This window comes from Pelobates fuscus, chromosome 6, assembly GCF_036172605.1.
Source record: "Pelobates fuscus isolate aPelFus1 chromosome 6, aPelFus1.pri, whole genome shotgun sequence".
Classification (NCBI taxonomy): Eukaryota; Metazoa; Chordata; class Amphibia; order Anura; family Pelobatidae; genus Pelobates; species Pelobates fuscus.
Window position 1 is genome coordinate 132,226,381 of NC_086322.1, and position 69,773 is coordinate 132,296,153.

General features: G+C 41.9%; 2 long non-coding RNA genes and 3 other non-coding genes across 5 annotated transcripts; all 5 read right to left on the minus strand.

Moving 5' to 3' along the window:
* Window positions 1-2,408: 2,408 nt before the first annotated feature.
* Window positions 2,409-3,075, minus strand: LOC134615512 (uncharacterized). Its single transcript, XR_010091300.1, has 2 exons — window positions 3,026-3,075; window positions 2,409-2,586 (listed from the first exon to the last, which is right to left on the minus strand). It is a non-coding gene; the product is annotated as an uncharacterized LOC134615512 (long non-coding RNA).
* Window positions 2,740-2,833, minus strand: LOC134566249 (small nucleolar RNA SNORA24). The gene has a single exon (XR_010084002.1). It is a non-coding gene; the product is annotated as a small nucleolar RNA SNORA24 (small nucleolar RNA).
* Window positions 3,076-10,575: 7,500 nt separating the features above from the next.
* LOC134566248 (small nucleolar RNA SNORA24) lies at window positions 10,576-10,704 on the minus strand. Its single transcript, XR_010084001.1, has one exon. It is a non-coding gene; the product is annotated as a small nucleolar RNA SNORA24 (small nucleolar RNA).
* Window positions 10,705-10,813: 109 nt separating this feature from the next.
* On the minus strand, window positions 10,814-12,894 carry LOC134615513 (uncharacterized). The gene is made up of 3 exons (XR_010091301.1): window positions 12,805-12,894; window positions 12,374-12,429; window positions 10,814-10,876 (listed from the first exon to the last, which is right to left on the minus strand). It is a non-coding gene; the product is annotated as an uncharacterized LOC134615513 (long non-coding RNA).
* Window positions 11,024-11,150, minus strand: LOC134566250 (small nucleolar RNA SNORA24). The gene has a single exon (XR_010084003.1). It is a non-coding gene; the product is annotated as a small nucleolar RNA SNORA24 (small nucleolar RNA).
* Window positions 12,895-69,773: the final 56,879 nt, after the last annotated feature.

The following is a 69,773-nucleotide window of genomic DNA, read 5'->3' on the forward strand; positions in this document are numbered from 1 at the left end:
CTGTTAGTTGAAATGCTTATATAGGCTGTACATGTATTCTACAGTTTTCTGGATTCACCGTTGGTTTCTAGAGAATCTGGGAAAATTGTAAACTTTTGTTTTCTGGATCAAAAGGACAATCGTTATCACCAAAGCCTAATAAACTAGAGCAATTGGAGAGGAGGGAAAATAGGCTCTGTAGAATGTGAGAGAGAATGCCTCCAGGATTCCTGTGTGATTTAATCTTGTGATGTAAATGAGGGAGTTTCTCGTTGCTTCCTGATGGCATGAGATCTACCAAACTCGTGAACAATATTGAACATGTGTGGTGACAGAGGCCACTCTAATATATACCGTTTTATTAATCTGCCAAAATATTTTCAATTCAGTTCAATTGCTTCATGCAATGGGCGGGACTGACGTCAAATTGAACCAACATCCATTCATTGCAAACTGTGGGATATTTAAACATCTGATATTCATAACATCTTTTCCCCCTGGAAGAGACAGAACTTGGCGAAACGCGCGTCAGGCTATTAGTCAGATTTTGGCACGCAGATTAGGGAGATTGTCTACAATACCCTCACTACAATAAGACTAGCCACTTCGCTAAGATTGACTTCTATTTATTTTACCCTTTTTCATTTTGTTTATAACTAGATATTGGTGTGACTGAGGTTGTTGGGAGTACAGCTTCCCCTTTGGCTTGGAAGTCCTTTTGCGAGTATGGGGGTGATATATATATTTTTTTAATGGGTGCCCTTGAAGGCGCGATAAGGTACTAGCTATTTAGGATCTATTTAACCTGTTCTTGGCTCTATCGCTGCTCACCCCGACATTGCTAAAGAGACAGATTGATTTTTCATTTTGCCTTTTTCCTCTCCTTTTTACCCTAAGCAACAGTTTTAATTTTAAGCCTGTATTTCTTTGCAATCCTACATTTATTTGTTGATATATAGAGTAACATACTTTTCACTCCCTGATTTGGGTTTTAAAAGCATTCATTAAAAGTGATGTTTTAATATTTCTCAAAAGGGTTGCTCTCCTCCTTGTAAAGGGCAGTCTTGGGAGGTATCTATATTTCTTCATCTCTCAGTCTCCCCCTTGAGTCATTGTATTTACGTTCTTATGTATAGGGGTTACCCCCTCCATATCTGTGAGCAACGTGACACGCTCTCCGTTTGAATTAATATAAATTTATAAAGCTCTAGCTAAAAAAAAAAACAGGAATATGTAAAGGTCAAATAAATTACAGTAAAAAAGGATAAATGCCACCAGGGGGTGGTGTCTGACTACCAAGCTGAGCAGATGCTTCTCTCTAGAGTTCCACTATGCTTGACTTTTATACCCAGAGCCAGGTTGTATAGGGTTCTCAAATGTGAGAACCACATCTATATGTGTTCAGTTTTTACAAATTGTGTTCTAGATGCACTACATATATTATTTACAGATTCTATTGCAGTAGGTGAATATCCCCAATTACAACACCCATGCATATTGACAGCATCTCAAAGAAGACATACAAACAGAATTAAGCACATCAATCTGTTCTCCCAGGGAAAAGATTCCATGTAATCAGGTCAGTGGTGCATAAATGCATGCTCTACATCAGACCTAGGGCAAGTATGATGAGGCATCATGATACAAACATCACTTTACCTTCATCAGCAACAGCTACGCAACCCAGTCTTACCCTGTGTGGGAACGAGGTGGTTGACAACTATGAGGACTCTGGTTTTCCCTGTCTACTACTGGGACTCACACGTATGCATTGTAAGTCATTTCATAGTAACTATAACCAGACCAGGGTGGCCCTGCGGTGTATATTTTATTTTACATGTTTTATTTTTCAACAGATGCAATTGCTACTGTGTGTTACATTAAGAGGAAATGTGATTTTTTTTTTTTTTTTTTTTTAACACTTTAACCAGATGGTCCAAGCCTTGCTTTATAATTTGTTTCTCTCAGACACCATGTTTAATAGATGTTTTACTTTTATTACTTAACAGTAGACTCTTATTCTAGCAGCATAGCTATGGGCAATGTATTCACTATGCCAAGATTATTAACCACTTATTTTTCTAACATCTTATATTAAAGTTTATTATTAACTTGCACAGTTCTGATATCGTTCTATTCTGGGCTACTAGCAAGTTCTATATAAGAGCGGCTTCTTGCATTTCTGATTATTGCAATAAACTCAAAAGATATATCATATTTATACTTTATTATTAATCATTAAAAATGGGCACTCCAGGCACTAGTGACAACTTCATAGAAATTAAATTATGGTGCCAGGCCACCACCCGCAGCACACTTTTACCTCAAGAAGTTAGACCATTCGCCGCTCTCTCACATTATCTGTTACCAGTTATAAAATAGATGAAAACAAGGCAGAATTGAAACAGACAATGTGGTTAATGAAAGAATTGCCATTGGAATAGACTTTTATTAATGCTTCCCCATCTTAAAATAAGTTACAACGTGGGTAATCTCTAGGCACTGTATGCATCTCAGTTGGCAAAATGCATCTTCCATCACTTAAAATAATCTGCTGGAAAGATTGTCTCACGGAGAGTTCATTTTATACAGGAACAGCAGTATCCCCTACAAAGTGAAAGGAAAACAAAATGTTAACCAAAGCATATCTAGCGGAAAAATAAAAAAAATGATATCTATATAGCAGTTTTACTTTGTAATATTACAATTAAAGAGTGAGCATTGTAGAATTGTTGCTTGCTTTTCCAGTCTGACAACCTTGCATGGCAGCAGGCATAGTTGGAACCAAGACATTTCTATTCCATGGCTAGGAAGGGACTCTGCTACAAGAAACAGGACCCATGGATTCATGGAAAATTAGTATTTACATCTAGGCTGTGTAGAACACGAAAACAAGATAGAAATTTCTAAAACCCAGACTTCTGCAGCTGATGACAAATGAGATAGGGTAGCATAAGAATAATATGACATGAATTAAAGGAACACCGAGGTCAGGAATACAAACATGTGTTCCAGTTAACCACTTTAAAAAGTTAATAAAACGTACCTAATTTCCAGTGCCGTGCGGGTCTGCCAGCACTGGCAGAAATAGGCGGGCCAAACACCAACTTGACCAGTCAGCAAGTTCTGCATCTCCATGGCATGGAGGTGCTGAATGGCAGTGCTGCACCTCTAGTAGCCATCTGAGGAGTGGCCACTGGAGGTATCCTTAGGAGGCAACGTAAACTCTGAAAATGCAGTGTTTGCATTAAAATGCCTGCAGGGAATGATTATACGCAGAACAAAACTAGATCAAGCTATAGGTGGTCTAATGCCCATTTAGTGTCCCTTTAATACTAAAGAGCTGTGGCATGAGCTACAGGAGTTTGATAATTCCTAATCTACAGCACAATAAAACACATTTCACCAAACTGGGGAATTTTAAGAATATTGAATTCTTTTTTAGAGTCAGTCAAATTTGCAATAGAGAACATCAATCATAAGGATTTGAATTTCTTTCCCAATATGAATCTCACAAAATCTGAGAACAAAGCCCTCCAGTCTCTAAAACTGGATACCACAATTACGATCAAACCGGCTGACAAGGGAGGGAATATAGTCATTTTGAATTCAGTAGACTATATAAAAATGACTCAAGATTCTAGATGATAGAGATACGCACCATCTTCTCAGAACAGACCCCACCAATACATTCTTACAGGACTACAAAGCAATTTTGGACATGGGCCGCAGTAGAGGGGTGCTATCCAGAGATGAATACGATTTCATCCTGAATAAATTCCCCAAGAAAGCTACCTTCTACTGACTGCCCAAAGTCCATAAAAGCCAGATTAATCCCCCTGGGCGCCCCATAGTTTCGGGTGTTGATAACCTTACCCAAAATGGTAGTATTTATCTGGATAAGGTTCTCCGCCCATTTGTGGAATAGTTACCCTCCTTCATTCAGGACACCAAGCAAACTTTGGTTCGTCTATCAAGTCTAACAGTGCCCGAATCAGTGGCACTCTGTAGTCTTGACATTGAAGCACTGTATTCATCCATACCACACAAGGGGGGCATTCAACATGTTAAATTCTACCAGGGCAAAAGGGGTCCTGACCTTAATGATCACTAATTTTGTCTTGGAACTTCTTGAGTTTATCCTCTGCCACAACTACTTCCTCTTTAATGAAAAATTCTACCATCAGGTACAGGGCACTGCGATGGGGACGGCTTGTGCCCCATCGTATGCCAATCTCCACCTAGGTTGGTGGGAGGAAGTAGTTGTGGCATCTGATGTTTTTTCACCATACAGGCCCTTTATTCATCATTGGGCCCATTATATTGATATTTTGATTTTGTGGACAGGTAGTAGGGAATCTTTTGATGAATTTGTATCCCTACTCAATATTAATGAGTTTAACCTACATTTCACTTCGGAGTTTTGGGGCAATACACTTAATTTCTTGGAGCTTACGATCATGGTCAGTGGCAATTCCATCACCACTACATTGTATAAAAAGCCCACATCTTCTAACAGTCTCCTTCGTTGGGAGAGTTTTCATCCCCAATCCCTTAAACGTGGCATTCCGACGGGGCAATATCTTAGGGCCCGTAGGAACTGTAGCGATGTTGAAGATTTTAAGCTTCAGGCTAACATATTGCAACAACAGTTCAAAATGAAGGGCTATCCTAATAAATGCCTAAAAAAAGCCTATAGAAGGGCTTTAGAGGCAGACAGAGGCACTCTACTATCTCCAAAAAAGTGGATACCTCCATCAAACCTCAAGCCCCACGGATGATAGCCACTTACGATTCAGGCTGGGAGGCTGCTAAGCTCGAGATCCAAAAATTCTGGCCGTGTCTGTTGCATGATGTTCACCTTAAAAGGCCCTTAGGGCCAAATGTGGATATGACGGCAGGTAGAGGCAAAAACCTTAGGAACCTTTTAGTCCCAAGCCATTTCCATTGTTCACCCACACGCACCTGGCTACACACCCCTATAGTGGGATCATATCAATGTGGCCATTGTGTCGCGTGTAAATACATCAAATGTGACTCTAAGTCTATTATGGATAGCGATGGGAAAAAGGCTTTTGGGATTAAATCCTTTTTCAATTGCAACACCGCTGGTATAGTCTATCTCCTTACATGCTCAGACTGGAGCAGTCATTATCAGACTGGAGCAATTTAAATGGAGTCCAAAAGAAATGGGATCATTTAAAAGTTGCACTACTGAAGGCAACAGAAAATTGCATTAGGCTTGTCAGTAAAAGCAAAAAATTCAAGAAACCACTGTGGTACTCCACAGATGTAGCCAAAATAGTAAAAAACAAAAAGTTAGCATTTAGTAATTATAAAAAAAACCAGAGTGAGGAAGACAGAATGACCTATAAGATTAGGCAGAAAGAGGCTAAGCAAGTTATAAGAGCTTCCAAATCACACACAGAAGAGAAAATAGCACAGTCAGTAAAAAAGGGGGACAAAACCTTTTTTAGATACATAAATGAGAAAAGAAAAGTAAAACAAGGATTAGTTAGATTAAAAACAAAAGAAGGAAGGTATGTAGATGAGGATAAAGGTCTAGCTGACTGCCTCAATGAATATTTTTGTTCGGTATTTACAGATGAAAATGAAGGAAAGGGACCTCAGTTAAGAAAAAGGATAAATGAGTCATTTATTACATGTGAGTTTACAGAGGAAGAGGTTCTATTTCAACTGTCAAAAGTAAAGACAAATAAGTCAATGGGACCTGATGGAATACACCCAAAGCTATTAAAAGAGCTTAGTGGTGTACTAGCAAAACCATTAACAGATTTATTTAACCAATCATTGATAACAGGAGTAGTCCCAGAAGATTGGAAGTTAGCGAATGTTGTGCCCATTCACAAGAAAGGTAATAGGGAGGAGTCGGGCAACTATAGGCCAGTAAGCCTAACTTCAGTAGTGGGGAAAGTGATGGAAACCATGTTAAAGGATAGGATTGTTGAACATCTAAAAACACACGGATTTCAAGATCAGAGACAACATGGGTTTACTTCAGGGAGATCATGCCAAACTAATCTTATTGATTTTTTTGATTGGGTAACTAAAATTATAGATCAGGGTGGTGCAGTAGACATTGCTTACCTAGATTTCAGTAAGGCTTTTGACACTGTTGCACATAGAAGGCTTATCAACAAACTACAATCTTTGAGTTTGGATTCCAATATTGTTGAATGGGTAAGGCAGTGGCTGAGTGACAGGCAACAGAGGGTTGTAGTCAATGGAGTATATTCGAAGCTTGGGCTTGTCACCAGTGGGGTACCTCAGGGATCTGTACTTGGACCCATTCTCTTTAATATTTTTATTAGTGATATTGCAGAAGGTCTTGATGGTAAGGTGTGTCTTTTTGCGGATGATACTAAGATATGTAACAGGGTTGATGTTCCAGGAGGGATAAGCCAAATGGAAAATGATTTAGGTAGACTAGAAAAATGGTCAGAGTTGTGGCAACTGACATTTAATGTGGATAAGTGCAAGATAATGCATCTTGGACGTAAAAACCCAAGGGCAGAGTACAGAATATTTGATAGAGTCCTAACCTCAACATCTGAGGAAAGGGATTTAGGGGTGATTATTTCTGATGACTTAAAGGTAGGCAGACAATGTAATAGAGCAGCAGGAAATGCTAGCAGAATGCTTGGTTGTATAGGGAGAGGTATTAGCAGTAGAAAGAGGGAAGTGCTCATGCCATTGTACAGAACACTGGTGAGACCTCACTTGGAGTACTGTACACAGTACTGGAGACCCTATCTTCAGAAGGATATTGATACCTTAGAGAGAGTTCAAAGAAGGGCTACTAAACTGGTTCATGGATTGCAGGATAAAACTTACCAGGAAAGGTTAAAGGATCTTAACATGTATAGCTTGGAGGAAAGACGAGACAGGGGGGATATGATAGAAACATTTAAATACATAAAGGGAATCAACACAGTAAAGGAGGAGACTATATTTAAAAGAAGAAAAACTACCACAACAAGAGGACATAGTCTTAAATTAGAGGGACAAAGGTTTAAAAATAATATCAGGAAGTATTACTTTACTGAGAGGGTAGTGGATGCATGGAATAGCCTTCCAGCTGAAGTGGTAGAGGTTAACACAGTAAAGGAGTTTAAGCATGCGTGGGATAGGCATAAGGCTATCCTAACTATAAGATAAGGCCAGGGACTAATGAAAGTATTTAGAAAACTGGGCAGACTAGATGGGCCGAATGGTTCTTATCTGCCGTCACATTCTATGTTTCTATGTTTCTATGCACCTGTAAGCTACAATATGTAGGAAAAGCTTTTAGACCATTTAAGGAGCATGTTAGATCTCCAAAACTACCTGTTGATACTCCCATAGGTCGTCACCTGAAAGACTTCCATGCGGGCAATCCGCAGGGACTCCGGTTCTGTGGATTGGAATTGGTGCGCAAGGATAAACGTATGGGCAACTATGACAGATTTCTGAGACAACGGGAAAGCCTCTGGATTTATCAACTTCGAACACTTCACCCAAAAGGTCTCAATGAAGGTTTTTCTTTTGCCCCTTTTATTTAAAAACACTGCAATGTCTTGATAAATTGTCCATTATCATTAATATCATCTATTTCCACCATTACTTACTACTTTTCAGTTTTGCGATTTATTAGTTATTTGCACCAATATTACATGATATGTGAATATGGATATATTATATTACTTCACTTTTCATTCATTCATGTATTCATTTATTTTTCCATCTCTCCTTTCATTTTACCATTAATGGAGTATTTTTCAATTTGCTATCTAAGTCAATACAGGATTTCTACTCTAACGAATTCTCTTTGAATCAATATGTATTCTCCCTCTTTATATTTGGAGTTCACTCTATTCTCTATTTTAACCACACTGTGGGGCTCATGTTTCTATGCCCTAATTTATTATTCTATTTATATAATTTTGAATACCCCTCTAATGTTGTTTTCTCTGGGCTCATTATATACTCACTACATGATAGAGTTTATTAAGACATACAAAGTCACACATTGTGCTTAATTATTACATCTTTACTTTAAGTGATTAGTTTTACACTGTCATACTTATACATGTAGTGCCACTGTTATGATATTTATCATGATTACTAGGGAATTGCTCCCTACATTGGCTTCAATTGTTTAACCTGTAGCGTTATGTCCATTTATACACTACCTTTGCCAGCTCTTCTGCTCAGCTACATTTACATTTTACATTTTGTGCCTTCACTCTATGAAGACAGAAGATATGTGCTAGCTTCCACTCATATTCTGGCTACGTGAGGGTTAAATTTCTAATTAGCTTCACTCCTGTTGAGCTTGGTACTTTTCTCCGCCCTCTATTTCCTGATTGGACAATAATGATGTCATACTTATGGGCGGAGCTCTAAACACATTTAAAAAGAGGCTCCCTTCAGTCCGCAAATTGCTCTTGATAAAGGCGACTTGTTTTGCCGAAACGCGCGTTGAGTATTTTACTGAAGCGGATGATTATTTTAATTTAGGATTCTACTTTGTTTTCAGACTGTCCTATCATTTATTTATGGTGGGATTAGATACTAGTCTATTACCAGCATGATATTAGGGACTCCTTCCCCCAAATCTCCTACAGCTGTTTAGGCAGTTCTTTTAACATTTATATTGCTGGCTATTTAGACTGTAACATTGCAGGAGAAAAGCCTGCAAACGTATTCTGGTAGATGTTTGCACATATATTTTTTGTGCACTTGATATACTCTTTGTTCTAATTATAGAGTTTATTTACTTTTGTATTTAGATATCTTCAGTTTGCTACATTTAAAGGACCACTCTAGTGCCAGGAAAATATACTCGTTTTCCTGGCACTAGAGTGCCCTGAGGGTGCCCCCACCCTCAGGGACCCACTCCCGCCGGGCTCTGGAAAGGGGAAAGTGTTTAAAACGTACCTTTTTCCAGCGGTGGGCGGAGAGCTCTTCTCGTCCCCGTCGGCTGAATGCGCACGCGCGGCACGAGCTGCGCGTGCATTCAGCCGGTCACATAGGAAAGCATTCATAATGCTTTCCTATGGACGCTTGCGTGCTCACTGTGATTTTCACAGTGAGAATCACGCAAGCGCCTCTAGCGGCTGTCAATGAGACAGCCACTAGAGGAAATAGGGGAAGGCTTAACCCATTCACAAACAGCAGTTTCTCTGAAACTGCTATGTTTATGAAAAAATGGGTTAACCCTAGAAGGACCTGGCACCCAGACCACTTCATTAAGCTGAAGTGGTCTGGGTGCCTAGAGTGGTCCTTTAATGTACCTCCCCCCTTTTTGGTCCTAGTTATTTGCTACTACTTATGGCAATTTTGCCACACACATGGTGGGATCAGATACTAGTCTATTACCAGCATGATACCAGGGACTCCTTCCCCCAAATCTCCTACAGCTGCTTAGACAGTTCTTTTAACATTTATATTGCTGGCTATTTAGACTGCAGGCCTCTTTCCTGCAATGTTGCAAACGCATTCTGGTAGATGTTTGCACATATATTTGTTATGCACTTGATATACTCTTTGTTCTAATTATAGAGTGTATTTACTTTTGTAAATAGAGATCTTCAGTTTGCTACATTTAGTGTATCTCCCCCCTTTTGGTCATAGTTATTTGCTACTATTTATGGCAATTCTGCCACACACATACTTATAGCATTTCTTCTGACCATATTACTATTATTTTTGGACTAGTCGATTCTATCCTATTAGATCCTAATTTTATTACTTGTTTGTCTAGTATCTGTGTGTTTCTCCCCCAAGAGGGATTAATAAAGAGTTTTTTGTTCTTTGCTCTCTGCGCTCCACTTTTATATTTATTATTGCAGAGTAGCTTTTTTCACATAAGGATACAAGGTCTTTTTGGGAGGCAGATTGTCTTTAATCTGCAACCCATTGGTCCTATTTTTTCTTTGCATTTCTAGGGGTTAGGCCCCATTGTATCTCTCAACCATCACAACCTGGCAGATGGACTTGTTCCATTCCTAACCAGTTCTGTGTTTCTCTCCCCCCCCCCCCCACATTTCACCAAACGCTTACATGATGATTTTTCCAAAGAGGTACATTTACCAGTTTTGTGGTCTATAGTTCAGTTAAACTTTGAGTAAGGATTTCGAAAAACATTCCAACCACATTTTAACATCCTAGTCCCCTATCAGATCAACCACAACCTCAAACAATTAGATGCACAGGGCTGTGAATTGTATACCAGATACTGTGTGCCGTATTTGATTTGCTAATGTATATTGAGTTTACTATGCAGCTTGTACATTAATCCAATTAATTCACAGCATTACCTTCAAAACGCACTGTCTTCACAAGACTGAGGTAGTCTTTCCTTAACACGGAAACGTCAGCACTACCCCATAAATCACATCTTTGTCTTCACTTAACACTGCAACATATTTTAAACAAATACATTTAAACATTTCAGAGAAACGCAGTTGAACGCAATTACACATGATTAAATGCTCATAGGAAAGCAGTATATTGGATAGATGCATCCCCCACCCCAGATAGTTTATATTAGTAGTTAGAATTTTCAGATATAGTAGTAATCAAATTAGGCAATACTGTCACTTACTTTTAAAATACTGATTCCAACCTGGTGGACACAGCTATGTTAAAAGAAAGCAAAATATTTTTCCATGCCTAGGAAGGGACATTGCCACTGCAGACAAGCCCCATGGAATCATGGTAATTAGCTTTTGCAAAACCAAATAAAGCAACTCAAATTAATAACACTTCTGTAGAAAACTTACCGATTTCCGGCCTTAAAAAAAAAAAAAAAAAAAAAAAAAAAAATGATGTTGCCTCTTTAGCTTTTGAAGGAGAATGCCATCACAACAGTGACCTCTAGCACCAAGATGCCCTAAAAATAACAGATGTACAAATATTACATGAAAGGCAGAGTGTGAAAGTATTATTGCAATGTAATTTACAACGCAAATCCAGTGAACAGTAACCAATATTGAACAATACAAGTGTAAACTGAATAAAAAGCAGGATACAACAAAATGTGTTATTCAGTTCCAGATAGTCTGCAAACCAGGCATGGCAGCAGCTTAAGTAGGAACAAAGGCATTTATTTTCCATGGCTAGGAAGGGAATCTGCCACAAGATGCAGGTCCCATGGATTCATGGAGCAACTGGAAACCAAACTGTATCTAACCAATTAGTGTTGCATCCATAGGAATGCTGAAAAAGAGCATTGGACAGGCCTAACGGATTTACACAGGTGCAGAAGAAAGGGAGACTGATCATACAGATCGAGCTTTGGTGTCAGATTTGTCTCTCCTGCTGTTGCACAATGATGTACCGTTTGTCGGTGGAATGCTGTAAAATTGAGGTGGGTGAATTAAAGGGAGGGTGGCGGCAGCAGAGAAATTCCTCTAGTTGAGAGGCCCAATAATGCAATCTGACCAAGTTTGAAAAAAATGTTTATCACATACATTTTAAAGGGACACGATAGTCACCCAGACCACTTCAGCTTAATGAAGTGGTCTGGGTGCCAGGTCCCTCAGGCTTTAACCCTTCACATGTAAACATAGCAGTTTCAGAGAAGTTTCTCTGAAACTGCTATGTTTATATAGCAGGGTTAATCCAACCTCTAGTGGCCGTCTTCGTGACAGCCACTAGAGGCGCATTTGCGACACTGGATGCGAAATTCACATCCAGCATGCAGGACGTCCATAGGAAAGCATTGGGAAATGCTTTCCTATGGACTGTTTAAATGCACGCGCGGCACTTGCCACGCATTCCGCTCCACTCGTCCACACGCTGGAGAAAGGCAAGTGTTTAACCCCTCTTGAGCCTAGCGGGAGGGGGGCACCTATTAACACTATAGTGCCAGGAAAAGAAGTTTGTTTTCCTGGCACTATAGTGGTCCTTTAAAGATTTTTATGTTTTCTATTTTTGCTTAAAAGCATTTACTTGCTGGTTTAAAAAAAATATAAAATATATTTCTCAAGTGATGTCCCTTTCACTAAATGCTACTCATAGAGGATTTGAATGGAACAGAGAGTTGCAATTCTCAGACAGGAAGTTACAGCAAAGGCTTAAAGGTAGGCATTTCTTATGTTTTAATGGCAAAGGGGGATCAACTAATGACATTATCAGGGGTATTTACAAAAGTGAGAATTCAAGGTGCATTTCAAATGTAAGGCCAAAATAGTCAAACTAGAAACATAGCTTACTTAGGTATTTTTTCCAGTTCAACTATTTGGATCTTAAAGCTGAAATTCACTTTAGTGAATAACTCTGGATAGCAAACACTACAGAGAAGAAATTCCTCATATACAAGAGGCACAAGTGGGAAAAGACTAACTCAACACAAATCAAAAAGCAGCAATATTTCTGTTATACTCACATTTCATTCTTCACCCATTGCTTCTTGCCTCTCGTTTGGTCGCCATATTAACCATTCTGTAATGAAATATTAAAAAATAGACATAAAAGCTCGGCTCTTACAGCAACGTATAGTAACTTAATTTGAATGAAACTTTGCACATTGAATGTCCTGCCATAATAATGTCTCTTCTTCCAGTCACGTTCACAATGAAAGTATTACCAGAAAAAAAAAAAAAACATTACTAATGACAGACTCAATCATTCAGTATCCGCCAAGATGACAGGAATCTGCACGGTTTAGGTAATTGTCTCTACTTGTTTTTTTTTTTTGTGAACTAATATTTATTAACACACAGCGTGTGAGCACTCCGTATAACTGCAGACCATCCTATAGTACCATATAGAACAGAACTTGGGACTAACACAGGAATCACAACTATAAGTCTTTACCTGTCTCTCTCTCCCCGGTACCGTGCCCAGTCCGCCTGGCTCTTTCCCCGGTACCGTGCCCAGTCCGCCACGTTCCACACGCCGCTCACAGAGCACATGGCATCTCGGCCGCAGCTCCCTGATGACGCAACACAACTTGCTCCTCCCACTCTAAGTGCAGGATGCAGAACCACCCGCCATGGCTACTAATTGTCCAATCATAATCTGGGTCCTTTTAACCAATCAGCGATGGGGAAGGGCCCTCCTTTATATGTGCAGGGGGCGTGGCCAATTTAGTTTGCGAGTGTTTGGTCTGGAGACCAAGCTGCTGAGCAATGCTGATGGCATATAGAGCTTGCAGTATCATTATACAGACATGTAGCATATAGGAGTTACCCCTTACTGAGGGTGGGGGCCAGTCACTTCCAATATGAAACATTACAAGTTAAAGCCTTCTCTATTTATTGCCCATACATTGCTTCTTGCTCCCAGCCATTGAGGGGGCTCTGCTGGATACAGACTGCTCACAGTGTTTGGGTTATAGTGTGTGGCTGTACTGGGGGCAAAATAGGGAAAAATCAGTGTGTGGTATGGACACCTGTTATGTAGTGTGATTATAAACTGCTCTAAATTATAAATGTTTTAATTTATTTTGTGTTTCACTACATATGTTAATATAGGCAATACATTACCATGAGATAGGGAAGGTTTGCATGGAGGGACAAACTGCTGGATTAGTACACAATCTGAAAGGTTTTATGTTGCAAGTGCTCACACTGCTGCTTATAGGTACGTTGCTATTTCCATTGCTAGGGTTAGCAAGGGGCATTTTTTAAATAGCATTGAATGTGTTAGTCCTGAACAGAGTTTGAAGGTGTGACCAGTCTGGCAGCGTTTAAAGTTGAAACGCTGCACATACAGACTGCTTGCAAAATATAACGGCAGAAGTGGTCACACTGGTTGGGGAAACCCTTTAAATGTGAAATTCATTTTGGATTCCCAACAGTTCTCATTTTTAGTGAATAACACTGATAAATAACAGGCAGCACTTGAAAACAAATGTAACCAAAATGTAGCTTTCTAGTTTATGTATGTCTATAAAATGTTTAAAACCTAAGCAGAAAGTAGAAACCAATGTAATACGGAATACAGATCACCTAGGTATCATTGGGTTGATGATATTATTCTATTATTTATGTAGCGACGGCAAGTTCCGTAGTGCTGTACAGTGGGTGGACGAACACGTAATTGTAACCAGACAAGTTGGACGCACAGGAAAAGAGGGGTTGAGGGCCCTGCTCAATGGGCTTACATGCTAGAGGGAGTGTGGTATAGTGACACAAATGGTAAAAGTAGGGATATAAAAGTATTCACTGAGGGCTTAGTAGGTTATTTTTGACAGTTGCGGGAGAGGAGTCAGGGTGTGGGGATGTAAAGCTGTTTACAGTTTAATTGATACGCTTTCCTGAAGAAGTGAGTTTTGAATAATTTGTTAAAGGGAATCTCCAGTGCCAGGAAAACGATCCGTTTTCCTGGCACTGGAGGGTCCCTCCCCCTCCCACCCACCAATCCCCAGGTACTGAAGGGGTGAAAACCCCTTCAGTCACTTACCTGAGGCAGCAGCGATGTCCCTCACCGCTGTCTCCTCCTCCGCGACGCTCCTCCTCTCCATTGCGTTGGCCGGTGGGCGAGACTGATCCCGCCCACTGGCCGAGGAGACCTAATGCACATGCATTTATTATAGATTGCAACAGTCCAAGCTGGGAACACATAAGACACAGGAGAGGATTGCAGTAGTAAAGGTGGGAGAGAAGAACTGCATGGACCAACACCTTAGCCATGTCCGGTGTTAAATAGGGGCGATGTGCGCTATGGTTTTGAGATGGAAGCAGCAGGATTTGGCGATTGACTGGACATGAGGGGTAATTGAAAGGTCTGAGTCAAAAAGAGAACACCTATGCAGCATGCCTGCGAGGTAGACGTGATAGTAGTGCCGTTGACTTGGAGGGGGACAGACACGGGAGTAGCAACACTTGAGAAAGGAAATACCAGAAGTTCTGTTTTGGACAGATTGAGTTTAACCCCTGAAGGACGCAGCTTAAAAAACTGGACTTACCCTTAAGGACACAAGCCATTTTTTGCTGTTTGTGTTCAAACCCAATTTGCATCTCTGTCATTTATTGCACCAACACATATTATATACCATTTTTTAGAGGCCAAAAGGGGCTTTAACTTTATGCCACATATACATAGATAAATTCTCATTAAGTATAAAAAAAGGGGAAAAAACAAAAAACTGTTTTGCCAATAATACCGTGTGCATAATATGTCCAGCTTAGAAAAAGTAATTCAAAATAAATTCATTTATATGTCTTGATTTATAGAATTGTGGGGATATTTATGGGATAATAATAGTAAACAGTTGAGAATTGCCCACTATTTCAATTCACAGATCCCAAAGATCGTTATCGTGTAAGTGAAATGTATTCCATATAAATAAAATCACAATTTGTTATAAAAATAGATACAATTTATTGTGACATTTTAAATAATAATAATAAGTAACGTGACAATAATCAATGAATATTCAGTATAACATAGTATGCAATACAATATGGTAATGTAAAAACATCTTCCAATGGCTAAGACAAGATTTATGACTGTCTTTCACAGAGACAAAGAAAAACTTACACAGAGCTACAGAGCTTAAGCTTAAGGCCATAAAACTTGTTCTATAAGCAGAATTTTAACTTGCCTAAACAGATATTTTATCTTATTTTAGAGCAAATCAATACACCTGGATAAATATCTCGATATGCTAACATGTGATATGTCACATAAATACATAATTATTCATTTCTATCTGCAGTATAGAATGTCTAATTATATATTCTTTAGTAAGTGAGATTTCTAAATATCGAAATCTAATCGTGATTTATCCAGTCATATATCATGCTATCAGAAAATTTTAATTAAATTAGATTAATTAAATGAAACCAGTATAATTACCAGTTGAGTAGATATTTTCATCAGATTAGTAGGTAGCTAAGTGTCAAGGAATGTTTCATGGGTCTCTTTCTCTGCTTTTCTTTCTTAGCCTGCTTCCGACTGCCTTGTCCCCGACTGCTCACTCTCTTGCTTTCTCTGCATACCTCTTTCTTCCATTTGTCTTAACTTTTAAAGGAAAAATTCACTAGGTGATAGACCAATAGAAACACTTGGGGTGTGGTTACCTTCCAGATAACAATTTAAGTATTTGGTCGATAGAGGGCAGTCTCATCCCACTAAACATTCCTATCCAGGAAAGAGTTAACTTTTCCTGGTGGCTATTTTGATGTCATTTACCTTATCTTTATAGTTGTCTATAACTCAAGTTTTCTGTCAGTTCAAAGAGTTTATTTGAATTTTCTTCAGACTGTGTGTCTCCAATTCCTGCTGTAATTTCTAATATGACAGTTCGTAAACTTAGTCTCACCTTTCACTACTATGGGAAATTTAGAAAATAAAATTAATTACTAAGTCTTATATGGTCACTGGTGTCTGGCTTACTTGTGTGAAGCTAACATTAAGAAAAGTATTCCAACCCCCTTTTCTGTTAGACTCATTGTATCACTGGGTTTGGTTATATAATACATTCCTTAGCTTCTGGCAAAGTGGTTAGTTTTACAGAAGGGATAGAAATCTTGTGTCTTTTGTTAACTTGAAAATAACAAAATGGAGTCTGCTCTGTTCAGAGTGACTGACAATGTACATTTTAATTTCTATCATAGCACAAAATGTCTGCCGATATAAATACCCTGACAGAGTACATAATATGTATAGTATTCCAGCTTATTTTGAAAGTTCACAAAATAAGAGGATTAAAATAAAATTTTAATGTGAAACAATTTTAGAATTTGGTATTTTTGTCTTGTAGGTTTAGTAGCCATCACAGAAAAAAAATGTCACACAAAAGTATATATTTATATAAAGTAGCCATCACAGGCTATTTACCTAAGGTTATTTTGACACTTTTTACGTAGCCATTTCATCGCCAATCTCTGCTAAATATTGGAGTAAAATTGTGTTTTTTCTCTATTTTGGCATATACACATACAACAAGGTTTTTGTAATATGTATTTCGTAAAGCTGTGTGTGCTATTCCTGCACATAACCCCATATTGTGTTCAGCTATATGTGCTGAGTATAATGATACCCCCATTGTATGTCTTTGGCCCTATTCTGTGAAGCTACAATGCCATATAAGAGACAAGGCTATTTCAGTTTCTATATATCGAATTTTCATAGATGGATTTGACGGGCCTATGTCTCATTTTTGGGTATTATAGCAGTTTGACTTCAAATAAACCCACAATGGGCTTCCATTTGATAAGGCAGACACCTAGGGGTATCTTATATAGCGTATATTGTGCCTTAACTTGTCACAATTTTTCACCAATTTATGTAAATTGTCACGACTACTAGTGTGGTCCAACACGCAGAAACTATGTAAACATATACATATACAAGAAAAGGAAAATAAAAAGAAAGAGCGTAAACCGGACCTTAGAATGGCCGGACTAATACGCTAGAGACAGAGAATGGTCAAAGGGAAAGCAGAGGTCAAGGAAGCCAGAAAATACACAATACCGTTTACACAAGCCAAGTCAGGGAAACCAGAATTCAGAATAACCAGGGAAAAGCCAAGATCAGGATACCAGGAAATCAGATTCACAAATATAAAGCACTCTCAGGAAACCAGGAACAGGAAACCACGACAGGGCAAGGTACTGGGGTGAGTAAGGGATTTAAATATCCCTCTCTATGCTCTGATTGGTCAGAGGGCGACCTCTGACCCCAAAACGTGCGTGTGCGTTGACGTTGTGACGTCACACACACACGTTAGTATAATTTTCGGGGGCGGAGCTAGAGATGGATGCGAACACGCGATCAGCGCCATCTTGGATTTGGGCGCGATGCCCGGAAGACCTGGGGGAGCGGTTGCCGGCTCGCCGATGAGCAGGTAAGCTCGTGTTGTCGGCGAGGCTGTGCCGGTCGGGCACGGCCGTGTGACGCCGCGGGCTGGCGACCGCAACAGTACCCCCCACTCGAAGACCGCTCACTGGGCGTGAAGGACCCGGCTTAAGAGGAAAGCGGTTGTGAAACGACCGGACAAGACGGGGCGCATGAACCCGGTCAGCAGGAACCCAACAACGTTCCTCGGGACCATAACCCTTCCAGTCAACAAGATAGGACAAGATACCTCTGGACATTTTGGAATCCATTATAGAACGAACTTCGTACTCCTCCTGGTCACCCTCTACCAAGGGCGGAGGAGGTGTGGATATTCTAGTGTATCGATTGCAAGTAAGGGGCTTGAGTAAAGATACATGAAACGTATTGGCAATCCTCATATGAGCAGGAAGTGCCAAGGAATAGGTCACTGGATTGATACGTCGGATGACTCGAAAAGGACCTATGTACCGAGGGGCAAATTTCATGGAAGGAACCTTAAGTTTGATATGTCGTGTGGATAGCCACACCTTGTCACCTGGATGATAGACAGGATTAGCACCCCGTTTCTTGTCAGCTTGGACTTTCGCACGTATCGAAGCCTTTTGCAGAGCTGAATGAACGGAATCCCAAGTATCATGAATAGATTCTAAACGGGTGTTTAAAGCAGGAATGTCCGTGTCTGAGAATTCAGTAGGGAAAACTGTGGGGTGATAACCCTGATTTACAAAGAATGGACTATGATTAGAAGATTCATGAGTCGCGTTGTTCCTGCGAACTCAGCCATGGGTAAGAGTTCTTACCAGTTAGACTGATTGGCATTGATAAAACAACGTAAATAGGATTCTAAAGACTTATTAGCCCTCTCTGCTGCTCCATTTGTTTGAGGATGATATGCTGACGAAAAGGAGAGTTCGATACCAAATTGTTTACAAAAGGAACGCCAAAACCTAGAAATAAATTGGGTACCTCTGTCAGACACTATGTTTTTGGGTACACCGTGCAACCGAAAGATCTCTCTCAAGAATATCTGAACGAGATCTTGAGCAGATGGTAATGTTTTAAGCGGAATAAAATGTGCCATCTTGGAGAATCTATCGATGACCATAAGGACTGTATTGAACCCGTTTGAACTGGGTAGATCCACAATGAAATCCATGGCTAAATGGGTCCATGGAGCATTAGGTATGGGCAGTGGTTGTAACAGTCCAGGAGGTGATCTAGGAGGAACTTTAGAAATGGCACATATTTGACATGCCCCCACATAATCTTTGATATCGTTCCTAAGAGTAGACCACCAAAACCTCCTGGAGATAGCAGAGAGGCTTTTATGGACTCTAGGATGACCTGCTGTGAGGTTATCATGGAATAAATCAAGTACCTTTTTTCTTAATGGAGGTGACACATACAGTTTATCCGGAGGTTTTCCCACGGGTGCCTGAGTTTGATCTGCTATTATGGCACAGAAGACTGGAGAAGACACTTCGGAAACTGCGGTGGCAATGAGGCATTCTGGAGGTATGATAGGAAATATCTCTTGTTCAGGAACTTCATCTGTCTCAAACTGTCTAGAAAGTGCATCTGCCTTTGTGTTCTTAGTTCCAGGCTTATAAGTAATTACGAAATTGAATCTGGAGAGGAACAATGACCATCTAGCCTGACGAGAGGACAATCTCTTAGCGTCCCCAATATAAGCCAAATTCTTATGATCGGTAAAAATCAAAAGTGGCTCTTTGGAACCTTCCAAGAGATGCCTCCATTCCTTAAGGGCAAGTACAATGGCCAAAAGTTTCCTATTCCCTATGTCATAGTTCTTCTCTGCAGGTGTGAGTTTGCGAGAGTAAAATCCACAGGGATGTAAAGGCGTATCAGGACTTTCTCTCTGAGACAGAATGGCTCCAACTCCTGTTTCTGACGCATCCACTTCTAGAATAAATGGCTTGGTTGGATCAGGATGGGTCAGGACAGGTGCTGAGGAAAATAAAGATTTTAACTGTTTAAATGCCTCTCTTGCTTCTTTGGGCCATGATATGCAATTTGCTCCTTTTATGGTTAGATTGGTTATAGGAGAAATTACAGAAGAAAACCCCTTAATAAATTTGCGGTAGTAATTCTCAAAACCTATAAAGCGTTGTGTAGCTTTAAGGCCCTTGGGTAATGGCCTCTGTAAGACTGCCTCCAGCTTGCGGGGATCCATCTGGAAACCAGACGGAGATATAACATATTCAAGGAATTTTATCTCCGTTTGGTCAAACTGGCATTTCTCCAGTTTACAGTAGAGACTGTTCTTTAACAGGGTTTTGAGTTACTACTCTCACATGTTCGGGATGTGTCTCTAGGTCTGGGGAATAGATGAGAATGTCGTCTAGGTACACTAGAACGAACATGTGGAGATACTCTCTTAGGACATCGTTAATAAAATCCTGGAATACCGCTGGAGCGTTGCATAATATAAACGGCATAACCAGGTATTCGTAATGTCCCATTCTAGTATTAAATGCGGCCATCCACTCGTGACCGTCCTTAATCCTGACTAGGTTGTACGCACTTCTGAGATCGAGCTTAGTGAAGACTCGAGCTCCTTTCAACCTGTCGAATAACTCTGATATAAGGGGAATAGGGTAGGGGTTTTTTATCGTAATCCTATTCAAACCCCAATAGTCTATACAGGGGCATAGGTCTCCTTTTTTAGAGACAAAGAAGAACCCAGCCCCGGCGGGTGAGGAGGACCTATGGATATGACCCTTTCTGAGAGCATCCTTTATATACTCCTCTAAACAAAGATTTTCTTGGGGGGATAGAGCATAAACTCCTCCCTTTGGAGGCATAGTACCTGGTAATACATTTATGGCACAGTCATAGGGTCTATGTGGAGGCAACCCCTCCGACTGGGCCTTGTTGAACACCTCCTTTAAATCCCAATACTGCGGCGGTATCTGTGTGGTCAGGGGAGGTGCAATGGGAACATTGATGGTACCAATTGGTTGTGGTATCTGCTTTAAGCAAACACCTTTGCATCTCTCACCCCAACTCACAATCTCTCCTTCAACCCAATCTAAACGTGGATTGTGTTTCAGGAGCCAAGGGAAACAGAGTATTATCGGACATGTAGGTGAAGATATGATTTCAAAAACCATATCTTCAGAGTGAAGAATACCCACTGAGACAGTGATTGGCAGAGTTTCGTGTGTGATGAAAGGCTGGGAAAGAGGCCTTCTATCAATGGCCTCGACTGCTAAAGGTCTCTCTTTCTGTCTTAAGGGCAGGAGATACTTTGCAGAGAATTCTTTGTCTAGGAAATTCTCCGCTGCCCCAGAGTCAATCATGGCCTCACACTGTACAACATTTTTCTTAAAAGACAAGGTAACTCTGACAAGGAAATGGTTCTTAGTCAATTTAGGGGACATATACATCACACCTAAGGTCGGTCCCAGTATGTGCCTTAGGTGTGCAAGTTTTCCGGCCGAACCGGACATGAAAATCTTTGATGCCTCTTCTTGCCGCAATACATACATAACCCTTCATTACATCTGTGTTGTCTCTGCCTCAGTGAGTTTAGCAATACCCAATTGCATGGGTTCAGGTTCTGGAGGAGGAGCTTGGCTAATCCCCACTGGGTTAGAGAAACGAGGGGCTATGGACAAGTTATTTGTTTGTTTTTCTCTCTTTCTCTGAGCCTGTTATCGATATCTACATGTAGGCAATAAACTCATTGAGATTAACCGTAAGGTCTCTAGCTGCGGTCTCGTCCTGTATACTCTCAGCTAGACCTTCAGAGAAGGCAGCCACCAAACCACTATTGGTCCAGTCAACCTCGGACGCCAGTGTTCTGAACTCTATGGCGTAATCGGCTACAGAGCAACTGCCTTGTTTTATCCTCATAAGGGCTTTGGCAGTGTTCTTTTCTCTGCCTTTAGGTTCAAAAGTAGCCTTAAATGCTGTGAGGAAGACACTGTAATCACGGGCTACTGCGTTTCCACTCTCCCATAAGGGGTTAGCCCAGGTTAAGGCCTTTCCTGTTAATTGGTTCATCAGATAGCCAATTTTCGATCTATCTGTAGGGAATGAACCTGGGGAAGCTTCGAAGTGGTACTCAATTTGGTTTAAAAAACCTAAATTCTTTGGAATCACCTCCATAACGAGGGGGAGGTGAAAGGGTTATGGACGGTGGTTTATGTGGCACGGGAGCCACTACAGGTAGCGGAACCACAGTTGGTACAGGAGGTGCCTCTAAATAGGCAGTCCTCTGGAGCAAGGTCTGAAATGCCTGAGCAAATTGGTCTAACCTGTGGTCCATATCCTTCACCCTACTCTCACAAGCAATCATATGTTTGCATAGTTCTGCAGGATCCATGGCCCTGTCGTAATGTCACGACTACTAGTGTGGTCCAACACGCAGAAACTATGTAAACATATACATATACAAGAAAAGGAAAATAAAAGGACAGAGCATAAACCGGACCTTAGAATGGCCGGACTAATATGCTAGAGACAGAGAATGGTCAAAGGGAAAGCCGAGGTCAAGGAAGCCAGAAAATACACAATACCGTTTACACAAGCCAAGTCAGGGAAACCAGAATTCAGAATAACCAGGGAAAAGCCAAGATCAGGATACCAGGAAATCAGATTCACAAATATAAAGCACTCTCAGGAAACCAGGAACAGGAAACCACGACAGGGCAAGGTACTGGGGTGAGTTAGGGATTTAAATATCCCTCTCTATGCTCTGATTGGTCAGAGGGCGACCTCTGACCCCAAAACGTGCGTGTGCGTTGACGTTGTGACATCACACACACGTTAGTATAATTTTTGGGGGCGGAGCTAGAGATCGACGCGACCAAGCGGTCAGCGCCATCTTGGATTTGGGCGCAATGCCCGGAAGACCTGGGGGAGCGGTTGCCGGCTCGCCGACGAGCCGGTAAGCTCGTGTTGTAGGCGAGGCTGTGCCGGTGTGACGCGGCGGGCCGGCGACCGCAACATAAATATTTGTGGTGAGGGGGGAAAAATTAAATTTTTACATACATGTTGCATTTTTGCTGCGTATTTCTTACACTTGATGTGTTACATAGTTACATAGCTGAAAAGAGACTTGCGTCCTTCAAGTTCAGCCTTCCTCACATATGCTTTTGCTGTTGATCCAAAAGAAGGCAAAAAACCCAGTCTGAAGCGCTTCCAATTTTGCAACAAACTAGGAAAAAATTCCTTCTTGACCCCAAAATAGCAGTCAGATGTCTCCTTGGATCAAGCAGCTATTACCCCCACTAATTAGAAATGATATCCCTGTATGTTATGTTTTTGCAAGTATTTATCCAATTGCAGTTTAAACATCTGTATGGACTCTGACAAAACCACCTCTTCAGGCAAAGAATTCCATATCCTTATTGCTCTTACTGTAAAAAAAACCTTTTCTTTGCCTTAGATGAAATCTCCTTTCTTCAAGCCTAAATGTGTGACCTCGTGTCCTATGTATAGCCCTGTTTATGAATAGATTTCCAGATAATGGTTTGTACTGGCCCCGAATATATTTGTATAATGTTATCATATCCCCTCTCAGGCGCCGTTTTTCCAAACTAAAGAGATTTAAACTTTTTAACCTTACTTCATAACTAAAATGCTCCATTCCTTTTATAAATGTTGTAGCTCGTCTCTGCACTTTTTCTAGTGCTATGATATCTTTCTTTAGAACAGGTGCCCAAAATTGCACAGCATATTTAAGGTGTGGTCTTACCAGTGATTTATAAAGAGGCAAAATTATATTTTCATCTCGAGAATTTATGCCCCTATTTATACATGACAAAAACTTACTGGCCTTAGCAACGGCAGATTGACATTGCATATTGCTACCTAATCTGTTGTCTTTAACAATTCCAAAATCCTTCTCGTGTGTGGTTATCCATAGTTCACTGCCATTTAGGGTGTAAATTGCTTGTACATTCTTAACCCCGAAGTGCATAACTTTGCATTTTTCTACGTTAAATTTCATCTGCCATTTTAGTGCCCAGTCCCCCAATCTATCCAAATCCCTCTGCAGCAAGGCAATATCCTGCTCACATTTTATTACTTTACAAAGTTTTGTGTCATCTGCAAACACTGATACATGGCTTTCAATGCCCATTTCAAGATCATTTATCAATATGTTAAATAGAAGCGGTCCCAAAACAGAACCCTGAGGGACACCACTTACCACTTTTGTCCAGCTTGAAAATTTGCCATTTATGACAACTAGAGATGTTGCGAACATAAAATTTTCTGTTTGCAAAATGTTTGTGAACGGGCGAAACGTGCGAACCACCATAGACTTCAATAGGCAGGCGAATTTTAAAACCCACAGGGACTCTTTCTGGCCACAATAGTGATGGAAAAGTTGTTTCAAGGGGACTAACACCTGGACTGTGGCATGCCGGAGGGGGAATGTGGCGAAACCGACCTCGCCACGTGTCCTTGGAGGGGGCTGCTTGCCCGCCTCTTGCCTTTGGACTATGGCCCTGGGAGATTGGGCCTTTTTACAAAACGTATTCGGCCCTAACAGAGTGCATGTCACTCATTCTGGCCCTTTAAACACAGTGGGGCCATTCGGTACTTGCCCTGTGTGAGCAGTGATACCCCCAGATAGCTATGCCATGGAGCCTATTCATATAATGAAAGACTATGGGAAAGACTTTGGGTCCATGGCAATTGAACTGTATTTGTGTGGTCTGCGTGCCATTCACCTAATAATGTGCACGCAGACCTGAGCTATCTGGGGATATGTTACATGTCTGTGTTTAATGTATAAAAAGTAACTTTATATATTTTTAAACATAATCCTGTATTTAGGTCCCCACATGTGTAATGGAGTTTTGTCTCTGACCTGGGAGATAATTGGATTACTTCTCCAATTATCTCCAGGGCAGAAGGGAGGAAGCCAGGATGCATTGTGGGGATGTTTTACTTTTACTGTTTGAGCCAGATTAAAATACTGCCAGCCGGGGGAACAAAAGATACTTTTACTAACTTTTGAACCCCTGGTCTGATTCATGCCATTTTTTAATATGTTGTTCCCCTGAATGGATTGATTGTGGATATGTATTTTTATGTGAATGTGATGTATGGTTTTAAAGTTACAGAGTATGTGTGGAAACTGTATTTTTACTGTATGTAATAATTATGTTAATTGCTTATCTGAGGGGAGGGGATGTGTGGGTTGTACTGTTACTTGATTGGTTGTTTTATGCCTCCCCCTGGGTGTGTCCTGTATGTGCACAACTGTAATAAAAAGCAGGCTGGGTGTTCCAGACCTCAGATTCTGCTTGACCATCAAACCGATGTGTCGTCTCGTTTTTGGGGGAATTGGATTGTATGCTGACTGCCAGGAGTGTAAGCGGATTATATGCTTTTCCTGTTCAGCTATTCCAGGGTTCGTGTGTTTCCAGTTCGGGAGTTGGAAGATTTGTACAGTTTGCAGTCCGGGAGATTGGTGCTTGCAGTAGCTGCTGGTCTATGGAAAAGGGGATTATCGCCTAAACTGGGTTTTATCCTCTTGTAAGTGAAACGGTCCGTTACAGGGTTCCATGGCAAAACTCCCATGGAAAATTACATAGTTGATGCAGAGTCTGGTTTTAATTCATAAAGGGCATAAATCACCTAACATTCCTAAATTGTTTGGAATAATGTGCTTTAAAACATCAGGTATGATGTTGTATTGATCAGGTAGTGTAAGGGTTACGCCCGCTTCACAGTGACAGACCAAACTCCCCATTTAATGCACCGCAAACAACCGCAAACAGTCCATTTGCACAACGGCAAACTCCCCATTTGCACAAGGTTGGATACCAAGCTAGCCATGTCCCATTCCTTGTCCTCACTGATATCATTGAAGGTCTCTTCCTCCACCCAGCCACGTACAACACCAAGGGTCCCCGAAAGGTGACAACAAGCCCCCTGTATTTTGTTTTTTAATGTACACTACTGTTACACCAGATATGAGTTGCACTGGTGTGACACTGTGCCCTGGCAGGCCCTGAAACGCACACTGCTATTATATTACAGTCAAAAAAGTTTTTGTTTTTTTAAATGTAAGCTATTGTGACACCAGATATGAGTGGTGGCACTGGGCAAGTGGACACAGTATACGCTGTGAGCCTGACACACACACTGGCAGGCAGGCAGGCAGGCAACTGCAATTAGATTACACAGGAAAAAAAAAAAGCAGACTGATGTTCTAGCCCTAAAAATGGCTTTTTGGGGTGCTGTCCTTACAGCAGAGATCAGATGAGTCCTTCAGGACTGTAGTGGACACTGAATACACTAGCCTAGCTATCGATTTCCCTATTAAATCAGCAGCAGCTACACTGTCCCTCCTCTCACTAAGAATGCAGCTTCCGGGGGGCGGGGCCTAGCTGTCATGGCGGAAAGACGCACTTCGTGTGAGATCCCTCAATATCTCACTTTAAGCAGCTATCAACAAGCGAATTTCACCCCAGAAGGGGATGACCCAGCAATGTTGCTCCTACCTGACCGACCCGACATGCTTAATAGCGGTCAGCAACTCGACAGAGTCTTACTTACCTCCGTGTGGCAAGTGTGGCCTGTGTCAGGGTCTTACCTGAGTTGGGAGTCTGTAGCGCAGATATGTTGCTCACCCTTGCAGATAGCCACAGGCCGAGGTGGTCAGGTAAGAATTCACCTGGCCTGTGGGTCTGTGCACGGGGGCTGTGCAGGATGCAGTACCAAATACGCAGGACAGGCAAGGACTGAACCAGCAGGAATGTCGAGGGATAGCCAAGGTCAAAGGATGCCAGAGGTCAGGAACAACGAGGAGTAACCGAAGTCAAGGGATGCCAGAGGTCAGGAACAACGTAATCAGAAGCCGGGGTCAATAATACGAAGCAGATAAACAGGAACACTGGTACAAAACAGGATCAAAGACTTGACACTGAGCACAGGGCGAGGCTGGGTTTAAATACCCTGCTGATGACCGATCAGAGTCAGGTGAGACACAGCCAAGTCAAGGTGCAGCCCCCGGTGTAGTAGCCATGCCAGGATGAACAGGACCGGAATCAGTAGTCACTGTATAAAGCTGCTGTGGCTCAGAGGCAGAAAGCAGGACTAGGACTGAGAAGTTCCCCGGTTCAAGTCCCCTGTTGGGAACTCCAGGAGCGACCACGTCTGGCTGTCTGTCTAACTGGTGAGAACCGTGACAGCCTGGTGCTCACCGGGCGGGAGAGGCGGCCGATCTCCCGATCCTGGGATGCCCAGGAGCAGCTACTTCCTGGCAGGAGCTCCGTTACCCCCCCTCGGACCGGTGGGGGTTATCCCGGTCCACCCCTGAGAGGCTGTCTGGAGCTAATGGACGCACGGAGCACAGCCGCCCAGGCTGACATACTCATCTGCGACTCTCCCAATATGGCGGCAGCCGCGTGTCCTCCTGGTACCAGCAAAGCATGGCAGGATATTGAGTCTAAGCTGGACAGACTCTTTAATCAATTTTGGAAGCAAACAACAAGCAGGAAGCCCCAACAAGCTCCACCACAGCCCTAACAAGCTCCACCACAGCTAAGCAAAGCAGTCCCCATTAAAATCCACCAACGCAAAAGGCGTCGAAGACGGGACCGGAGGCACAAACAGAAATGCAGAGCCTGCCCCACGTCAAGCACTCGCCTCCACCTTAAGCCACCACAATCCCGCAGCAGACGTGAAGCACCACCGGGACAGATCCGACCACCCAACAAAACAAGCTTCCACCACCTCAAGTCGCGAACCCGGCACTCAGCCAGAGACTTGCCATTGTTGTTCCAGGTATCAGGGACTCCCAGGGTCTGCACCTGGCGCCCAGAAGGGATCGGATGAGCACAAGCAGTAAACAGCAGCCTGCCAAGCATGTCCCACTATAGCCGATCCTCCACACCATGCCTTTGATCACATGAACTGCTCTCTGCACATTAATCGTAAAGTAGCAAGCGTTTAAACATGTCATTATTTCACCTCCTAAAGAGTTTATTGTCGTAGTTCCTTACATGCCTTTACCTTAACCGTTCATGTATTATGTTATTCACTAGTCTCATCTCATGGGGCGACTCACACTTGATTTATAACTAGTGGTGGAGCTGCTGATATAAATACAGAGTTGATAACGTGCAAGTTACACCCTAAACATGCCATCTTTCACAACAATGTACTGCTATATACTCATACCCTCAGTGCAACTAGCCATGATATACGCCCGTTCAGCCTAGCATGCTCAAATATAACACACTTCTGTCTAAAAAAAAATACAAAAAAAAAAAGAATGCAGCTTCCGAATGAATCTAAAATTGATGCTGTCCAGGAGGTGGGAGGGTCTGGGAGGGAGGGTCTGCTGCTGATTGGCTGGAATGTGCCTGCTGACTGAGGTACAGGGTCAAAGTTTACTCAATGATGACGAATAGAGGGCGGACCGAACATCACATATGTTCGCCCGCCGTGGCGAACGCGAACGTGCTATGTTCGCCAGGAACTATTCGCCAGCGAACTTTTCGGGACATCTCTAATGACAAGAAATCATGTATCAGCGCTTAGCGAATATACCCCTATTTTTGACATAGGGCTCAGCACAAAAAATATCTATTAATAAAGAGTTTTAATTCCAGTCTTATTTGAGGGCACTTTCAAAAGTCCGCAGGGATAAGTTGCTGCAACAGTAGTATGTGTGTCAAATCTTTGTCTTTATACGTATCCAAACAATAAAGTATTGTGAAGCTTATCTCTAAGATTCTCATTAAAAGCAAAGTTCAAACAGAGTGTCAATGGAAGAGTTGAATGTGACCGCTCCGTGGATACTGATTATTTCACATCTTGAAAAAGCTCAATCTAATGAGCGAAACTCGTAGATCGTGTTTTTTGGCGGGACTTTTGAATTTGTAACGATCACAGCAGTATCTGGAAGCCGGCGCTCCTGGAGAGGACCGATCTTAGTGCACAGGACCGGTTCTGAATAATCAGTATCCACGGAGCGGTAACATTCAACTCTTCCATTGACACTCTGTTTGAACTTTGCTTTTAATGTGAATCTTAGAGATAAGCTTCACAATACTTTATTGTTTGGATACGTATAAAGACACAGATTTGACACACATACTACTGTTGCAGCAACTTATCCCTGCAGACTGTTGAAAGTCCCCTCAAATAAGACTGGAATTAAAACTCTTTATTAATAGATATTTTTTGTGCTGAGCCCTATGTCAAAAATAGGGGTATATTCGCTAAGCGCTGATACATGATTTGTTTTAATTTTTGTCCTATAGGATGTTTTAAAACTTGGGAAGGTTTTTATTGTATTTAGCAGCTTTTTTCAATTTATTCTTGTGGACAATTGAGTTTGGGGCATTGTCCTAGAAAGTTCACTATATTATCTTTATCTTGCGCTCTCTATACTGTGTGTTTTATTCTAATGACAACTAGTTGTACTCTATCCTTAAGCCAATGTTCTACCCAAGAACAAGAATATTCATCTAGACCAATTTCTTTTAGTTTGAAGACTAACCTATTGTGAGGAACCGTATCAAATGCCTTGGCAAAATCCAAGTAGATCACATCCACTGCAACACCCTGATCTATATTTCTACTTACTTCTTCGTAGAATGCAATTAGGTTAGTTTGACATGACCTACCGTATATACTCGTGTATAAGTCGATCTCGTGTATAAGTCGAGTGCAGTTTTGTGACCAACAATTGTGAAATATGCTATGTCTCGTGGATAAGTCGAGGGTAAAACTTGGGGCTATGAAATTCTGTGATTTTTATAATTTTGTCAGATTTTACCTAGGTAAGATCCTGGAACAATCAAACATGTCAGCTAAAAACTGGATTAAAAAAAAATCAGCAGTCATGAACAAGAACATTTAATTTATTAACTGTAACGAATTCCTTAAACTTATTACATGGACTTTTTATTTATGCCCTCCAAAATAGCACAAACTTAGTTTGGCCTATACAAATCCTTCAAACTCTGACTCTTTATCGTCAGAATGTCCGAATAAATCACAACATTGTTCTTCGGTGATGCCATCAGCGTAAACGTCGTCTTCGCTGTCGTCTTCTGTTGAATTGGTATATGAAGCCGATTCATCTTCCTCTTCATAGATTGCGTCATCCTCTGATCCATCCATTGCATTACTAATTCCGCATTTCAGGAACGACTTCTTGACCATTTCTGGTGATATTGAATCCCAAGCATCCTTTACCCATTTCGTTATCAAATCAATGTCTGGTTTCATCAAGTTTCCTCCTTTCGTTAACTTTGCTTGACCAGAACACATCCATTGTTGCCACATATTGCGCAATCGGTCCTTGAAAGGCTTGTTGAGACAGACATCCAATGGCTGGAGCATTGATGTTAGGCCGCCTGGAATCACTGCTAATGTGGTTGCCATTTTCTTTGCTTCGTCCTTCACATCCTCTGTTATATGCGCACGGAACATATCCCACACCAATAATGACGGACATTTTCTTAGTGCTGCGCCTGGTCGCCTGTCCCACACATTGCGCAGCCACAACTTTGTACCCTCCTCATCCATCCAGCCTTTAGGGTGAACACGAACAGTTACTCCTGCCGGAATTTTTAAGTTCTTTGGCATTGTTTTCCTCTTGAATATTATTACCGGGCGCAGTTTAGTGCCATCTGCCAGGCAAGACAGTACAACAGTGAAATGTGACTTTTCATGACCGGTTGTTTTTATAAGTACAGTTTTTTCTCCAACGCTTGCTACCGTTCGATTGCCAGGCATATCAAATGTCATTGGAGTTTCGTCCATATTACCAATGTTATTCAGAGCGAAAGCATTCTTTTTTCTCTGTTTGATAATGCATTTGTGAAATGACATGACCTTTTCGTCCAGCTCTTTAGGCAGCTTTTGAGCGATTTTTGTTCGCTGACGAAGACACAATCCATATCGGTTCATGAATCGTGTGCACCAACCAGACGATGCTCTAAATTGTGCCATACCTTCAGTCGCCAAATATTTTTCTTTTGCAATCTGAAGTGCTCGGATTCGAATGCTCGAGCGAGTCACAACATATCCATTTTGTCTACATTCCATTATCCAGTCATTCAAATCCTTTTCCATTCCATCAAAAGGTGTAGCTTTGAAACGTAATGCTTTCTTCAACTTTGGCATGGCTTGCAATTTAGCCTCATTTTTTCTCCAATCTCTTACGAGTTTTTCGCTGATGCTAAACTCTCTTGCAGCTACGCTATTATTGGCTTCCTTTGCACGTTCAATAACTTTCAATTTAAGCGCAGCAGTGTAAGAAGCTCTCTTTTTCTTTGCAAAACTCATTTTTCTGAAGACAACAAACAAGAGTAAATAGTCAATCAAGTTCCCTTATATGGTGTACCAGTATGTATCTTTCCCCCCCTCACTGCTCCTATGTGTCCATTTCTCCCCAGTCTCTATCTTCCCCCTCTGTCTCTTTTTCCCTCCCCCTGTGTCTCTCTCTTGCCCGTTTCATTATCCCATATCCCCTGTGTGTCTCTCTTCCCCTCCCTTGTGTGTGTCTCTCTTCCCCCTCTGTCTCTTTCTCCCCCCCCGCCCCTTGTGTGTGTCTATTCCCTTTCTCCCGAGGCTGACCTTGCACGTGAGAGACTGGAAATATAACACAAATGTCTCTATATCATGCTCCCTCGCGGTACACCTTAACAGCGAGGGACCCTACACTATAAGGCCAGGAATACATTTGTGTTCCTGACCCTATACTGTTCCTTTAATATATACACACATGCACTCACTGGCATATACACAAATGCACTCATTGACTCTTGACACACACTCACTGACAGAAACACACATTCACTGACAGAAACACTCACTGACAGAAACACACACATTCACTGACAGAAACACACGCTCACTGACAGAAACACACACACTCACTGACAGAAACACACACACTCGCTGACTGAAACACACACACTCGCTGACTGAAACACACACACTCGCTGACTGAAACACACACACTCGCTGACTGAAACACACACACTCGCTGACTGAAACACACACACTCGCTGACTGAAACACACACACTCGCTGACAGAAACACACACACTCGCTGACAGAAACACACACACTCGCTGACAGAAACACACACACTCGCTGACAGAAACACACACACTCGCTGACAGAAACACACACACTCGCTGACAGAAACACACACACTCGCTGACAGAAACACACACACTCGCTGACAGAAACACACACTCGCTGACAGAAACACACACTCGCTGACAGAAACACACACACTCGCTGACAGAAACACACACACTCGCTGACAGAAACACACACACTCGCTGACAGAAACACACACACTCGCTGACAGAAACACACACACTCGCTGACAGAAACACACACACACTCGCTGACAGAAACACACACACTCGCTGACAGAAACACACACACTCGCTGACAGAAACACACACACTCGCTGACAAACACACACACTCGCTGACAAACACACACACTCGCTGACAAACACACACACTCGCTGACAGAAACACACACTCGCTGACAGAAACACACACACTCACTGGCAAACACATACACACTGACAGAAACACAAAAATTCACTGACAGAAACACACACATTCACTGACAGACACATACACACACTGACAAACACACACATTCACTGACAGAAACACTCACTGACAGAAACACATACACACACACTCATTGACAGAAACACACACTGACAGAAACACATACACACACTCATTGACAGAAACACACACTGACAAACAAACATACACACTGACACAAACTCACTTATAAACACTTTTTTTTTTTATACATTAAACAAATGTGTGTACCAGTGGCCAGCCTTCTCTATTTAGAACACTTAGAACACTTGGCTGCTGGGATATGATGTCATGTATCCCAGCAGCCCTTAACATAATGTGAGCTGATTGGCTGCAGCTCACGTCCCCTCATTTGGCCGGCACATCTGGAGGGGTAAGAGAGTGACCGGCGGGAGAGTGGTTTTATGTGCTCCCGCCGGTCCGACGAATATAAATGTCCCGCCCCCCCTCCCTCCCGCTACCCTGTAAATCCCGCCGCCGCCGCCCTTCTCCTTCAGTTCGTGCTTTCTGACAGCTGCAGTCAGAAAGCACGAAAGTGATTATACCGCCGGACCGGCTAGGCGGCCGCCCGGTCCAGCGGCACCACTTTGATGCGGCCATCCCCCCTTACACCCGTGTATAAGTCGAGCCTGCAATATAACATTAAGTTTGCAGGCAAAATTTCTCGACCTATACACGGGTATATACGGTATGTTTCATAAAACCATGCTGATTATTGCTAATAACACAGTTCTTCCCAATGAATTCCTGAATATTTTCCCTTAATAGCCGTTCAAATAATTTCCCAGTCACAGAAGTCAAGCTCACAGGTCTATAATTTCCAGGCAAGGATTTTTAACCCTTTTTAAATATAGGAACAACATCTGCCTTCCTCCAATCCTCCGGTAAAATACCTGAAACAAAAGAATCTTGAAAAATTAAATACAGAGGTTCACTTATTTCCCCACTTAGCTCCTTAAGTACTCGTGGATGGATACCGTCAGGCCCCAGAGCTTTATTTACATAAATTTTCTTTAATAGCTGTAGCACCTTGTCTCGCGTTATCCAATCACAAGGTATCTGCAAGTTTGTTGCAGCAATCATTTGCATATCTCTTGCCATTAATATATACTGAAGAAAAAGTTATTTAAAATGTCTGCCTTTTCCTGGTCTTCATTGACTAACAGACCCATCTCTGTTTTCAGTGTACCTACCTACACTTTAATTTTTTTTTTTTAGAATGAATGTACTTGAAAAAATTTTTGGAGTTGGTTTTGCATTCTTTGGCTATCAATTTCTCATTTTCTAGTTTAGCCACCTTAATTGCCTTTTTGCAAGTATTATTGGCTTCCTTATATCTTATATAGGATGCCTCTGATTTGTCCGATTTAAATGCTTTGAAAGCCCTTTTATTATTTTTAATCTCTTGTTTTACTTCTCTACTAAGCCACATTGGTTTTAATTTGTTTCTTTTATATTTATTACCCAATGGTATATACTGTGAAATGTACCTTTCTAATATTTGTTTGAATAGTTTCCATTTATCCTCAGTGTTTTTATCACTAAGGAGTTTATGCCAGTCGATATGTTGTAGAGCTGCCCTAATCTTATTAAAATTGGCTTTTTTAAAATTATACGTTTTAATATACCCCACGAGCTTTTGCTTTTTTGAGTTTATTTCAAAAGTTACCATATTGTGATCACTATTTCCCAAATGCTCCCCTACTTGAATGTTGGTTAAAACATTAACATTGTTTGTTATAACGAGATCCAGACAAGCATCCTTTCTAGGAGAAGGGTTTCAGAGGAAGAGGAACAAGAGGAGGGAGAGCTATACAACAGAGAAAGGAGAGACAGATATTAGAAACAACATGTAAAGGCATTTTTAATCTTAGTAATTTAGATTTAGATATACACCATAAAAGAGTTTTAAATAGGGGATTGAAATTTGCCCCCAATAAGGGACTTAACCATTTTGAGATGTATATCGATCTCAACAAATTTTAACGCAATTTATGTTTGAAAAAATTATTTTTGAAGAATCCCATAGAGAGACAAGAATTAGAGAATAGACCCTCGTTTAAACAAACGGAGTTAAAAAACAAATCATCATTTTTTCCTAAACAAATGATATCGGACAAAATTATTGCATTCGAAACAATGGTAATGACAGATCTAAATAAAATACCTATTAAAGATAAATTTTTTAATAATTTAACAACAGCGGGAAAAAAAGCCCTTAAAGAAATGAAGAATGATACAGACCTGGTGATCAAACCTGCTGATATGGAGGTGGGATTGTCTTAATGACGAAAGATTTCTATAATACGGAAGCAGATAGGATTTTGAATGACCCAAATACGTATAGGAAACTTACTAGAAATCCTAGGGAAGAAATGAATAAAACATTTTTGGAATTTTTCGAGAAAGGCTTACAAGAAGGCATCCTAAACAAAAAATAATTTAATTTTCTCAATATTAAATACCCAAAGATTCAGTTTTTTTATTTCCTGCCTAAAGTTCATAATAATGCAACCCACCCCCAGGTAGACCTATTATCGCAGGAATAGATGCAATCTCCAGTAAACTATTGCAGTATATTGAGGTTTTATTACAGCCTTTAGTACAAAAAACTAAATCTTATATTAAAGATACCATCTCAATTTTAAAACTTTTAGATGATTTTAAATGGGAAAACGAATATACCTTAGTCACTTGTGATGTTACAGCTTTATACAGCAGTATCCCGCATGACTATGGCTGTAAGGCTGTTCAACATTTCTTAGACTCTTCAGCTGAATTCTTACCCGCACAAATCGATTACATTGTGGAAGGCATAAACCTTATTTTAAAGAATATTTTTTTCTGGTTTAGGGAAGAATTTTTCCTCCAAGTAAATGGAATTACCATGGGGACCAAGTTCGCCCCCAGCTATGCTAATCTTTTTATTGCACTCTGGGAGGAGACTTTTGTCTATGGCCATCATAGTTGGGAGGAGAGCTTGGTCTCCTATGGTAGGTACATTGACGATATCCTCTTTATTTGGAAGGGAAGCACAGTAGATTTGGAAGAATATCTTAAATTCCTCAATCAGAATACATGGGGTATCAATTTGACTAGTACATGGAGCAATAAGGAAGTAACCTTTTTAGATTTAAATAGATACACTGAAGATGGGAAAATATTAACAAAAAACCACTTCAAAACCGTGGATTGCAATAGTTTTATAGAACGTATAAGCTGTCATTACACTCCTTGGTTAGAGAATGCTCCAAAAGGACGGTTTCAACGTATTCGTCACAACTGCACTGATTTGGAGAATTATGAAATTCAATCTTCAAAAATTAAAAATGACTTTTTGGACAAAGGCTATGACGAAAAGAAGTTGGAACTATCAAGAATAGAAATAGGCAACAAAGATAGAAAAGAGATGCTAAGCTACAAGAAAAAAAATCCTAGGTTTACTAACGAAGTCCCTTTCATTTGTAATTTCAATACGAAGAATCACCAAGTACACAGAATTATAACAAAATATTGGCCCATTCTCCTACAGGATCCCGTTTTAAAATCCTTTTTATCCAATAAACCCAAATTTATCCATAGAGGTGTTAAGAATCTAAGAAGTTCCCTGGTATATAGTTTTATTAGAGAAAAAAATAAGAATCCTAGAACAATTTTTAATAACGAGAAAGGATTTTACGGCTGTGGGCAATGCATAGCCTGTAAAAAAACAGGTAATAATAAGAGAACTATTCATAACATTAAGAACAATCAGGATAAACTTATACACATAAAGGATTTTATTACCTGCCATTCCAAGAATGTTGTCTACCTTTTAAAATGTCCTTGTGGACTAAAATATATAGGTCGAACCACTAGAACACTTTATGTTAGGATCAATGAACATATTCGCAACATTCAGAGAGGATTCGAAAATCATAGTGTCTCCAACCATTTTAAACAGTTCCACAATCAAGATCCAAAAGGTTTATTTTTTATGGGTGTAAAGAAAGTAGAAAAAAATTGGAGAGGAGGGGATTTTAACAAAAGGATTGGTCGATTGAAATGGAATGGATTTACAGTATGGACACTCTAATTCCCCATGGACTTAATGCTGATTTTGAACTTTGCCACTTTTTATAGTCCCTTTTTTTTTATAGTATCCCTTTTTTAATTCATTCATCTTTTAGATATTTTTATTATTATTTTTATTACACTTCAAGTTTCTCCTTTTACCCATATGCTGTTACATATCGATAAGATTTGCTACCTGTCGTCCCCTTGTACACATACATTTATGTTTGTACTTATATATGCTCTTCCCTATCTGCATATTTATTATGTTACTATTTACTAATTAGTATGCTGCTATTTATTGTATTTCTATAAGATTTCGTTATTTGCTGTCCCCTTGTACACATATATTTATGCTAATACTCTTATATGTATTTTCTCTATCTAGATACCTATCATGTTACTATTAATTAGGAATTATCATGCTGCTATTTATTGCCATTGTACTAGTTATGTTCAGTTTATTATTAGTTTTATTATACAGCTATTCTGTACAAATATGCACCTTTTTTAAGGGGACTCAGTATCAACCATTTAATAACTATCCCCTTTCTTATTTGATTATATATCCTCTTTTATTATGGTTTGATTATCATGAATTTTATTATGTATTTATTATGTACATTATGTACTTCCAGAAAGGAGACTAAATACGAACAATTTAATTATCATTCCCTTTCTGTTTGTGCTCTTGAACTATATACATGAGCAGAATTCCGGTTAGTAATAATACTCCTTTTTCTTTTTCTTTTTCACTTTGTATATTATAACATCATATACTGGACATAATGAGTCTCTGAATGGACAGAGACAGATTTTACAAAGATCACTATTTATCTTTTACGGACTTTTCCACTAAAAGACTTCAGTGACATCATACTTGTATAAAGGAGGCTTGACCCGCACACGATGTCAGTGATTAGAGGCTTGCACCTCATACGTCTTACTTGGGAGTGGTAATTACGTAGAGGCATCAAGCACACCTAATCCTCGTCCGTTCATCAAAGAAGGTATTTAAACACAGACTGGCAAACCAGGATCACACATTCGTCCTTCAACCCAGCTGAGGAAACTACACGCTGTAGTGAAACGCGTCCTGGGATTTCACTGTGGACATTGCTCCGTTTTATTGTTTTATATTGTTCAAAGTGTATCAAATAAAAGTATTCCTTTTCTATCCTGGTGACCGGTGACTTCTTGCATCTTAGGGAGTGTAGTCCCTTACTACACACTACAAGACTGCAGAGCCATAGGGGCCCTAGGTTTGTAAGTATATTTCTTACATACCATTTTATTGCATTTGGATATATACTGTTCTACCCTATTGCGGTCTCCCTTTGTTTCCACTCTCCTAGGACCACACACAGAACTTCAATATAGGGGTGGGTCGCCTAAACGGACCCGTAACTATCCACACCAGAGCTAGGTTTATAGCTCTATGTTTGTGAGTGTTCCAATGACTATTTTTTAATTGTCTTTATGTCAGTAAGGTTTTACACTATGTGGATATTTTTTCTACATAATTACAGAGCCTGATTCTATTTGATCCATTACACCTATAAGTCTGTATTTGGATGTAGACTACCATCCATCTTTTAGGTAACTACTACTTTTAAGTTATATTCATAGAAGCGCTACACTATCTATATATTTTTTTTTTTCGTTTACTGTATTCGCTGTGTCTTATGGGAAGCCACTCTGTTCAGTGTTTAGCAGCTAATTTTCCAATTCTCTCTGTATATACATCTCTTTACTTTTTTTGAATATCAGCGCTGGTACCTATTCCCCTTTTTTGAAGCATCCTTTCTAGTTGGTGCTTGTACCAGTTGTGACATAAAGGTGTCATTTAACACATTCAAAAACCGGATTCCCCTAGCTGAAGTACTAGTCCCTCTATCCCAATTTATGTCCGGGTAATTAAAATCTCCAATAATTAACGTGTTACCCCGATTTGCAGCTTTACCAATTTGCTCTAACAGCAGTTCTTCCTCATTAATATTTACATTTGGTGGTTTATAACATATCCCAACCAATAACGTATTACCCTTTGTTTGCCCAAAGCAGATATCTACCCATAAAGCTTCCACATTTTCCTCGTCACACTCCACATGCCTAAGATTTGACTTTAACTCATGGCTGACATACAAACATACCCCACCACCCTTCTTGTTTTTCCTATCCTTCCTAAATAACGTGTAGCCATTTAAGTTAACTGCCCAGTCATGTGTCTCATCCCACCATGTTTCTGTTATGCCTATTATATCGTATTGTTTAGTGTATGCTATTGCCTCTAGTTCCCCCATTTTGTTATATAGGCTCCTTGCATTAGTAAGCATACATTTAATATTACCATGAGTCATTTGTACTTTTTGTGAATTATCAATATTACATACCTCCTCTGTTCTGAGCTTCCCCCTCCCCCATCTCCACCCCCTTTGTTCTGAGCTAAAGCCCATCTCATTTCTATCCTATCTCCATTTTCTAGATTGCTTTGACCCTCCCCCCTACTGCTAGTTTAAAATCTCCTCTAACCTTCTAGCCATCCTATCCCCCAGCACAGCAGACCCTCTTCCGTTTAGGTGCAATCCATCACGACTATACAGGTTGTACCCAAGTGCAAAATCGGCCCAGTGCTCTAAAAACCCGAAACCCTCTTTCCTGCACCAAGACTTCAGCCACGCATTGACCTCTCTAATCTCCCGCTGCCTTTCTGCTGTAGCGTGCGGCACAGGTAATATTTCTGAAAATATTACCTTGGAGGTCCTTTCTTTAGCTTACTTTCTAGATCCCTGAACTCACTCTTTAGGACCTTGACAATATGGACCATGACAGCTGGGTCATCCCCAGCCCCTCCCAATAATCCCTCCACTCTGTCGGCAACATGCTGGACCCGAGCACCTGAGAGACAGCAAACTGTCCGGTTGAGTCGATCAGAGTGGCAGATTACCCTATCTACTCTCTTAATAATAGAGTCCCCTACCACCACAACCTGTCTAGACCTCCTTACCCTCTCAACCCCACCTGTACTAGAGGGTCTGTTCCCACGGCTGTTAGAAGGAACAGCTTCCTGCAGTACAGCTACTCCTGAGCTGATGCTCCCAACATCTTCGCTCAAACGGGCAAATCTGTTAGGCTGCACTAGATCAGGACTAGCTAAACCTTTCCTCTTCCCTCCCCCTCTGCTTCCTCGCCCCACTGTTACCCAGCTATGTGCCTGTTCTCCAACTGTCTCATCTCCTCCCACTCCACTACCTGCACCCACTAAACTCTGCTCAGTGAGCAGCAGACTCCTCTCAAGATTATCAATCTCCCTCAGTGTTGCAATTTGCCTCTCCAGATCTCCAATCCGAGCTTCCAGAAAAGCCACTCGCTCACACCCACCACACAGGTATGGACCCTGGACAGATTTATCCAGGCATGCATACATGCAGCAGGAGGTATACTGAGTAAAACTTGTAATCTTGCTAGCACTCATCCCCAGTTACAAAAACACAAGTGAGCAAAAACAATATTTACCCTCTTGATTTCAACTCCTGTTGTTTTAACTCCTACTTAAAAGAGACTACTTTAAATAGCCTACTTAGAACCACTAGAACCACTGTCATAAAATCCCCTAAATTATGCTCAGTTACATCTTCTGAGTAAAACAATATGTCCAATGTATGACCTAGACACTGTTTTGTGAAGGTACAGTGCTGTAAAAGAGACGTGACAAGTTCAGGTTTTTAAGTGTGAATTTTCATGGAGGGTTTTGGATGCGTTCGTGTCCCACTTTGGATCACTTGAGCAGGAAACATATTCCAGCTACTTCATAAAGGCATACCATTTCTTAAAGAAGACATCCCAGGGTATTTCAAAAGGCATATTTTGAACCTTAGCGTGGGATCATTTTTCCGCTAGCTTGTACCAAGTGTAGTGGTAATAAGCATTTTTTATGCCTTTTTGGCACACAAAGCGAGTTTGCACAGTATATTTTGCAAACTTTATGGGTGCTACGACTGTTTAATACTTCATATGTTGCTCAGCTATGCTATGGGTTAATTTTAGCGCATGACGGACCCAGTCCATCATGCATTGTTAAGTGCTTCCCCAGCATGACGGACTGGGTACGTCATGCGTCCTTAAGGGGTTAGGGAAGTGAGCAACTATCCAGTTGGAAATAGCAGAGAGGCAGTCAGAAACATGAGTCAAGATGGGCGGAGAGAGATCAGTAGAGGACAGGTAGATTGCGTTTCATCCACATATACATTAGAGGTGATGGTAGCCAAAGGAGCTGATGAGCTTACCAATGGAGGCAGTATGGATAGAAAACAGCAGGGGACCAAGGACAGAAACTTGGGGAACGTGAACAGAGAGGGGTTGGGAAGAAGAGGCAGAGCCAGAGAATAAAAGACTGAAAGAGCGCTGGGAGAGGTAGGAGGAGCACCAGGATAGAGCAGTATCCTATAGACTAAGATTACGGAGAATGAGAAGAAGCTGTTGATGATCAACAGGGTCAAAGGCAGCAGAAAGATGAAGAAGAATTAGGATAGAGTAATGACCACGAGATTTAACAGCGATTAAAGGAACACATGTATTCCTGACCCTATAGGGTTAAAACCACCATCTAGCCCCCCCTGGGTCCCTCATGCCTCCATAAATATAGCAAAATCTTACTTGTATTCAAAGCCTGAAGCTGTAGTTCTGCATGCTGTTTGACTCAGAAAAACAAGCTGTCTGCTGACATCATCAGAAGTGGTAGCCTGATCCAATCACAATCGAATTGGCTGAGACTGACAAAGAGGTAGATCAGGGGCAGAGCCAGCACAATTCAAACACAGCACTGGCCAATCAGCATCTCCTCATAGAGATGAATTGAATCAATGGATCTCCAGGGCCGGCGCTACCATTAGGCGGCCCAGGCGGCCGCCTTAGGGCGCACCGGCCGTAGGGGCGCAAAATCAGGCTGACCGGAAGGAGGGAAGCGCACTGCGCTCCCCTCCAACCGACGACCTGTTGTAGCGTGGCCGAGCGCCCGGTTCTGCGGGCACGCGAGGGAGCACTCTCCCATGTGTGCTTTCTCTTCAGCTCCCTCGCGCGCCGCATACTGATGACGTCATCTTCCGGCGCCGGCATCCCTACGTGCGCGAGGGAGCTGAAGAGGAAGCACACATGGGAGAGTGCTCCCTCGCGCCCGCCCGGGAGCCAGCCAGCCAGCCAGCAAGGGAAAAAGCCAGCCAGCGAGCCCAGCAGCACCACTGGACCCCAGGGAATCCCTTCAGCACTCCAAAAAGGTAAGGAGGCTGAGGGATTAAATAAAAAAAAAAACATGTGTTAGTGTGAGTGTTAGTGTGTGTGTCTGCTAGTGAGTGTCAGTGAGTGACAGTGTGTGTGTCTGCTAGTGAGTGACAGTGTGTGTGTCTGCTAGTGAGTGTCAGTGTGTGTGTCTGCTAGTGAGTGTCAGTGTGTGTGTCTGCTAGTGAGTGTCAGTGTGTGTGTCTGCTAGTGAGTGTCAGTGAGTGTGTCTGCTAGTGAGTGTCAGTGAGTGTGTCTGCTAGTGTCAGTGAGTGTGTCTGCTAGTGTCAGTGAGTGTGTCTGCTAGTGAGTGTGTCTGCTAGTGTCAGTGAGTGTGTCTGCTAGTGTCAGTGTGTGTGTTTGCTAGTGAGTGTCAGTGTGTGTGTTTGCTAGTGAGTGTCAGTGTGTGTGTTTGCTAGTGAGTGTCAGTGAGTGTGTCTGCTAGTGAGTGTGTCTGCTAGTGAGTGTCAGTGAGTGTGTCTGCTAGTGAGTGTCAGTGTGTTACTGTGTGTCTCTTACTGAGTGTGTTTGTGTGTGTATTAGTGAGTCTGTTTGATGTCTGTTAGTGAGTGTTTGTCAGTGAGAGTGTATGTTTTGTAAGTGAGTGTGTATGTATGTCTGTCGCTGAGTGTGTCTGTCAGTAAATGTGTGTGTCTGTTAGCTGGTGTGTATGCATCTGTTCGTGAGAGTGTGTGTGTGTCTTCAGCACTTACCTTTCTCTAGCGCCGGACTCCCTTGGCGCTGGGGATCCCTCCGCCTCTCAGCTCCGAATGCTCTTGCCGCGCATGCATTCAAACCGCCCATAGGAAAGCATTACTCAATGCTTTCCTATGGACGTTCAGTGTTTTCGAATAGCGGAAGCTCCTCTAGCGGCTGTCAGTGAGACATCCACTAGAGGCTGGATTAACCCTCGGTGAAACATAGCAGTTTCTCTGAAACTGCTATGTTTTCAGCTGCAGGGTTAAAACTAGAGGGACCTGACACCCAGACCACTTCATTGAGCTGATGTGATCTGGGTGTCTGTAGTGGTCCTTTAATTGTGTGTGCATCTGCATGCACTGGCGTAAATACCGCGGTCGCAGGGGTCACAGCCCTGCAACCCCTGCGACCAGGTGCCCGCCGCCATGTGTTGGAGGGGGCGAGGATATGAATGACATCATATCCCTGCTCCCTGTGTACCACACAGCGCGGCTGGCGCCCTGTGATGGGGCTGGGCTGCAGGACAGGACTCCAAGGAGCCAGACAGCATGCATCCAGGGGACAAGATTGAACTAGTATGTAATTGTGTATGTCTCTGTATGTGTGTATGTCTCTGTATGTATGTATGTAGGTCTCTGTATGCCTGTATGTCTTTGTATGTATGTTTCTGTATGCATGTATGTGTCTGTATGTTTCTGTATGCCTGTATGTCTCTGTATATACAAATGTATGTGTCCGTATGCCTGTATGTCTCTGTATGTACAAATGTATGTGTCTGTATGCTTGTATGTCTTTGTACGTATGTGTCTGTATGCCTGTATGTCTCTGTATACCTGTATATATGTATGTGTCTGTATGTCTCTGTATGCGTGTATGTCTTTGTATGCCTGTATGTATGTATGTATGTGTCTGTATGCCTGGATGTCTCTGTATGTATGTTTCTGTATGTCTGTCTATGTATGTGTCACGTTTAAACATTTGTTATGAAGGAACACAACTGCAGATTTCGTATAGTTGAATATTTATTAACGAAAGTAAAAGGAAAAGACTTTAATTCCAATTTACAGGTACTGTAGCTTTAAGTAGTAAACGATAACTGAAGTCCACAATTACAGGCACTGTAGCTTTAAGGAGTAAATGATAACTGAAGTCCACAGTTACAGGCACTGTAGCTTTAAGGAGTAAACGGTAGTAAATTGCAGACATTGAATCAATAAAGAGTCTCTTAGTAGAGTTAACGGTTTAGGTGATAAGTAATTACAATAGCTGTTCCATACTTTAACTGAAGCAAGACAGATGCAGATAACTGATAAGAAGTATGAGTTGAAGTTAGCTGTAACGGGATTGTTTTTACCGAAGGACTTTTGGAGACAGGTAATAACAGCTTTTAGATGCAACTCTTATCACATTGGTTTTACTTAGCTTCCGGCACATAGAACACTGGTTCCCGAGATCTCCTCAGAGGCGTATGAAGAGTGTTTAATCTTTAGTCGTGGATGAGGAGAGGTGAAGGGAACTTTGCAGAGTCTTTCAGTCCGGTCTGGTAGCAGAGGCTTTCACCATGAAGTTGTAGCCGGGTTGTGAGTAAGGAACGTAGTTCAATAATCCAGCCCTGATCAGCTGGTGCAGTCAGATTAAATAGGCAGACTGTGTCATAAAGGGGTGTGGCTAGGCTCCGTGGAACCAGGAAGTAAGAGGATACCATAGTTAAGGCATGACAGTACCCCCTCTTTAATGAGCAACCTCTGGGTGCTATTGACTTGGTTTAGAAGGGTAACGCTTGTGAAATTTGGAAACCAATTTGTCAGCATGAACGACAGAGGAGTTTTCCCATGTATCTTCATCAATTCCATATCCTTTCCATCTGATGAGGTATTGTAAGGAGCCACGATGGATCCTTGAATCCACTATACTTTGAATTTCGTATTCTTCTTCACCCTGGACCAATATGGGATCAGGAGAAGTAGTGACATTTCTTTGGAAAGGGTCAGGATGATAAGGCTTTAGCAAGGACACATGTTTGGATCTTTGGCATACAGAACAGGAATTGACATAAGATTCAATAGTTTGGTCTTGACGAGGCCACCAATAGTATCTTTTAGACAATTCAAGGGTCTTTTTCATACCTGGATGACCTGCCAGAGGAGAATCATGAATAATTTCAAGTACTTTAATTCTGAAAGAGGGAGGTACATAAATCCGGTCTTTAAAATAGTAGAGACCGTTTTTCTTGGATAATTTACTTGATTTAGGAAGTTCAAGAGCGTCTTCACTGAGACCTTTAACGTCGTCGATAAGAGAAGATAGGATTCCAATGACTGTAGGAGGAGGAGACTCCAATTCGGTGTCAGAACAACATGAGGTTTTAGCTGGTTCTTTCGTAGACTGGAGAATTGGAATACGTTGCAAGCATGTTTTCTTGCAATAATCAGAATCAAATGCAAGAGAGAAGGGAAACCATGAGATTTGAGGGTTGTGGTTCCTTAACCAGTTGATCCCTAATATAATAGGAAATAATGGTGATGAGATGACATCAAATATAAGACTTTCCGTATGAGTATGATTGATGGTTACTTTTAGAGGGATGGATTCATGAAGTATTGGTCCCGATGAGATGAGGGACCCGTCAATCACTTTAACAGGTACAGAAGTTCTTTTACGAACACAAGGAATTTTATTCTTTGTTACAAAGGCTGAGTCGATGAATACCCCATTTGCACCAGAATCGATAACAGCCTTGGTTATAATTCTTTTATTGTCCCACTGTAATACAAGAACGATAGGGGACATTTGAGTATTTGCTGTAGAGGGAAGTACACTTAGGATGGAAGAGGCGTGAGACTGCCTTCTGCCTTTTATCCGTTTCAATGAAGGACAATCAGAGACTAAATGAACTTGAGAGGCACAATACATGCATAGGTTTAATTGACGTCTTCGATTTTTCTCTTCAGGAGTGAGGGGACTTCTTATTATCCCTATTTCCATAGGTTCACTTGGTATGGAAGTCTTATCTGGAGCTTTTGAGGGAGTGAAAGGTTTGCGGTCTTTTGAATGTGAAAGGGCTTTTTCGGCATTTCTTTCTCTTAATCTTCTGTCAATGCTGATTGATAGGCGAATTAGAGCGTTCAAATTAGTAGGGAGTTCTGTTCTAGATAATTCATCTTTTACAGCTTCCGATAAACCAATTCGAAATTGGTTGCGCAATGTGATGTCATTCCATTGCGTTTCTATAGCCCATCTTTTAAATTCAGCAATGTAATCTTCAACGGGTCTATTTCTTTGCTGTAGTGTTCTGATTGTTAAATCAGCTGTAGCTTGTTTGTTAGGATCTTCATAGAGAAGAGACATGGCTTCAAAAAATTCATCCAGTGAATCTAAAATGGGGTCATCGTTTTCCAGAAAGGAATGAGCCCATGACATAGGTTCACCTCTTAGAAAGGAAATAACCGAACAAACTTTAGTTCTTTCTGTAGGATAGGATCTAGGTTTCAAAGCAATTAAAAGTTTGCAAGAGTTGAGGAACTCCCTGTATCTGGAACGATCTCCATAGAACTTTTCAGGGTTACACACAGCAGGATCACTAGCCGAGTGCAGAGTAGTATGAGGAGTATGAGTTTGTAAATCTCTGATATAAGTGAGAAGTCTTTCATTAGTAATGTGATGTAATTCCAGTAAAATACAAGTTTAGCAGGCTAAGATTGCCACAAGGCATATGTATGTATATGTGTTAGTTAATTACACGTAGCTAAGATACTGTTATCACTGTACTGACCAGGTGCAGGAATGTAAGAACTGGAATTACGCGTCCCTCTCCTTTGTATCAGATGAGCCACGTGGTTAGACCGGATGGATGAGTTTAGACTCTATTTATTAAATAGGTTAAGGGTATGTGTGGGTGTAGTTAATTGTGGGAGGAGCTACAGTGCTATATAAGGAATGTACTCTATGTATTCAGTACTCAGACTTTGCTGTATTTTGGTGACGCTAGTCCCTCTGAGTCCCGATCGGTGATCCAATAAAGAATCTCTTCCTTCCTGAAGAAACCTGTGTCCATCTCTCTGTGCTTGGCTTCCGTCAGTTTCTCCGGTATCATTTGGTGCATTGGCCGGGAAGCTCATCGTTCAACGGTAGCTGAGAGGCAGAGGCGTGAGACGGTCTATCTTTGCCCACGTTCTCTACGGCTGCACCCCTGAACTTCTGCGTGGACCTCCCTTCGTCTCGGCGCCACTGGTCTGTTGTCCAGGAGATCATCGGCCTCTACGTGAGAAGTGCTGGGGTGTCCCCGTCGATGAGTGTGAACTCAGGTTCAGGAACGAGGAGGTAAGACAACTGCTGTTTTAGACGGCAGGACCCACTAGGGGTATACCGATTGTGCGGTAGGCCCAAAGGGGTTTTGAATCTGTGTATCTGCCCCCTCTGTCGGAGGGAAGGAGCGAAGGCGCACCGCTCGATCGAACGCTCTTTAGTCAGACCGTTTGATTTGGTTAGTCAGGCGGGGTCCTGGTGTAAATAGCCCTAGCCGGACACCGGTGTCTTGTCTAGACTAGCGTTCTAGGGTGTATATTACGTTCGCTAGGTCGGAGGGACCGGGAGACTAAGCGGCGCCTGTGTAAATTCGGTTCGCTAGTTCTCATCCTATCTGGGCTAAGTGGGAAGGCGTGTAAATTTGGAACCCACTAGACTTTTGATAGTGCGACTAAGAGGCGCCTGTGTAAATTCGGTTCTCTAGCTCGCTATATATGTGGTGATTGGGCAGTGTGGCTAACCAAAACGGGTGTATATAGTTTTAGGTAGTCCATTCAAGGTACTGGCCAATAGTTTAGTTGGGAATTGTAAATGTGTTAACGATTGTTTTAGTAAAGTGTATATCTTGTTAGATAGCGCGAGCTCAGCCGTCTAGCGAGAGTGTTAATAGTGTGTTGCTGTATTATAGTGCACGGTACCATAACCCTGTATATTTACTGACATTATATAATAAGTACTAATCATTGTCGTCCATTGCATGTTTAACACCATAACCACTAATAATTGTATTGTGACCTTAACTTGTGCTTTGACCTATGCTAACCGTACTGTAACCGCTATTTGTAAAAGACGATGTTACTGGGGTGTGTTATAGACGGGTAATTCGTATATAGAGAATTATAGCGTGGGTGACTGTATAGTTACGCCAAAGGGCATAATATTGATTATATAGTGACTGGTGTAACAGCTGTGTGTGTACGGGAATTCCCTGAGTGTTTATTGTTATTGTGTACGTTTCACTTGGTAACCGTACCACGTGGTGCTGTTGCCAGAGGAAACGGGTGTGACTGTTGAATAGTACGCGTGTATAGTATTCGTTGTCGACGACGTTCCATTGTTAAGTATGGGTGCGTCGCAGTCAACGATTCCGGATCCCTTAGGATGTATGGTTAAGAATTTTAAAAAGGGATTCAAAGTTTGTGATTTTGGGGTAAAGATGTCTCCTGTACGTTTGGTCACTTTGTGTACTAGGGAGTGGCCTACTTTGGTTGCGGCATGGCCGCCACGTGGCAGTTTGGATCCAACTCTGGTACAGCGCTTACACGTGGCTGTATCGGGTAGGCCTGAACTTTACGGCCAGTTTCCTTATATTGACTGTTGGAGACAGGCCGTAAATGACTCGCCAAAATGGCTCCAGACATGCCACGAGGAGCAGTGTCGCCTCATGGTAGCTAGGACTTGCTCGTCCACTAGGACTGGTGTTAGGCCCATTTTGGACACGCCCCCTGAGTCCGAGATCCCTTTGCCGCCCCCTTACTTTCCGTTAAGAAGAAGTGACGCAAACGCAGGAAGTCCTGCACCCCTCCCCTCATTACCCTCATCCACTTCCGCTTCCTCCTCCAGTACAGGATCCACCCCCCCTCGTACTAAATCTCCCCTTCCGGAACCAGAATCCACCCCCATTAGAAACGAATATCCTGATTTGGCGCCACTTCAGACTTCCGGTCAAGCTTCATCTAGCTCGGCTCGAAGTGTTTTATTTACGACCTTTTCCCAAAACCGACCTCCCACATCCCCATACCCTATCTCTCCCCGACCGGAACCCATGACTGACGCCTCTCTACGTAGCCCCATCCAAACCCGACAGTTGACTGATGCCCAACAATTAAAGCACTATCAGATGCCTCTTCGTCTGAATCCCGGGTCAGCTTATATCGATGCCGCAGGTCAAATGGCACACGCTGACCCAGTCTTCGTATATGTCCCATTTACCACAACCGATCTTTTAAACTGGAAGACCCATAATTCCTCGTATACTGAGAAACCACAAGCTATGACTGATCTGTTCACCTCAATAGTACAGACGCATAATCCGACATGGGCTGATTGCCAGCAGTTACTAATGACTTTATTTAACAATGAGGAAAGGACAAGAATAAATCAAGCAGCCATTAAAGCATTAGAGGATAGAGCCCGTGCTTTGAACCAAGCCAATCCAGCAGCATGGGCCGCGACACACTATCCCAACACCGATCCCGATTGGAACGTAAATGGTGCTGATATGGTTCAACTCAGAGCCTATAGAGACGCTATAATTGCTGGCATGAAAGCCGGAGGAAAGAAAGCCATTAACATGTCGAAGACAGTTGAGGTGATCCAGAAAAGCGATGAAGCGCCCAGTGTCTTTTATGACCGATTATTGGAGGCATACCGCTTGTATACCCCCTTTAATCCGGAAGACGCAGACAATTCCCGAATGGTTAACTCCGCCTTTGTCAGCCAAGCATACGGAGATATTAAGCGCAAGCTACAAAAGTTAGAAGGGTTTGCAGGTATGTCCATCACCCAACTAATGGAGGTAGCAAATAAGGTCTATATGAACAGGGATACAGAAAGTAAGAAAGAGGAAGAGCGCAAGATGCGTAAAAAGGCTGATATGCTAGCGGTAGCGATCGCAGGCGTAGATAAACGGGGCCCAGATAGAGGCAATAATAGATGGAGTAGGGAGCCTTTGAGTAGGGATCAATGCGCGTATTGCAAGGAAGAAGGGCATTGGAGGAACGAATGTCCGCAAAGAGAGCAGTACGAGAGAGACCAACCCAGGGCAGGCTACGGAAACTTTAGAGGTAGAGCGAGAGGTAGAGGAGGCCCCGGAGGGAGTAATGGTTATAGAGGGAGTAATGGGAACAGAGGAAGTGTTAGGGAAGACAGGTATATTCCAGCAGCGCAAAGGTCCCGCGATAGAGAAGGTAGGGACTTTGTAGGATTGGCTGACACTGTCATGGAGGACTATTGATACCGACCGGGCTCCATCCCCCTTGGTCGAGCGGAGCCTATGGTCGATGTATCAATAGGGGGGAAAAGGAGTGCGTTCATGATCGACACTGGTGCTGAACATTCAGTGGTGACTAATCTAGTTGCTCCTCCATCTGGAAGGACTATTACTGTGATAGGAGCAACTGGAAGAAGTGCTGAAAAACCGGTTCTTAAAAGTCGACTCTGTACATTGGGAGGCCACGTAGTAAAACACCAATTCCTTTATATGCCTGAATGTCCAGTCCAATTGCTGGGACGTGATATGCTATCAAAATTACAAGCGCAGATTACGTTCCTACCAAATGGAACAACATCCTTAAAGTTTAATGGACCTTCAGGTATTATGACTTTATCCGTACCAAAGGAAGAAGAGTGGCGACTTTATACAGTGTTGACTAGCCAAAACCCTAGGAGTGATGAGACATTGTTTAACATACCAGGAGTTTGGGCAGAGAACAACCCACCAGGACTGGCCCGCAATATTCCACCAATAAAAATTGAACTGAAACATGGGGTTTATCCAGTGAGCCTAAGACAATATCACATTCCGCAGAAGGCTAAGAAGAACATCCAATCCTATCTGGATAAGTTCATACGGTATGGTATCCTAAAATTCTGTACTTCCCCCTGGAACACCCCATTGCTGCCTGTTCAAAAGCCCGGTACAGATGAGTATCGACCTGTACAGGACTTAAGAGCAGTTAATGATGCGGTTGTTAGCATACATCCAGTTGTACCCAATCCATATAACCTGCTTGCTTTAATTCCGGGCGGGGCTACTTACTTCACAGTCTTAGATCTCAAAGATGCCTTCTTTTGCCTCCGAATTGCCGCAGAAAGCCAATGTATTTTCGCTTTCCAATGGGAGAACGCTGTAACGGGCTCAAAACGCCAAATGACTTGGACAAGACTGCCCCAAGGGTTTAAAAATTCACCTACCCTATTTGGTTCAGCTCTAAGTCAAGATCTACTGGATTTCGAGTCTATCCCAGGAGAATGTGTATTGTTACAATATGTAGATGACTTGTTGATAGCAGCAGTTACAAAAGAAAAATGTCAGCAGCAAGATCTACTACATATTCTCTGGAAGGCAGGATACAAGGTGTCCAGGAAGAAGGCTCAGTTGTGTTTGCCAACTGTCAAGTATCTGGGATTCCATATCTCTGAAGGTCAAAGGATTATGGGGCCAGAGAGAAAAGAAGCTGTCTGCCAAATACCAATACCCAAGAATAGAAGACAAGTGCGAGAATTCTTGGGGGCAGCAGGCTTCTGTAGGATATGGATTCCCAGCTATGCGATACTGGCAAAACCTCTGTACGCAGCCATCAAAGGTACAGAGCACGACCCCTTCTTATGGACCCAAGAACAGCAAACGGCATTTGAAGATGTGAAGAAGGCTTTGATGAGTGCCCCAGCATTAGGTCTACCTGATCACACACGACCATTCTACTTATATGTACACGAGCAAAGAAGAATGGCTGTGGGAGTATTGACACAGTACTTGGGATCATGGCAAAGACCTGTTGCCTACATGTCTAAGCAACTGGATGCAGTGGCCAGCGGACTTCCACCTTGTCTAAGAGCCGTAGCTGCAGCCGCCCTGCTAGTAGCTGAAGCCGATAAACTCACTCTGGGTCAAGAACTTTATGTACGAGTCCCACATGCAGTACAGACGTTGTTGGATTACAAAGGAAATCATTGGTTTAGTAACAGCCGTATGACCAAGTATCAAGCAATGTTGTGTGAAAACCCAAGAGTGCATTTAGAGACTGTAAACACCTTAAATCCAGCTACCCTTTTGCCGCAACCTACTGAAAGTCAACATGATTGTTTGGAAGTAATGGATGAAGTATTTTCAAGTAGACCAGATCTTCGTGATTTTCCCATCCAGAACCCCGATGTTCAATATTACACCGACGGCAGTAGTTATGTGAAAGAAGGGATCCGCTATGCAGGATATGCAGTGACAACAATAGACAAGGTGATAGAAGCTCGGCCACTGGCGAAAGGAACATCAGCACAAAAGGCAGAATTAATAGCACTAACACGAGCGTTACAATTGGCTGAAGGTTTAAGAGTAAATATCTATACGGACTCTAAGTATGCGTTTTTAACCACTCATGCCCACGGAGCTTTGTATAAAGAAAGAGGACTACTGAATTCAGAAGGCAAAGAAATCAAGTACGCAGCTGAAATCCTACAACTATTGGAAGCAGTGTGGGAGCCGAAAGAAGTCGGTATCATACATTGTCGAGCGCATCTGAGAGGAGATGGTGATGTAACCAAGGGAAATCGGATGGCAGATAGTGCAGCTAAGCGTGCTGCTGAATCAGGAAGACAGGAGTATGTGGGGCATATAGCTGCTCTTATACCAACTCCACTGTCCCAATGGACTCCAGTTTATACAGCTCAAGAAGAGGAGTGGTTAAAGACTGAACCGGGAAAGTATTTGGAGAACAAGTGGTATCAGCTAGAAGATGGAAGAATAGTCATACCAGCATCACTAGCGGTAGAAATTGTCCAAAATTATCACAACGGGACACATTCTGGGAGAGACAGTACTGAAGAATCTCTCAGGAAACATTTCTACATACCAAGATTGTCCAACTTGACTCAGGCCATTGTACGCAGATGTGTAACGTGTGCTAAGAATAATGCAAGACAAGGACCAGTAAAGCCACCAGGAGTCCAGTTTATGGGGGGACTCCCCATGTCCGATCTACAAATAGACTTTACAGTAATGCCTAAATCGGGTGGACATCGTTACCTGTTGGTAATTGTGTGCACCTATTCAGGCTGGGTAGAAGCATGTCCTACTCGTACAGAGAAAGCAGGAGAAGTTGTAAGATTCCTGCTACGAGAAATAATACCCCGATATGGACTACCCTGTTCTATAGGATCGGACAATGGTCCAGCTTTTGTTCATCAGTGCCTACAACAACTGACTCATATGCTTGGTATAAAGTGGAGGCTTCATACTGCATATAGACCCCAGAGTTCTGGTAAGGTAGAGAGAATGAATAGAACTATAAAGAACCAGTTGGCTAAAATGTGTCAGGAAACCCAACTTAAGTGGAACGTTCTCTTACCCATAGCTTTATTGCGAATCCGCAGTACCCCTACCAGAAGGATGGGCCTCTCTCCTTTTGAAATCATGTATGGGCGACCACCTCCCGTACTTGGTAACTTAAGGGGGGACTTGAGTCAGTTGGGAGAAGGAATTACCCGGCAGCAGGTTGTAGAGTTGGGTAAGACTATGGAGGAGGTACAGAAATGGGTACAAGATAGATTACCTGTGAATATTTATCCCCCTGTTCATAGTTATCATCCAGGAGACCAAGTGTGGATTAAAGAGTGGAATAATGTACCGTTAGGGCCCAAGTGGAGAGGTCCTTATGTTGTTCTTTTGTCTACCCCTACAGCGATAAAAGTAGCCGAAGTAACTCCGTGGATACATCACTCCAGGGTTAAACCAGCAGCAGTCGATTCTTGGCAAATTACAGCAGATCCAGAGAATCCCTGCAAGATCCGGTTGAAACGCACTACTCAGTCGGAGTAACGAGGAATTATTGTGGATTACAAATTTTATTGTTACAGGTGTGAGTGAGAAGGCCATAATAAAGCCTGTCCGCTTACCAACACATAGTGTATAAGCCAGGAAAGTCTCGAAGGGACACCTGTGAAGACGAGCAGAACTCCATTCCCTGCAGCCCTCACATCCTGGAAGCTGAGGTTCCATCGCACGGACGAAGACTGAGGATGACGGCGAAAGATGTGCTTTTGATTGTGTTTATTTATATGTGTTTTTATATTCAGGAAGGTAGAGGTACCGACACTCCTAGCTGTGAGGTATGCATTAAGACTACGAGAACAGGTAACCATATTTCCCAAACCCTAATTTGGCATTCACAATACGAATGTAAAGGAGAGGTATCAAGGTATCATGTAGATACCTAAATATAGACTATAGTGTGTGCCATTTAGGAGTAGGAGAACCTAAGTGCTTCAGTCCAGAGTATCAACCTCGTACAATTTGGTTGACTCTCAGGAATGGAGATCCTCAGGGGACCCTAATTAATAAGACGGTGTTAGAATCCGTACATTCTTCGGGTGTTCTGCTATTTGATGCATGTAAGGCGATATCAAGTGGTAGAAAACCGTGGAATGTATGTGGGGATCTTAGATGGGAGAGGACGTATGGGTCTAATGATAAATATATTTGTCCCAGTAGTAAAAATAAATATGTGAGTCCTAGATGCCCAAATAAAGACTATAACTTTTGTCCATATTGGTCTTGTGTGGGGTGGGCGACTTGGGGACAGACAGTAGATAAAGACATGATAGTGACTAAGTTGCCGACTAGCCCTTATTGTAAGTCTATGGAATGCAACCCAGTCCATATACTTATTAATAACCCCGACAAGTTCCTAGATAAGTATGGAAATTTATTTGGGTTTCAGATATACGGGACGGGTTTAGATCCTGGGACATTATTGTTTATAGGAATAGAGACTGATACGGTATCCTCCCAGACTCATCAAGTATACCATTCCTTTTATGAAGAGATGAGTATAGATAATAAGATCCCCCATAACGCTAAAAACCTGTTCATTGACCTAGCTGAAAGTATTGCCGGTAGTCTTAATGTTACCAACTGCTATGTGTGTGGAGGTACTAACATGGGAGACCAATGGCCTTGGGAAGCAAAGGAGGTAATGTCCGGTTCTGAGGCAGTTGACCAACTAATATCTACACAAGCCGATTATCATTTGAGTGTTAGAGGTAAATCTGAGTGGAGATTAAAGACCTCCATCATAGGTTATGTTTGCATAGCAAGGAAAGGAATAATGTATAATACTTCTGTAGGAGAATTAACTTGTCTAGGGCAAAAAGCTTATGATGATGATACTAAAAATACAACTTGGTGGTCGGCTTCAAATGTCTCAGAACCATCTAACCCGTTTGCTAGATATGCCAGTTTAAAGGATGTGTGGTTTGATTTATCCATCACATCTACCTGGAGAGCCCCAGCAAATTTGTACTGGATCTGTGGTAAGAAAGCCTATTCGGAGTTGCCACAGGACTGGGAAGGGGCATGTGTGTTGGGTATGCTCAAACCATCCTTCTTCTTGTTACCGATTGAAACAGGTGAGACTTTAGGTGTTAAAGTGTATGATGTGAATCATAGGAAGAAAAGGGGACCCTTAGAGATAGGCACCTGGGAAGATAATGAATGGCCTCCCCAGCGTATCATAGATTATTATGGGCCAGCCACGTGGGCAGAAGATGGTACCTTTGGTTATAGAACCCCAATTTATATGCTCAACCGTATTATAAGATTACAGGCGGTGGTTGAGATTATTACTAATGAGACCTCACAAGCACTCAATCTTCTAGCGAAGCATAATACCAGGATGAGGACAGCAGTGTACCAAAATAGATTAGCCTTGGATTACCTTTTGGCAGTAGAGGGAGGTGTATGTGGGAAGTTTAACCTGAGCAATTGCTGTCTTCAAATAGATGACGAAGGGCAAGCAATAGCTGAGCTTACTAGCCATATGGTTAAACTAGTGCATGTGCCTACTCAGGTATGGAAAGGGTACAATCCAAGTAGTTGGTTTGGTAGCTGGTATGAGTGGTTTGGAGGGCTTAAGGCAGTGGTAGGTGGAGTCCTACTGATTTTACTGTTGTGTCTACTCCTACCGTGTCTTATACCCTTAGTAGTTAGGTCTGTGCAAAGCCTGATAGGAAGTATAGCAGAGAGGAAGGCTGCTGCACAGATAATGGCGATATATAAGTATAAGGCTCTAGATCAAGGAGAACCAATGCAGGAAGATGAGTGTTAAAAGATTCACATCATAAGATAAGTCTGGTCTGGTTCATGGTAACCTGAGGTATATGCAAACCAAGGTTAAGTGATGCCTCAAGTAATTGTGAAATATCAGAGGCATCAAAGGGGGGAATGTGATGTAATTCCAGTAAAATACAAGTTTAGCAGGCTAAGATTGCCACAAGGCATATGTATGTATATGTGTTAGTTAATTACACGTAGCTAAGATACTGTTATCACTGTACTGACCAGGTGCAGGAATGTAAGAACTGGAATTACGCGTCCCTCTCCTTTGTATCAGATGAGCCACGTGGTTAGACCGGATGGATGAGTTTAGACTCTATTTATTAAATAGGTTAAGGGTATGTGTGGGTGTAGTTAATTGTGGGAGGAGCTACAGTGCTATATAAGGAATGTACTCTATGTATTCAGTACTCAGACTTTGCTGTATTTTGGTGACGCTAGTCCCTCTGAGTCCCGATCGGTGATCCAATAAAGAATCTCTTCCTTCCTGAAGAAACCTGTGTCCATCTCTCTGTGCTTGGCTTCCGTCAGTTTCTCCGGTATCAGTAACTTGCAGGTCTTGCACACTTTGGGCTAGTGCATTAACTCTTTGATTCAGCGTAGCTATAGTAGAATCGAAATCTGCTGGATCCATTACAGGGGCTGGATTATTATGTCACGTTTAAACATTTGTTATGAAGGAACACAACTGCAGATTTCGTATAGTTGAATATTTATTAACGAAAGTAAAAGGAAAAGACTTTAATTCCAATTTACAGGTACTGTAGCTTTAAGTAGTAAACGATAACTGAAGTCCACAATTACAGGCACTGTAGCTTTAAGGAGTAAATGATAACTGAAGTCCACAGTTACAGGCACTGTAGCTTTAAGGAGTAAACGGTAGTAAATTGCAGACATTGAATCAATAAAGAGTCTCTTAGTAGAGTTAACGGTTTAGGTGATAAGTAATTACAATAGCTGTTCCATACTTTAACTGAAGCAAGACAGATGCAGATAACTGATAAGAAGTATGAGTTGAAGTTAGCTGTAACGGGATTGTTTTTACCGAAGGACTTTTGGAGACAGGTAATAACAGCTTTTAGATGCAACTCTTATCACATTGGTTTTACTTAGCTTCCGGCACATAGAACACTGGTTCCCGAGATCTCCTCAGAGGCGTATGAAGAGTGTTTAATCTTTAGTCGTGGATGAGGAGAGGTGAAGGGAACTTTGCAGAGTCTTTCAGTCCGGTCTGGTAGCAGAGGCTTTCACCATGAAGTTGTAGCCGGGTTGTGAGTAAGGAACGTAGTTCAATAATCCAGCCCTGATCAGCTGGTGCAGTCAGATTAAATAGGCAGACTGTGTCATAAAGGGGTGTGGCTAGGCTCCGTGGAACCAGGAAGTAAGAGGATACCATAGTTAAGGCATGACAGTATGTATGTATGTGTCTGTATGACGGTATGCCTCTGTATGTATGTCTATATGCCTGCATGTATGTCTCTGTCTGTGTCTGTATGTCTCTGTATGATTATTTCTGTGTTTGTATGAACCTTATTTTAAACGAGGGTGGGGGGCACCAAAATGCATCTTCGCCTGTGTAACTAAAAATCCTAGCACCGGTCCTGTGGATCTCTATGAGGAAAGTTCAGTGTCTGCATGCAGAGGGAGGAGATACTGAATGTTTGGATCCATTTAAGGCAGCCATGACCCAGAAAGGATCTCTAACAGTTATCTGAGGAGTGGCCAGTGAAGTTATCACGAGGCTGTAATGTAAACACTGCTTTTTCTCTGAAAAGACAGTGTTTACAGCAAAAAGCCTGAAGTAATGATTCTGGTTACTATAGTGTCACATAGAAGGCTTATCAATAAACTGCAATCTTTGAGTTTGGATTCCAATATTGTTGAATGGGTAAGGCAGTGGCTGAGTGACAGGCAACAGAGGGTTGTAGTCAATGGAGTATATTCGAAGCTTGGGCTTGTCACCAGTGGGGTACCTCAGGGATCTGTACTTGGACCCATTCTCTTTAATATTTTTATTAGTGATATTGCAGAAGGTCTTGATGGTAAGGTGTGTCTTTTTGCGGATGATACTAAGATATGTAACAGGGTTGATGTTCCAGGAGGGATAAGCCAAATGGCAAATGATTTAGGTAAACTAGAAAAATGGTCAGAGTTGTGGCAACTGACATTTAATGTGGATAAGTGCAAGATAATGCATCTTGGACGTAAAAACTCAAGGGCAGAGTACAGAATATTTGATAGAGTCCTAACCTCAACATCTGAGGAAAGGGATTTAGGGGTGATTATTTCTGATGACTTAAAGGTAGGCAGACAATGTAATAGAGCAGCAGGAAATGCTAGCAGAATGCTTGGTTGTATAGGGAGAGGTATTAGCAGTAGAAAGAGAGAAGTGCTCATGCCATTGTACAGAACACTGGTGAGACCTCACTTGGAGTACTGTACACAGTACTGGAGACCATATCTTCAGAAGGATATTGATACCTTAGAGAGAGTTCAAAGAAGGGCTACTAAACTGGTTCATGGATTGCAGGATAAAACTTACCAGGAAAGGTTAAAGGATCTTAACATGTATAGCTTGGAGGAAAGACGAGACAGGGGGGATATGATAGAAACATTTAAATACATAAAGGGAATCAACACAGTAAAGGAGGAGACTATATTTAAAAGAAGAAAAACTACCACAACAAGAGGACATAGTCTTAAATTAGAGGGACAAAGGTTTAAAAATAATATCAGGAAGTATTACTTTACTGAGAGGGTAGTGGATGCATGGAATAGCCTTCCAGCTGAAGTGGTAGAGGTTAACACAGTAAAGGAGTTTAAGCTTGCGTGGGATAGGCATAAGGCTATCCTAACTATAAGATAATGCCAGGGACTAATGAAAGTATTTAGAAAACTGGGCAGACTAGATGGGCCGAATGGTTCTTATCTGCCGTCACATTCTATGTTTCTATGTGTCCCTTTAAATTGTTGGATACTTTGGTCACAGAGTAACAAACGCGGAATCCAGACTGAAGTGGATCAAGCAGAGAGTTGGATTCAAAGTAGTCTGTCAATCTTACATACACAACTCTCTCAAGGATCTTGGAGACAAAAGGCACTAGCAAGATATGGCAGTAGTTGAATGGGGAGTTGGGGTCAAGGTTGAGTTTTTTCAGAATCAGGGTTACAGTGCATGTTTTAAGGGTGAAGGAAATTAGCCATAGGAAAAGGAGAAATTGAAAATTTTAGTGAGAGTGAGAGCAAGAGAAGGAGACTGAGTACGGATGAGATATGATGGAATAGGTGGTGGGGCGGGATGACCGGAGAAGAGCAGAAACCTCTTCCGATGTAGCAGGTGCAAATGAGCATAGAACAGCGGAGGGAGTGGAGTTGGGGGAAGTATTGGTAGAGGATGGAGATAGATTAGAGATCTCTTCTCTAATTATATCGACTTGCCCTTGCTATAGAAATCTTACAAATGAATGGAACAAGTAAATAAAGGCAATGGAATCAAGTGCCCCCGATTTTATTGCTCGTTTAAGGTATATTGACACATTATTCGATGGATGAGACATGCTGCCTCATACCTTGCATCTTTGGGAGTTATACAGCTTATCCTTAACCAGTGGTTAATTGCATAGATTGTAGATCCCCACAATGCAAGAATATGAACAAATGAAATGTTTATAATTTAACAGTAGAAGAGGATTTTAAACTGGAAACAAATAGATAACAGATGGACGAAGAATGTGTGAGTTAATGTTTGTGTGTAATTACATCTCTTGCTGGTAAAAAAAAATAATTTGCTGGCTCTATGAAATTTATCATGTTTTTTTGAGGAAAGTATAAACCTGTGATCATAAATCTGACATAATTATTGATGCTTTACGTCACTCTCTCACCATATCCGTAAATACTATTAATAATTCTCTAATTTTACACCTGTTATACTCTCTTATCAAGAGAGCTGGGGTAGCCACCTACCCCTGAGCATCACAGATGATAACATTCATTAAAGCTGTTATATATGAGTTTGGCTTTGGCAGTACATTGTGTGAAAATCATTTTCACGCATGACTCTGGGTTAAAAATGTTAAATACAAACTTGACCATGGCTGTAGTAAAATTAATAAATCCCAATCGCATTAGCGTTGTACCTTATGGCCAGTCTAAGTGTAATTGATTATTAGCACACTGTAAATAGAGCAGGAGGTAGGTCCAAGGATGTTGGCCATGTCATAGACAATGAAAAGTTTGAGCGCTAGCAATATGTAGTCAACAATACTAATTTAGTCAATCTTGCCAACTCTACTACAGTTACAGCATGGCTACTTTGACTAAAATTCATAGAATTTTAGTGAGTTAAATCCAAATACAAATAGAAAGAAAGAGTTTAGGCGCTCACTAAAAAAAACAAAAGGCAGCAGTGAACCTGCAGGACTTCCCAATGCCTGCTATATGGTGAACAGAAATGTAAAAATAAAAATAGTGGTAAACCGCGCCAAAAATATTCAAATAATCATATCATACATACATATCGTTCTTGAGTGATAGAGCATGTAGAAACCTCAAAACAGATAAGAGTAATAAAAATAATAGTGCCGTATGTTTAAAGATATTATGGGTGGTGTAGTTATAAACAGAATAAACTGTAGATAAAAGGCAAACTCACACTTTGCAGAGCTGCTGTATCTGCTTCTCCCATATTGACTAATCACTATATGCTATGTTTTGCACACTCCACACAAAATGTAAATAGATTTTATTGCATTTATGCCCTCCTAATATGTATTTCAATATGGTTGCCTTAAGAGACTACAGGTCCCAGCAACCATTGGAATTCGCGGCACGTCACTTCCAGTTGACGGCCGCAACCTAATACTATTATCACCACGGACATATGCATGAACTACATCTTCCATCATGCATCAGTGGTCGCGGCGCGTCATTTACGGTCGACGCCCGCGACCAAACAGGAAACAGGAAGAACAGCACCACATCTGATCGACATTGATGAATCACCCACACTTTTGATAAAGCCCAAACCCGGGCGAAACGCGTCAAGGGAAGGACTTAAAGCTATCTTACATGTTTTATATATATTTTTATATACATGTTTTTTTTAATATATTTTGTGAAATAAATTGAAGCTTTTTACCTAAATCTTTTGGCTTCTACATATTTCCTGGTGCTGCTGGTTTCCTGTTACATCCACATATCCTTTGGTGGGGATCATACCACCACAAGCTATCATCACCAGAGCAAGTCATTGCTCTGGACACTGTAAGTAGGATACCTACATTTTCTTTTACAACTTTTGGTTTGTGATACTGTACCATTGGTTTGTGTATTTTGTTTTTTCCCCCCCATATATATATGACTGCCGAGTTTGGCAGTTATGACTTTACCGTCCAGGCGCTATACAGCAGAGCTCTTAGCAGCTCTGAAAAAAAGGGTGAGTTTGCCTTTTATCTACAGTTTATTCTGTTTATAACTACACCACCCATAATATCTTTAAACATACTGCACTATTATTTTTATTACTCTTATCTGTTTTGAGGTTTCTACATGCTGTATCACTCAAGAACTATATGTATGTATGATATGATTATTTGAATATTTTTGGCGCGATTTACCACTGTTTTTTTTTTTTTAATTTGTATTTTATTTGGTTTTGTACACACAGTATACAATTTTCCATTGTATGGGTTATTGAATAGGTTATGACAAGATCTTGTAACATTTCGGTGGGATGCAAACATGGCATTAATCACAGTATTGGTGAAATATGTACATCTACATTGCGAGGTATCAAGTTGCTTATTCTACTTTTCACATTTATATTTTATACTGTTGTTACTGTTAAACTTTTATTGCTGTTATACGAGGATCCCTGCTAAACGAGTATGCAGAAGTGTAGCGTTCTCTACCGTCACCTTCTGTGTCTGTGAAGTCAGGTGGATGGTATATATGCATGGGGTAGTAGATTAGGCGTGTAAAACTTCTAAACCTTCTGAAACTATATACATAAACATAAAGACACCTGGACTACAGCATCATATTAATTAAGTGTTGCAAGACTAAGTATTGCGTTTCTCGGTTCTCTTGCTGTGCCCGGTGGCTAGCAAATCTAGCTTTTTGAAGAAAGTCTCTGGGTCTGCCCCTGAGGACAAGGTGAGTACTTCAGTGCCCTGTTGCACCACCAGTGAGCTGTCTGTGCCCCATCGGTATCGGACGGAGTGCTCTCTCAGTCTCTTTGTGACCGGAATTAGTTGTCTTCTTGCTGCCAACACTGCGAAGGGGAGGTCATTATACATAGCTACCTCGTTTCCCTCAAATTTCGATCCCAGTGGTCTGGATCCGGCCATGATGGCGGCTTTCGCCGCTATGTCTCTGGTGGTAGCTATCACGTCTCTGGGGGCACCGGCCGGTGCTGCTGGCGATTTGCGTACCCGGAAGGTGGATAATATCAGCGGGGTGTCTGAGTTGCATCTGAGACCCATGGAGGAGATAAGTCTCCGGACAAACGGTAGTAGGTCTTCTCCGCCTATTGTCTCAGGGATGCCCCTGAGGCGAATGTTACTGCGGCGGTGTCTGGATTCTAGTGTTACCACCGTTCCTTGCAAGCGCCGGACCTGCTCAGCAAGTCCTTCCACTTGTTGCTTAGTGTCCTGGAGTTGGACATCCCTGGATTTGCCTTTGGTCTCCACCTCCTGGACTCTCTGCTGCAAGACCCCTATGTCATCCTGGGTCTCTTTTAGATCAGCCTTCCAGACCTGTCTTAGGTCACTCAGCAGCCTCCTAATGTCTCCTTTAGTGGCTGGGAAGTCATCTTCCTCCGAGTCAGACCTGGGAGTGGGGCCTGGGAGTGCGGCTTGGGAGTCCCTCTCTTCCTGGGAGTCGTCAGACATCTCTACCTCACTCAGCGGTTCCGGCGCCATCTTGGCGGGCCGCGCCTGTGTAGGCCGCTGGAACGCCAGCCTTATGTTGGGAGCCTCGGGTCGCTCCGCGTAGTTTTGTCGCTTGTGCTTGCGCCCCATATTGTCTGCTGTCGGGCGGCAGGTAAGCTGGGTGATTTGGAGCGGTTTTCTCGGCTTTAGGTCTCTGAATCTGTGGGGCTGAAGCGGAGCTCCACAGATATGCGACTCTTTACAACTGTTTTTATTTTTACATTTCAGTTAAATCCAAATGACAAAAGTTATAACACAGTATAACTTGAATGTGATGATACCAATATTCGGACCAGCGTGTCCAGACTACTTGGCACAAATGTATCGCTTGAACTATCTCATGTATACAATGCTCAATAAAAAGCTTTTGAACATAAAAAAATATAACATTCAGACATAAAATTAACATGAGAGGTTGCACATTTCTAAAGACGCAACATTATGTCTCCAGAAAACTTCTCTTTAGAAAAATAACAGTGGATAAAAGTAAAAAAAACTGCTTTTTAAAAATGTATTTTATTTATTTAAACTTTTCAGAAACAGGAAAGCTAGAAATATAGTGGAGAGCGAGAATTTTCCATTTTCTTTGGTCTAAAATTTGCAAATCCCTTGTCGAACCTTGTCAATTCACCATTTAGTAAATAAGTGGGAAATTGGCTAGATTTGACCAGAATTAAAGCAATATCGTATTTGCTGCTCTGGACTTTGACACTTACTGTGCCTGGAGAGGCTATCTGCAGGGAGCAACTTGGGAGGTTTTGGGTCACAGCAGTAGCAATTTTCTTGTCCCCAACTTATCGACAATTCTTTATCACACATTTCATCTCAAAATCATTAAATATCCCTTGCATAAATCCAGCTCTTATATTAACACATATAGGGTTACTCAATAAAATGAGAGTTGTCAGGAATTCAGAGTGAATTTAAAGGGACACTATAGTTACCTGAACAACTACAGCTTAATGTAGTTGTTCAGGTATGATCTATAGCTCCCTGCAGGCAATCTAATGTAAACACTGTATTTTCAGAGAAAATACAGTGTTTACATTGATTGATAGGAATACCTCCAGTGGCCGTCACTCAGACGGCCACCAGAGGGACTTCCTAACATGCAGGGCCCTAAAAAGGCCCTGTACACGTCAGACGTCTGCCGTGTGCAAGAGAGAGAAGGCACTGTGTGCGCGCCTTCTCTCTCCAGCCTGTCAGCAGAGGAGGGGGGGCAAAGACCACGAGCTGAGCTGTCAGTAAGCTCAGCTCGCGGCCGCGCACACCGCGCGCATGCAAGTATGTGCGCATGTGTGGCGAAGCATCTGATTGCTCCCTGCTCGCGCCCGCCTATTTCGTAATTTTGATGAAATAGGGGGCGCGGCTTCACGAGGCTCCCAGCGCTGGAACGAGGTGAGTAAAAGACTCTGCCTGGAGTCCCTTTAAGTTTTTAGACCAAAATAACCAAACGGGAAGCATTTTTCCAATCCAGCTATTTTGGCGTTGAATTTGAAGTTTATTTTGAATTCCCGGCAGCTCTGGCGGTGTCAAGTTCTGCATTCTCAATAACAAAAAAGAAAACCACACCACACACCATTGAATCACTGAATTATTTCCCCCCTTATCCTTTGTTTACCATTTAGTAGATAAACCTACAATAAAACCATGCATATATAAATCCAAATGACAAAATTTAGGCTATGGGAGCTGATCTGGAAAAAGTTTAGCTATTTCCGCCTTAATATTGGCTTTTATTTTAAATATGCTAGAATTCAGAATTTAGTGAAAGGCAGAGTTATGCACTTCTGGAAATGTCAATGTAAAATAGGGTTACGCATGCGTCACGTGGTAGAATCCTGTCACAGATTGATCCTGTCTAATAACCCTTTGTCTTCTTCCCTTTTCCCAAGTCATTTTGAGGTTTAAAGGAACTGTTAATTGTCTAAATACAAAAATAATCACTGTTTAATAGATATACCCCCAATGAAGCCATGTATGACTGTAACATTGTGTTTTTCTATTGGGGTATATTTAAATATCTTGCAAAAGTTGCATATCTCTTGCAAGATGTACCCTTCTAATCCCGCCCACATGTCTGTCACTGTCCAATCACAGACTTCCCAATGCAGCTGAATGAGAAGTCTTTGCAAGGCAGGTGTTCTAGGCAATTGCTGCGTCTTGAGCATAGTTCCACTGAGTTCCGATTTACAGTGAGAGAGGTAACAACAGGGTGTAATAACTGTGCCAATTTCTACTTCTATCTGCAGTTTTTGTAAAACAGAAAAAAAGGACACTCTTCACACACAAAGCATTTCAGGAAGCTGACATTCTTTAAGGCAAGCATTGTGCTGTGGCTGCGACCAGGCACAAGAACGGAAAGATCTTTCCTGTCTGTCCTACCACGGCCGATCACATGGTCCGACAGCCGCAAGAGCACTAAGCATTAGTCACGGCCACCGGATATGCGCATACAGCATGTGAAGTCATATCGGGCGGCTACGCTACAATGTGCAGAGTGGCTGTCTGTCTGCAGAGCAAGCCAGCCACTCCCCCTTTCCTTCTGCTCGCAGTGCCAGTGAAGCGTCTGGCCTGTTTGAGCAGAGAAGAGCAGGTCTGGAACTGAGGACTGTTGGCTCAACTTAAGGTTGGGGAAGAGGGGCAGTGTATTATATGGGGGGCAGTAAATTAATTTGGGGGGGGGCAGTGTATTAAATTGGAGAGGGAAGGGGGCAGTGTATTAAATTGGGGGAGGGCAGTGTATTAAATTGGAGAGGAAAGGGGGCAGTGTATTAAATTGGGGAGATGGAGGGTAGTGTAATTAATTAGAGTAAAGTGAGGGGGGGCAGTGTATTAGATTGCGGGAGAGGCAGTGTATTAGAGTGGAGGGAGGGAAGCAGTGTATTGGATTGCGGGAGAGGCAGTGTATTAGAGTGGAGGGAGGGAAGCAGTGTATTGGATTTGGGGGCAGTGTATTATATGGGGGGCAGTGTATTAATTTGGGGGGGTAGTGTATTATATGGGGGGCAGTAAATTAATTTGGGGGGGCAGTGTATTAAATTGGGGGAGGGCAGTGTATTAAATTGGAGAGGGAAGGGGGCAATGTATTAAATTGGGGGAGGGAGGGTAGTGTAATTAATTAGATTAAAGTGAGGGGGGGCAGTGTATTAGATTGCGGGAGAGGCAGTGTATTAGAGTGGAGGGAGGGAAGCAGTGTATTGGATTTGGGGGCAGTGTATTAGATTGGGTATGCATTGAGGCACTGAACGTTCCCTGTGGAGTTGCTGATTAGCCGCACAGCGTTTTGCCACACATGCACAATAGCTTCCCAATGCTTTCCTATGGGAAAGCATTGGATTGGCTGAGATCATCAAGTTTGTGTGACCACTAAAGGGGTGTGGGGTGCACCAAGGGACAGGGAGGGAATGGGAGAGAAACACCAAGAGACAGGGAAAAGAGGGGGGAGGGGAGAAGAACATTAAGGGACAGGGAAGGGACCACAAATGGTCGGGGAGGGGAGAGGGGCTGGTTAAGAGGCACATAGGTGAAGATTTTTTGGGGGGGGAGGGGGGGGGGTGAGGCGGAAAAATGCATCTTCGCTTATGTACCCAAAAATTCAAGCAGCGGCCCTGGTTATATGCAAATGCACGTCTCCTTAAAAAAAAAAGAGCTCTTTAGTTTACTTTGAAGCCCTACGAGCGTGAGGACGTCCAGTGTCAGTTAGGCGACTTTGTTTATACTGTACTTTTCTAAATAAACCTATGTTTCGATGAAAACTGAAGTTTTGTTTTTTTTGCGGCCCACATATACTTAAATCTTGTTTATTTGGCCCTTGTTAGCCTTCGAGTTTGACATGTTTGCTTTAAGGGTTTGGAATCACCCTTTAAGAAATTTCAAAATGTATAAATGCGTTGATTGTGGAAAGAAAGGAACTTGGGAGAAAAAAAAAGGATAGTTTGTGTAGTCTTGGACTAACTGGTATTTTATATGCAGTTTTGCAAAAATAAGTTAGATAAATTTAATAATGGCTACTCTGTATAAACTGTAAAGTTGCCAGTGATTTCTTTTAGTAGAGAGTTGCTTAACGAGTAGTGCATTTACCAAGCGGCACAGTTCATTGAGAGGCCAGGCTCCATCGAGTTTCACTGAGCTGAATTAGTGAGGGATGTATCAAATTTAAAGGTTGACAAAGAAAAGGGACTCTGATCTTTAGAGAATACAAGAAAGGAGATAACAAGCAAGATAACTGGGATATAAAAATTGAGGTTCATGGAGTCCTAAATCTGCAATAATAGCAGTAGCCTTAAACTGCCTCTGAGTGGTAGTATTAAGCTTTCCTGCAGGTCTGCTTTAGCACATTATCATTAACTAATTGAAAATTACAGACTCATGCACTGTGAAGTCCAATGCAGTCAGTACAGTATCTTGAAAATTCTACTTGATCGACAAATAAATCAGCCTTTGACATTATAAAGGAAACTCTTAATCCCTATACAAATTACAGCTTGTGTCACTGTGTATATGACTGTAATATTAAACATTGCATAGATACTTAAATAGAATAGGCACGTTGTGTCTATAATTGTCAGCCTGTAATTTATTAAACTGGCAATGTGGGAAAGTAAAAGTTTTTCATTTATCACTTTCTGCATCTTATGCATTTTTTTTACATATTAATTGACTTCACTTTGTTTGATGTTTTACTTAAAACCAACATCAAAGTCTGTGTAGCTGAGTAAGAAATTGCTCTGCGTTATATATCAGGGCCAGCAGAAGCAGTGACAGAATAATGAATAAACCAATCTGATACCATTCTGGTAAAATGGAGAATATTGCCAGTATGTGATATTGTAATTTTTTTATTATTGCAATATCTTTAATCTGAATCTGATCTTCAAATTGCGTTAAAGGACATTGAACTTTACAAAAAGACGTGTTTAAAGTGTGCTGTGAAAACTGGAGTTGTTTAATGAGCTCCTTAGATACATTGCATTTTGCATTTTTCCTCCTTTTCTCTCCCCTTCGGCACAGGAGTTTTGGGATTAATAAACATGTGTATAATTGCACGAGCAGGAAAGAACGGTGGTATATCACCACGATCTAATGGGTAGTGGGTGAAAATAAAACAATAATTGGAATAGCACAGAATCATCACATTATCTTCCCAGTGGTGTGAGGGAACAATGACTAATATTACAGAGCTAAAACTATCAACATACCACTTCACCCGTGCTGTGTTGTCAGGTTGGGGCTTGGGATCCAGCTCATGTGTTTAATGGTGTGGCAATCTTGGGCTTAATTAGTATAGTGTGACGGGGTGTCCGATATCCTTTAAAATCTTTTTTATTGAGTTTTAAAATACATAACAAGTTACAGAAATGATAAAAAAAAATATTTTTTTTAAAATATAGATTACAATATGGGGGAAATAACAATAATAATCTATACATCCATAATACTTAAGAGAAAAGATAATATATATACACACACCTATGTTTTTACATAAAATGTAAAAACTAATATGATATAAGTATATGTACAGAAGATAATAGAAATAGATAAAAATGCAATATTATAAAAATAACAATATAACAATAAATAAAAACAAAACAAAATTCATGGTGTTCGATATCCTGAAACTAATAGTGACAACCTAACCACATAGAGCATTTGGGAGCAACACAGTGCCCTATTTGTAGAATGACAAATAACGCACGCACATGTTATAATATATGGTTCAAACTGGGTTCTTGTTGGCTTCTACCAGGACATTTATGATAATCACTACTGTTAATGACTTTTCAGCTCACCTGGGGAAACTGTACCTGAAGTTGTTTAATGTGTCTCTCAATTTCCACTTGTGTTCACCCTCCTCCTCTTATCTCCTTTCCCCCCCTCTGTCCTTATGTTACTTTTTCTCCTTAATGTAAACGTATTTTCTTCCTTGTCCTATTTTGAAGGTGCCGTATAGTTTGGCCTGTCCTCTGAGATTCACTGCCTTACATTTTACTGCTAAAGTGGGTCTCTGAAGAAAGGATAATATCCCTAACTAGCCCATACACAAATGGCTATGATTATGTCAACCACCTTTTTTGTGCAAATGGATTCAAGAGGTCGCTTTCTTCTCTGCCCCTCTCCCCTGTGTTAAACTATCATACATACAGTATATACAAATATTATTTGTATTAAGTAACAAAAGTATATTTTTGCAGACACAGAATTTTTACTTGAAGACCAGTATTGACAGGGCCGGCGCATCCATAAGGCGGCACAGGCGGCCGCCTTAGGGCGCACGGGCTCTGGGGGCGCAAGATTTCAGTGACCGGCAGGAGGGAAGCTCTCCCTCCTGCCGGGCCACCATCTCGGCCCCCGGTGCTGTGTGCGGCTGTGCTGAGATCAGATGCGTCGAGGGAGCTCTAACCTCTCTGCTCTGCTTCCTCGCGCGCAGTCTGCTGATACCGCGGGAGCCGGAATATGACGTCATATTCCGGCTCCCGCGGTATCAGCAGACAGCGCGCGAGGGAGCAGAGCAGAGAGGTTAGAGCTCCCTCGCTGCGTCTGATCTCAGCACAGCCGCACGCCGCCCAGCAGTCCCACTGGAACCCAGGGAAGGATTCATCATCCACACCAGCTCTCCAAGTAGGGAGGCTGGGTGGAAAATATTTATTTATAAAATAATTAGTGAGTGTGAGTGTGTGTGTGAGTGTATGTGCCTGTGTGTGTGTGTGAGTGTATGTGCCTGTGTGTGTGTGTGAGTGTATGTGCCTGTGTGTGTGTGTGAGTGTATGTGCCTGTGTGTGTGTGTGAGTGTATGTGCCTGTGTGTGTGTGTGAGTGTATGTGTCTGTGTGTATGTGCCTGTGTGTGTGTGAGTGTATGTGCCTGTGTGTGTGTGAGTGTATGTGCCTGTGTGTGTGTGAGTGTATGTGTCTGTGTGTGTGTGAGTGTATGTGTATGTGTGTGAGTGTATGTGTATGTGTATGTGTGTCTGTGTGTGTGTGTGTGTGTGTGTGTGAGTGTATGTGCCTGTGTGTGTGTGTGAGTGTATGTGTATGTGTGTCTGTGTGTGTGTGTGTGAGTGTATGTGCCTGTGTGTGTGTGTGAGTGTATGTGTATGTGTGTGTATGTGTGTGAGTGTATGTGTATGTGTGTGAGTGTATGTGTATGTGTGTGAGTGTATGTGTGTATGTGTATGTGTGTGAGTGTATGTGTATGTGTGTGAGTGTATGTGTATGTGTGTGAGTGTATGTGCCTGTGTGTGTGTGTGAGTGTATGTGTATGTGTGTGAGTGTATGTGTATGTGTGTGAGTGTATGTGTATGTGTGTGAGTGTA